The 68,919-nt window shown below is 41.0% G+C and overlaps 8 protein-coding genes and 1 long non-coding RNA gene across 24 annotated transcripts in view; 6 read left to right on the forward strand and 3 right to left on the reverse strand.

The window, feature by feature from the left end:
* Positions 1–205: 205 nt before the first annotated feature.
* Positions 206–13,604, reverse strand: cabp2b (calcium binding protein 2b). 6 transcript variants are annotated; one of them, XM_036002551.1, is made up of 8 exons: positions 5,786–6,156; positions 5,650–5,732; positions 4,759–4,944; positions 3,487–3,517; positions 3,234–3,368; positions 2,538–2,647; positions 713–860; positions 206–619 (listed from the first exon to the last, which is right to left on the reverse strand). In XM_036002551.1, the coding sequence occupies exons 2-8, from the start codon at positions 5,686–5,688 to the stop codon at positions 594–596; spliced, it is 675 nt and encodes a 224-aa protein (XP_035858444.1). In that variant the 5' UTR covers positions 5,689–5,732; positions 5,786–6,156; the 3' UTR covers positions 206–593. The 6 variants fall into 6 exon arrangements, with proteins under 6 accessions (XP_035858444.1, XP_031159358.1, XP_031159359.1 ...); XM_031303498.2 differs by lacking the exons at positions 4,759–4,944; positions 5,650–5,732; positions 5,786–6,156 and adding exons at positions 12,061–12,336; positions 13,001–13,604; XM_031303499.2 differs by lacking the exon at positions 5,786–6,156 and having other exon boundaries at positions 5,650–5,759.
* Positions 7,916–11,400, forward strand: LOC118495360. Its single transcript, XR_004897733.1, has 3 exons — positions 7,916–8,065; positions 10,994–11,125; positions 11,285–11,400. It is a non-coding gene; the product is annotated as an uncharacterized LOC118495360 (long non-coding RNA).
* Positions 13,605–18,237: 4,633 nt separating the features above from the next.
* On the reverse strand, positions 18,238–27,389 carry LOC116052587 (zinc-binding protein A33-like). Its single transcript, XM_036002589.1, has 6 exons — positions 26,760–27,389; positions 25,902–25,997; positions 23,395–23,628; positions 23,124–23,146; positions 22,303–22,418; positions 18,238–19,896 (listed from the first exon to the last, which is right to left on the reverse strand). Exons 1-6 carry the CDS (start codon positions 27,276–27,278, stop codon positions 19,301–19,303), a joined length of 1,584 nt encoding a protein of 527 aa, XP_035858482.1. The 5' UTR covers positions 27,279–27,389; the 3' UTR covers positions 18,238–19,300.
* A 7,321-nt stretch (positions 27,390–34,710) lies between these two features.
* LOC116052543 (endonuclease domain-containing 1 protein-like) lies at positions 34,711–36,751 on the forward strand. 3 transcript variants are annotated; one of them, XM_031303313.2, is made up of 3 exons: positions 34,711–35,024; positions 35,103–35,433; positions 36,063–36,751. In XM_031303313.2, the coding sequence occupies exons 2-3, from the start codon at positions 35,128–35,130 to the stop codon at positions 36,672–36,674; spliced, it is 918 nt and encodes a 305-aa protein (XP_031159173.1). In that variant the 5' UTR covers positions 34,711–35,024; positions 35,103–35,127; the 3' UTR covers positions 36,675–36,751. The 3 variants fall into 3 exon arrangements, with proteins under 3 accessions (XP_031159173.1, XP_031159172.1, XP_031159171.1); XM_031303312.2 differs by having other exon boundaries at positions 34,712–35,024; positions 35,100–35,433; XM_031303311.2 differs by having other exon boundaries at positions 34,712–35,024; positions 35,111–35,433.
* Positions 36,752–36,919: 168 nt separating this feature from the next.
* Positions 36,920–42,156, reverse strand: si:dkeyp-121d2.7 (zinc finger protein 263). Of its 2 annotated transcripts, XR_004105606.2 has the most exons (6): positions 41,914–42,156; positions 41,104–41,435; positions 39,591–39,886; positions 38,859–38,970; positions 37,552–38,681; positions 36,920–37,495 (listed from the first exon to the last, which is right to left on the reverse strand). XR_004105606.2 is itself a non-coding variant. In XM_036002584.1 (5 exons), the coding sequence occupies exons 2-5, from the start codon at positions 41,414–41,416 to the stop codon at positions 37,648–37,650; spliced, it is 1,755 nt and encodes a 584-aa protein (XP_035858477.1). In that variant the 5' UTR covers positions 41,417–41,435; positions 41,914–42,156; the 3' UTR covers positions 36,920–37,647. The 2 variants fall into 2 exon arrangements, 1 of the variants encoding a protein (XP_035858477.1); XM_036002584.1 differs by having other exon boundaries at positions 36,920–38,681.
* A 241-nt stretch (positions 42,157–42,397) lies between these two features.
* Positions 42,398–44,687, forward strand: mif (macrophage migration inhibitory factor). The gene is made up of 3 exons (XM_031303316.2): positions 42,398–42,649; positions 43,929–44,101; positions 44,333–44,687. The coding sequence occupies exons 1-3, from the start codon at positions 42,542–42,544 to the stop codon at positions 44,397–44,399; spliced, it is 348 nt and encodes a 115-aa protein (XP_031159176.1). The 5' UTR covers positions 42,398–42,541; the 3' UTR covers positions 44,400–44,687.
* A 1,446-nt stretch (positions 44,688–46,133) lies between these two features.
* Positions 46,134–52,968, forward strand: LOC116052600 (zinc finger protein 540-like). 2 transcript variants are annotated; one of them, XM_036002607.1, is made up of 5 exons: positions 46,134–46,152; positions 47,258–47,679; positions 47,918–48,045; positions 49,494–49,557; positions 50,649–52,968. In XM_036002607.1, exons 2-5 carry the CDS (start codon positions 47,355–47,357, stop codon positions 51,950–51,952), a joined length of 1,821 nt encoding a protein of 606 aa, XP_035858500.1. In that variant the 5' UTR covers positions 46,134–46,152; positions 47,258–47,354; the 3' UTR covers positions 51,953–52,968. The 2 variants fall into 2 exon arrangements, with proteins under 2 accessions (XP_035858500.1, XP_031159266.2); XM_031303406.2 differs by lacking the exon at positions 46,134–46,152 and adding an exon at positions 46,159–46,372.
* A 166-nt stretch (positions 52,969–53,134) lies between these two features.
* Positions 53,135–57,597, forward strand: LOC116052598 (zinc finger protein 707-like). Of its 2 annotated transcripts, none has more exons than XM_031303403.2 (4): positions 53,135–54,129; positions 54,386–54,525; positions 54,656–54,773; positions 54,932–57,597. In XM_031303403.2, exons 1-4 carry the CDS (start codon positions 53,730–53,732, stop codon positions 55,918–55,920), a joined length of 1,647 nt encoding a protein of 548 aa, XP_031159263.1. In that variant the 5' UTR covers positions 53,135–53,729; the 3' UTR covers positions 55,921–57,597. The 2 variants fall into 2 exon arrangements, with proteins under 2 accessions (XP_031159263.1, XP_031159264.1); XM_031303404.2 differs by having other exon boundaries at positions 54,386–54,498.
* Positions 57,598–62,168: 4,571 nt separating this feature from the next.
* The window catches only part of LOC116052560 (serine/threonine-protein phosphatase 2A 55 kDa regulatory subunit B gamma isoform), a 36,095-nt gene continuing 29,344 nt past the window's right edge, over positions 62,169–68,919 (forward strand). The window contains exons 1-3 of one of the 6 annotated variants that reach the window (XM_031303336.2): positions 62,169–62,302; positions 65,755–65,910; positions 66,236–66,554. Coding sequence is in view for 1 of the 6 variants with exons in the window: in XM_036002626.1 (XP_035858519.1) it covers positions 66,479–66,554 (76 nt within the window). In the remaining 5 variants the exon portion in view is untranslated. Of the gene's footprint in view, positions 62,303–65,662; positions 65,911–66,235; positions 66,555–68,298; positions 68,381–68,919 lie in introns of those variants that run through there. The other 5 variants (XM_036002621.1, XM_031303339.2, XM_036002622.1 and 2 more) reach the window with 5 other exon arrangements.

Below are 68,919 nucleotides of genomic sequence, written 5' to 3' on the forward strand. Positions count from 1 at the left end.
CTTCTTGAATCCCCTTTTTAGCCTTGAAGCCTCTCTCTTGCCAAGTCACGATTCAACAAATCATTTCACCATCAATGAACTGTATGCAGTTCAAGTTATAAAATATCCAAAAAGTCCATATTTACGGACTGGTTATTTAATGATGGGATTGTATGTCACATCCTACACAAGTTTACCTGGTTGGAATAATTTGACCAACCATCCAATTTTTGTACGTTTCTTTAATTAACAAAATAATTTGTTCACAGTTTAACAAACAAGATGTTACACTCAAAGCTCAAACATTGATATACAAAAAAATACATCTAAAAAACCCAAAGTCATAAATGTTGTCTGTGAAGCGTTTGATATGATAAAGTGCTTTATCTTTGTGTTGCACCTGGAGGTCAGATGTAGATAGTCATGTTAGTTGTAGGCTGGATACTATTTGTCTATTCAAAGCATATATATATGTTTTTTTCAGTATTCAATATAAAAATACAATTTTAGATGTGTGCTCATACGAGCAGATGAAGGATGTCCACTATGATGTAGTGTGTTCTCTAATCCAGCAGTTGCATAATGTCTGTCTATCCATCCGACATGTGGGCGGCTCAGCGGGACATCATTCGAACAAACTCTAAAAAAAAAAAAAAGACAAGAGAAAGGAGGAAGATGAGGATGAATGTAGTTGCCCAAAAGATCCCATAAAGTCAAATAGAATTTCTCTCACCCTCAAAGTCCACCAGACCGTCTCCGTTGAGGTCGACATCTCGGAGGATCTCGTTAATCTCTCTGTTGGTCACTTGTTCTCCCATCAGCTTCTTCATGGCTTCACGTAGCTCAATTAAACTGATCTGGCCGTCACCATTAGAGTCAAACTGGAAACGAGAGAGACAGATGCTAAGGATCACATGTATATCAAACTGAATACACAGGGACATTTTTAAGAAATAGCCTACAGTAGTTTGCTTTCAATGCAGCCTGCATTGTAATCTCTGACTGTGTCAAACCACCACTGGTTGGCACCAAAGTGAGACATTTTCGAATCTTTCACATTGTGCCCTCATGACCCACTTTGGAAGCTGAAAGAAATTCACATAAGTGGTTGATCAATCAGCGACAACAGGAGGAAGCTACAGTACAAACAAAAGGAGGTTAAGTTTTTGATTAATTGAAATAACATAATTTCTTTTCATTTATTTCTGTTGCACCAATTTAAATTGAAAGGTAAACTTTTCTTCGTTGTCAAACGTCTGAACATTTTTCTTTCTGTATAATTTCTTTAATCTTTTTCATCTTGTCGATTTTATTCCCTTGAAAATGAGTTTGTTATTTTAAAAATGTGACAAGGGGGGGCCTTATATAAGCTGAAGCTTCCCTTACCCTTTGGTTACGACCAATAAATTCATTCATTCAAATTCATTCATTCATTCATTCAACATCTTGTACTTTCCATTTTGTTTTCTCTCTGAATAACGCTTGCTAAACATACATCTTGTTAGATTTGCATTTGCCAGCATCAGAGAACTCCAGTTTCTTTAAACATGCACAAAATGTGTGCAAATATCTGAACGGCACTTATTATCTCCCACCTGTTGTCCCAATAGACTTTTTTTAAACAGCAGTCATTTAGACTCATCATAGCAGGAAAACATAAGAATTTAAATAAAGGAAACAACACGTGTTGTGAATGGTTTGTTCTCACGATAATTACTACAGCCACGAGAGGTCACCGCCTAACAACAAACGTAAATACTAGTGCTGTCAAACGATTAAAATATTTAATCGCGATTAATCGCATTAATGTCATAGTTAACTCACAATCGCACATTTTTACCTATTCTAAATGTCCCGAGATTTCTTTTTGTCCAATTATTTTTTCTCATTTTAATGCTCTTATCAACATGGAAAAGTGGATCAGCTTGCTTTATGCTTTTGTCGCCTGGCTTTGACGAGGGGGGGGAGAATTCGCATCAGCTGTGTGCTTGGCCATCAAGTGGTATTTCAGACTGGACGTGCTGCGATGATAGCTCAGTTCACAACGACAAAACACACAGATCACGTTGGTCTTGTCAATGGAACCATTTGGCAACTTTTTAAAAGTAAACTTTCCATTCAGAATCTTATTGGCATCCATTTCTGTAATAAAAATAAAGGCTTTTAATCAAAACTTCACAAGCTCTTGCTCCTCTACATGCAAGTGCCTGAAGTTTGCTCTTTTGCACGTTTGAAGATTTTAACCCTTTTTCTTCAAGAGCACCAGCATTTGTTTATGTGCATCCCAAGATTTACCCACTGAGCACCCCACCCCAATATCTTTTTAAACTTGAGTTTATTTATTGTTTCACAGCAAATCAGATTTATAGAACTTTTTATACAGCAGACATTTTGGCTTGTCATAGCAGGAAAGGCACAGGTGTAACTAATCACACTAACGATGGCTAGCAACTATTGCAATGCAGGCAATTAGTGTTCTTAGTTACACCTGTGTTTGATGAGTTAAAATATCTGCTGTGATAAATGAACCGCTTTAAGTAACAAATGTATATGCTGACCTCTCTGAATGCATCTCGTAGTTCTTTGACTCCGATCATGTCTGCTGTCTCTGCCAGCAACTTGGGTCCCATCAGCTCCACAAAGTCCTCAAAGTCCACTTTACCTCCACCTACAACACACAAGTTATATAAACAAAAAAGCCACGTCAGCTCCTGCTCTCTAATCTAATCATCAACTCTCACAGTCATTTCCTCTGATGTCCATGTATCTCCATTCAATTACAACAGTAAAGAGCGTGTTAAATCATTGTTAACCAATTGCATTAACAGTAAACACAAGCTATCCTATTTTATTTTAATCATTTTAAGAAAAATAACCAATGTAGTTAAAACAACTTCCAAGACGTTTCTGCTGCCAACTAGACAGTTCTCCTGTTTTATTTTATTCTTTAAAAAAAAAAAAAAAACTTTTTTCTTTCTTACTGCATTTTGCCTTTATTTGATGGTCACTGTAGAGAAAGACACTAACAAACAGAAAGATAGATAGGGCTCTGACATGCAACAACGGTAGTCTGACCAGGAGTCGAGCCATGGACGTTTCTTGTTTGACCGCGCTCCAGTCTTTACTTTTCTTCTTTTCTGTTTCTATTCTATTCTCTTCTGTCCTATTGCTGGTCTTGTTTCTGTTCCTTTTCTGATCTTTGGGTTCTACTCTGTTCTGTTCTCTTAAATGCTTCAGGTTGCTGTTCCACTCACAGATCTGCTGGCTCAGTTCAATGAGCTCCATCTCTGTCGGCATGTATCCCATGGTCCTCATACACTCCCCCAGGTCGTTGTGACTGATGTAGCCTTTTTTTTTCCTATCAAACTCCACAAACGCCTCGCGGAGCTCTGATAAAATTTTTTTAAAAACAAACAGAAAACATTTTAATATTTTTCAGTCAGTTGTTATATTCACATGTTGTAGAGCAGAAACACTCTTAGGTTTGCTGCAGAGAAATCACCTCACCATCAATCTCCTCTGGTCTCAGCTCTCTGTCCTGTTGGGGGAAGTAGAGACACACATTAGCTTCTCTCTTCATACTTCTCTTGCTGAAAATATTTACAGAGCGTGTTAGTACAGGCATTGTACAGAGATATAAACAGTCAAATTTAAAGCAACATCATTGCAAAAACACCCAGACAACCACTGAACAGGGAAGAGATGCTACACAAACAGAAATGAAAATGAGAGTAATGATTAATGGAGTTTGACTTTATGTGGTGAGGATGGTATAAAATATAAATTGTCCATTTACGTTGCTTCAAATCTGAGCCCATATGTGTTATAGTCAGGATTTTAACATTATTTGCAAATGTAGAGAAGTGATTCATATGCTTTAGTTGTTAGTTGTTATTACATACAAACCCAGTGCATCTCCAAATGAATAACAGAGTCTAAACCTATTTGGATTAAATTGTACACAGCATTATGATATATATGCTGTCTTGTATATAGCACTTAAGCTCGCACGCAAGCCCAGTCGTACAAAAGAACACAATGGAAGTTGTGGTTCAGTGCGGAGGACATTAGGCTAAGAGCTGTGGAGAGAAAACAATATGGGACAAATCCTCTGGCATCATTTCATTTCCTTTAGTTGCCCTCAGCCTCAAACCATTCCTCCGGTACTACCTGTGCCGTGATAATACTACCCACGTTGCCCAAGTTTTCTGTATATCATTTGGTTTGTGCTAATTCAATTCAACATATGTTTATTTAGGAAACTGCAACATGTATGCATCCTTTTCAAAATAAATAGTAAAAGTATTTCCAACTAGATGTTGACACAGGGCCCATCTATAAGACAGGGCCTCAAGATAAAAAAAAAGGCAAGAGACACCTTAAGGTCCTTTTCATTTCAGTTTACATTGTCATTTAGTGTTGCATTACTTTTTATCTTCTGGGGGACTTTTCTGGAGCCCAGGGGCAGTCGCCCACTTCCACTGCCTGGTTGGAAATTCAGCCTTGACCTCCAATCATCCTGTGCCTCATCACATTCGGGAGTTAACCTCCACAAAGCCGGTCAATCATTTTCTATGGAAATGAATGATCGACCCCTCTGAGTATGTGCTGTGCCAGCAGATTTGATCGTCTGACCCGGATCAGTGATGGGATGACACAGCTGGTGTGGTGGAGAGCAGGAGGATTCAACCACGATGCAGGGATGAAAATGAATCGACACAAGTGGACAAAGTTGAACCGGGGGCTTGTGTGAGGACCACAGTGTGTTCTGTTACATACGAGTGTCTGTGAAAAGCCATGTTTAAGGAAGATGCAGGCCGGGCCCACGATGTTGTGCAGCATGTTGCAGTTCTTCACCAGCGTACAGAAGGGATCGTTGAACGGCTTATCCTCCACGTCCTGATCCTCCTCTCCCTCCTGGCCTACTGCCCTCACCTTACCCCTGAGGGACCCATCCATTACTCCCTTTAGAGGCAGACCAGGCTGTTATTTCACCATTGCAATCCTCAGTCATGCACTGTCTGCATTCACATGTAAGACATAGTAATACATTTCAAGGAACCCCCAGGAACCCAGTGTTTTCTAGTCACACACAGTAAGTCTGGATTACATAAAATGATTATTGTTTTAAGGCAGTCCACTCACATCAGCTATTATCCTTACTGTAAAACATGTTTTGATCTCAACATTCCCCTTATGTCTCCATCCTGCTGACACTTACTGAGGTAATTATGGTAACCGTCTGGTCTAATGACTAACATCTTGTGTCAGTATGTAACACTGTTACAGTAAGAAATTGCACAGTGTGTCCTGGATGAACATTTAGAATAATAATAAAGTTTTCTTGCAACTCCCCATTAAAGGAAACGTGTATTAGAACAACCAGTGCTGCAATCACTGTTTCCTCCATTTAAAAAAATAAATAAAAGTTTTACAATTATTAAAACTATTATCCAGGGATTAAATAATTAAAGCAAGTTGTGAAGAAAGTTTCGAAAGCTGGTAAGTGGTCTTTTGAACTATTATTTTATGCTTTTCCCAGATGACAAGAATGAACTTCTTTGCTCAAAGTTGCTGAGATGTTTTATAATCAATCACACAATCAAACGTACACAGATGCAAAATAGTAAAAGTGTGAATTATTAAGTGCAAGAGACAAAGTGCTCTTACCTTCTTCATTTTGTCTTTCGGATTGGTGCAGTTGCCCATTACCCAACCTTCCCTGGTCAACAGCTGCCAAAAATGTCCCTTTTCTCTCTCTCTCTCTCTCTCTCTCTCTCTCTCTCTCTCTCTCTCTCTCTCTCTCTCTCTCTCTGATCTTATTTGTCTGTTTTTATCTCTTCTCTCTCTGCTCTCCTCTCTCTGGACTTCTCAGAAGTCCAGCTCAGGTTAGAGCTCTGACTTTGGTGGAAACTTGTGTCCCATGCTGATTATCAGTTTTCCCATCTGACACAGAGACAGAAAGTAGTAAAACAGCTCTAATCCATGCATGAGCAATCCTGAACGACTGCACCCGTCTCTATACGATCCAAAGTCAAAAGACGTCACCAAACAAAAACAAACTAACCAAACCAAACTGAGCTCTCTACTGGAAGCAGTTTACTGGTGATTCTCTTCGCAGCAGCAGCATCACTGTTGCTTTCTCTTCACACAGATCCACTCTTTTAATCCCCCTCTCTCTTTCTTTTCAGTAGCTCTCGCTCTCTCTCTCTCCTCCCTCTCGTTCACATGTTGCACCAGCAGCATTCAAATGACTTCATCTACAGTATGAGGAGTTTTAGAGGGAGGATTAAGAGATGGATTAATCCCTTCAATTTGAGATTAAACAGGGAGATAGGGTAATGAAAAGAAAAAAATAGAAAGTAACATGATAGAAAAGAAGAAACAAAAAAAGACCCAAAACTGAAGTTATACTTCTTAATTGGTTGAAATAAGCAGCTTTGGTCTTTTAGTGAAAATTACCATATTGTCAAGGATAGATTTCTAAAATAAAAGTGAATAAAAACTAATATCTATCATATTATCAAAACCATGATTTCCATGTTGATTAGATGATACTTAAATTAATAGATATTTGCATTTTCTTTGCCAAAGATTAGACTGGACACTGAGTATTAAAGTGTATATGTAAAACAAAAAAATGTATATTACAGTACAGTATGAAACTGGTACATACATTTTGCATGCCAAAACAAACGCTTGTATAATGTAAAAATTAACTGTGAAATGTGCACAAATATAAATCTATAAAAAAACAGTTAATATGATGCAAAAGACTTGTCTGTGCAGTCCATGGTGGAAAAATCAATCACACTACATATATCTTTAAACTAGAACAGAGGGGATTGATTTTCTTTGTGAGTTATTCTGATTAACTGGGAGATCAAACGCTCCACTGAATAAGAAATGTAATTCTAAAATCAACTGTCAAACGCAAGGTTGTTAGAGTAAAAACACAATTCCTGACAGGTTTTGGAGATACAAAGTTCATCTCTGTGCTGTGAGCTTTACTGTAAGTGTTTCCATGAAGAATTAGAAGTTCAAATCATGCTAAACTTTAAAAACCAAGTGAGCCATTACGCTTCAGCAAATGAGACCCACAGTATCTGTCACACTTGACAAGATGCAACGGCTCAAAGTCCAAAAAGTGCTTTGTGGAGGAAGGTCTGACCTCTTACATCCCAGAACTAGTTTTGTCTAAAATGATCACGACATTGAAGTCACAAGTTGAGGTTATGAGTGCGATGCTAAGTGGTCAGCTGAGCGCGTACAAAGCATCTGTCAACAAATCTCTCCAAAAGCAGATTTGGCATGCTGCTTACTACAGAGCATCCATATGGAGAGCACAGCTTGTGTGTGTGTGTGTGTGTGTGTGTGTGTGTGTGTGTTTGTTTAGCTTTGCATGTTTTTTCTCTAAAATTGAAACACACTATTGTACTAAACAATATAAGATAATAGAATATACTCTAATGTACACCATATAGAAATAGTAAGACAAATAAATGCACATTTGATGGGTGATGTTGTTATTGGTTATGTTAGAAAATGCTAATTTACTACACAGTCTGTATTAAAACAGTTCACTCATAAGTCTTATTGTTGGTCAAATAAAAGTGTTTCTATAATAAAAATCAGTTTTTATGATATAGGCTATCATTTAGTTTTTGATGACTCAAATGTTTTTGTTCACAAGTAATCAATTATACAACAAAAAGCATCTATTCTTCTTCGTAAATGCACGATGGGAAACATTTTTATTGCTGCAAATCAAGGGCGTAACTTTGGCTTTTTAGCAAAATTAATATTTTTAACCTCAAACACTTCAGTCTCTGGTGAATTTTTCTGCAACAATTTGTGACTTTTCTGCATCAATTTATGGTGCAAATGTCTTTATTTATGTAAAGGAAATTATAATAGGTTTTTGGGGTGGGTTGCACTGGCCAGTTTTAATATACTCACACAGGTGTTTTCAATTACTCTGGCTGATTAGAGCTTGTTGCCAGTGCAACAGAAGTAAAAGGAGAGTGGTAGAGATGTCATTCGAGCACAGCCACGGCCACACATGCCTGAGAACAGCTCTAATCAGGTGGGTTAAACAAGAACGTGCAGGACATTTAAAAAAATGATGTGATGGTGTGATTTTGTGAAAGCTCCAGTATTCTCCTCAAATAAGACAAGATGCGTGGTCTGAACTGATTTTCTCATAAATCTGTTTGGATTTAAATGTCAAATGATCTTCCTAAAACGAAACATAATGGTGACATCTCTTTCCGTTTGGTCAATATTCTGTTGCAATCATCAGCAGTCACCACTGGAGGCCACTTTAGGACAGTCAGGTCTAATGTAGCTGAGTGTTATCTGACAGCTGCTGCAGTGAAGATTTGAGACAGTAATAATACAACCCCTATTTTTTGCAGAACCTCCTGGCAGATTGTGCAGCTTAAGAGTAATGCCCACTGTAATTTAAAACGTACCCGGAAAAGGTTCTTAAGTAGAAACAGACCGTTTGGACTTTAACACTTTAATTGTGGGTGATTTGGTGGGCATGCAGACAGATATGAGCGCTGTCAGTGGGTATAATAAGACTACAGTATCTTTCACTAATCTGATCCTCATGTAAGAGATCAGAAATTACATTTGCTCCCAGCCTGCTACAATATGTTTTGCTGCTAGTGACACTGACAAGGCACTAAGTCAGGTTTCTTTCAATAAAGCAGATCCACAAAGTCTTGGCTTAAGTGTAATTTAGATTTCATGGAAATATTTTTACGTAAGAAGACAAAACATAACAAATTAAGTACACGGACAGTGGACTAACTCAAACAAACCCTCATCACATACTTTAGCATCAAATAAATCATATTGTGCACCTTCAAACTTCTCCAGAAGACTGAATTTGAAAATGTGCATGCAAATTCACAGCAAAAGTTAGTTTAAAAACATTACATCTTTAAATATTTTATATACAAAAGTCACATTGCGAGCTGCATGAGCATGTTTAATTATTTATCCTGTGTGAAACCAAAATACTGTCTAATGTAATGGAGGTCCTCACATCTCAACTTCAAATGACATCTGAAGCATGAAGTGACACATGAGGTCAGATCATATTTAAAAACCTACTCGTGTTTTTTGACATCACGATTGTGTTTTCCCTGAGGTTCCTTTGATGGGAAAAAGTTTCAAATGCTAGCAAGTTCAGTCCAACTCCAAACAAAAATACTCCCATCAATCAAACCGTCTGCTCATATCCACCACCTATTAACGACTAAAACATATCTCTAAGTATATATATATAAATAAATTCCAATTAGTTACATTCAAACTCTAAACAACATAACTTTATCAACCAAATTAACTTTGTCTTTCTGTGAGGTCCTTCATAATATAACAAAACTGACACCAGCGGCTGTATGAATAACCCGAGACACAACCAATACCATTAAGCCTGATTAATTACCAGGCTGATTCTCTCTTGCTGATGGTTCCAGTTAATCACGCCAATGAGATGCTGTTGGGTGTCTGTGTGCGTACGTGCGTGTGTGTTTTTGCATGATGCATGCACACAAACACACTCAGGCTTATTTATGTTACTGGGTTTCCGTTTTGATTACTTTACATTTGCTTGTATCCAGGTACAGCATTGGATTACTGTCACAGTAGTAGTTGTAGGATTTTAGCACCACACACTAACCGTGTGTGTGTGTGTGTGTGTGTGTGTGCGTGCAATACTCGGGTAATGTGACTCTGTCCTTTCTTTTGGACTCGGTGTACTCTCCTGCAACTGTCCCAAACCTGTGTGTGTGAGAGAGTGTATGTGTGAGCAGGTAGACATACTGTATCATGTACTGATCTGGTGTCAGATGTGCATCAGCTGGTGTCTAGTGACGTGAGCTGTCATTCAGAGAAAGACTAGAAGAGACGGAATAGATGGAGCATGACAGGAGTAGACTAGAAGAGACGGAATAGATGGAGCATGAAAGGAGTAGAAGGAAGAAGTATTCGGATAGAAATACAGCGATGTAAAAATTCTCCATTACAAGTTAAAGTCCTACATAAAAGTACAGGTACTAAAGAAGGTATTATCAGCAACACTGTTGGTGTCATATGTCAGATTATTAGATTATCAGTACTGATGCATAAATGTGGAAGAAGCATGTTAATGTAGTTGATCAAGGTAGATTGAGTTTTAACTACTTTATATAATATTGAGAAATGTAATCAATTAAAATTGATCATATTTTATATGTTGATCATATGTTTGGATTTGAAATATTTTTGTTAAAAGTAATATAGTCAAATAAATGTATTGGAGGAAAAAGTGCACATTTCCCTGTGAAATATAGTAGAGTAGGAGTAGCATAAAATAGAAATACTCAAGTGAACTACAAGTTAAAATTGTACGTAAGTACTACTTCACCACCTCAGCAGATATTGTTTGCAGTGGTGAAAATAATCAATGAATAATAAATGGACGTGGGTTTAAATGACGTTATTATTTGGAAATATGAGCTCAACTAACTACTGTGAACAACAACTTAAAGTTTGTCTTTATATCCCTATAATTAGTACCACATTATGTTGACTTTTAGTTTATTTAATTTTTAAGTTAGGTACTTGCCTAGATGAGCTCATAGTGCAGAGCAGTCCTGTCTGCTTTGCATTCACTAAACATACTAATAATAAAACTATCATATAAATAAACCCATATTTAAATAACTCAAGTATGTCATGAGCAAAAACAATACATCTACAGTTCACAAGTGAAATAACCTAAACACATTCAAATGTGCAAAATGGTGATTACATAGAAAACCAGACGCAAAATGTACCTTAAAGTGCCAAAAGTCTACCAATCAATAGTCCAATCTTTTAAAGCAGTTATATTTGAAACCGTTGTCTCGGTGAAGTCACATTCTGATGTAATTTGTGTAACTGAGCTTGTTTTATGAAACATAATTTTAAGATGATGAGACTGTGCGAGCCTCTTCAAGCTCCATCTGTTTGATTTCAGTTCAGCACTATGTGGGGGCTGAGGGTCTCGCTGTCTGTGACCTGCTGTCTGTTACAAACAAGCTTCATCCTCTCATGCACCGGTTGACAAAGTGAGGTTCAGGGACCCCGAGGCACCCTCCAGTGAAACAAGGTAAAGATACATTTTCTCTTCTCTTCAGACTTTGCCAACATGCTCCTCTCTCCCACTCAATCAGCCAATCTCTCTAATTTTGGCTCACTTGCATCACCACTGACATCACATTTCTTTTTTTTCCTTTTTCTATATTGATTTTTCTCCTTCTAACCTAAGCCACGCTCATCATCATCAACCCCCCTTCAGAGTTTGCTGACATGATCAGGTGCACTCTTTCTTCATGTCGAAAAATAAAATAAAAAACAGAATGACTCACAAGCTGAGATCAGAAACAGGAAGCAGGTGGGGCTTTAACTTTGGTTTAATCTCTTTTGATTTTATTGTCATACACAAAGCCACCACTTTCTCACACCATGATCCTACATGTCTGACCATGGGGTGACAGATGCTGTGATGTCGTAGCCTACTGTGCTGTGTCGTGTTTCACTGCTTACCATGGGAGTGATGGGATGTGATGCGATACTGAGATAAGGTGTTCATCAGATCTCTGGCTGACTATGGCCATATCTGTTACGGATTACTCTGTCGTAATGTTTCCCAAAGTAAAGGAGCTTAAATCCTCTCAAACACACGCTATCTCCATCCTTAGCTTAGCCCTCGTGCTTTGCTGCTCCCGCCATCTCCAGAAGAATTTAGGGTTAAACGGGAAGGCAGAATGGTTAATGTTGTTGTTGCAGCTTAATGCCCTTCTGCCATATGAGATCAAAGAGGTCAGGGTTGTGAGAAAGACAGATATTTACAAAAACTGGACCACTGCCAGGCTTTCAATTTGAATTGGAGGCTTAGGGTTTTAAAAGAAGCCGGTAATCTGATGCAGTGCATGAAACACACACATGAACCCACAAAAGTGTCAGACACACAAAGTTGAACTTATGAGTCACACACACACACACACACACACACACACACACACTGTAGCAGATGGTTCCTACCTGTCCAAACACAGAGTCCACGATGGGTAGCAGGTCGACAGGCTCCCCGTCCTCCTCATTCTGCCTCTCTCTCCCCTGTGGTCCCTCCATCTCCTCCAGCTCCTCCTCCAGTGTCTTTCTGTCCTCAGCGGCCGCCGCTGTCGTCTGGGGGAACTGACCGAATTTCTGGTGGCGAGGAAGCTGAGCTGTAGCAGTTTGAACCTCTCCAACGCCACCTCCCTGCTCGTTGGTTCGCTTCTTCTGCTTCTCCATCTTCTTCTTGATGGCGGCCTGCACCTGAGGGGGAAGGGGGGGGGGGGGGGGGCAGAGACATATTTTGACATATTTAGTGGTGTACATAGATGCAAAATATGGTTAGAAGTAGTTCCTGTGTCTTGACATAAATACTATTGTCTTTTATTGTGAAGCACTTTACGTCCGTTACGTTCGTTACGTCTGCTCTAAAAAGGTGCTCTATAAATAAACGTAACTTACTTTAATTGCCTACAAAAAAACAATGCACCGTGTTATTCTAATCATGTTTCACCAACATGTCAACTTGTCATGGAATACATTACAGAAATAATCTAACAGGGTTAGACCTAGGACAAATTTCTCAACCAACAAAAGGTCATTTACAGTAATTTAGTTTATCGGAAAACATTTCACCAATAATGGAGACACATGTTTTTCACTAGACAGCAATCATTCATCATTTACATCAATTACACTTCAATAACTTTAAGTTACCATATCTTGGAATTGATTTTGGTGGACAAACAATCATATAGTCATGCAAAATTAAATTAATGTAAATGTCTTTTTGTGCATACAGTACAGTTGCATATTTGCACACAGAAAAGCATCAGAAGGTGTGTTATGAAGAGAGGACAGCTTGACACATAAATACCTTGATCACATATACATATTTACATACATTTAGACACCCGTATTCACGCACCTGTTTTGCACTCCTCTCCTGTGGCGCACTCATCGCTCCAGCACCGCCTCCTACGGCGGACGGCTCTCGAATGATCATGAACATCTTGGTGTCACAGGCTCACATACACTCTCTCTCTCCCTCACTCGCCCTCCCCCTCCCTCACCCTCTCTCGTGCCTCTTCCCTGCTCTCCTCTCTTCTGCAGAAGCTCTTGTTGTATTTTATGTGCTAAAATTCCCTACAAAGTCAACTATAAAAGATTTAAAAAATGGTTTAGAATTTGGCTGTTGATAAAGTGAAAGTCTTTCCTTTGTTCCAGGTAAACGAAAGGAGAACGAATAAAGTAGTTCAAGGAAAAACAATAACTCAAATCTTCTTCTACTTCCTCCTCTCTGTCCTTGTATTTCCTCCAGTTTTTTATACTCAGTGTTTCACCGTGCTCCTGTCCATATCTCTCTCTTGGTGCGTTCAGGTGAGGAGGTTTTTATCTTCAACTGTTGTCTTGGCTTCTGGGATTGAGTTCCTGCACCTCTGCCCCCGCTCGCTATCTCTTGGTCCTTTAGGTGACACTCTATACCTCCTGCGCTTTACCTCTCTCACGTTATCTACCTGTAACACATCGACTTCTCTCTCTCCTTTTCTTCCTCCCCTTCCTCCACCTTTCCCCCTTCATCACAGGTGAACACTCCTCCTTCTGTCATCTATTTCTGGTCTTGTATTTATTTTTTTGTCCTCCCATCATTGTCTCTTTCAATCTTTCTTTATTTCCCTCCAACAGTAATCCTCATTGCTCTACATGCTTTCTCCTCTTCCCAGTCTCTCTGTCAATCTATCCGCCCTCAATCCCCTGTCATATTTGGAGACTTTTTGTAATACAAATTGGATTCTTTTGGAGGTTCCCAGGTCAGCTATTCATTACATGTCAGGGAGCGATAGAAAGAGAACGAGGGGTACAACAAACTCAGCAGCTATGTAATGATAATGATGAAAGACTAGCCTATAACACATCCCCTCAATGTTGTCCTGCATGTATAATCCGATCCAGCAAGCATGGCTGAGCGCACACACATGCACACACAGGTGAGCATGTCACCACTGACCTCTATTTTTAGACATGAATGATCATACAAGCATGAAAGCATGTCACTGTGGTTTTCAGCTTTCTGAAACAGCTGTATAGCTTTGTAGCTTTTGTATTAAGCACCTGATTCCACTAAAAGCTTCTACAAAAAAACATGAATTTGTTTCCCCTACTTCCAGTCAAAAACAGGGACATTGGCAGGTGATCAGAATCAGAATCAGAAAGGGCTTTATTGCCATGTATGTTTTTTACACATACAAGGAATTTGTCTTGGTGTTGTTGGTGCATGTCACACATTCTCTAAATATAAGAATGATAAGAAGAATATAAAGATAAAGGCTCTCACTTTCCCCCCTGTTACGCCTTTAACTGCCTCCCCTGAAATCTCCCTCCATCTCTACCTCTCCCGCTTTCTCTCTCTGCATCTCCTGTTTTAACCTGCATTAAACATTGCAAACTGAAACAGACAGTGACAGTGTATATGTCCAAGACTTAGGGATAATGTACAGCTTGACATCTCTCCAGTTTCTAATGAGGTTTCCATTATTCACTTCAACCCCATCTTTCACCCTCTCTGTCTTTCTTTAGCATCTCTCGTCGTCCCTCTCCTCATCGATTATTGATGGAAGGAAGGGGCAAATTCTCGAGCGGGAGGCAGAAAAGAGATTCATTACAGAAAAAGCTAAGTTACACTGCACTGATGGTTAAATAGAGGGGTTTTATTTTGGGAAAAGATCAGTCATGTGAGAGAGAAAAGATAAAGGATGGATGAACAAGATGAAAAAAGAGATGAGGGGGTGGAATAAATCACAGAATTTTCATGGAGAAAGATTTAAAAAAAGAAAAATAAAACTTTTAAGGAGAACTTCTTCTTTATCTCAGACTTCTCTTTCAACTTGACCCTCACTGAAACCGATCAAAGACAGGGATGAATGACAGAGGGAGTGGCAGCAGAGCGTCTCGTGTTACTGCAGTTTGATCGGCCTGCAATAATATCTAATTACAGATCAGGACAGTTAGAGGAAAGAACTGGACATAATCCTGACAGGTATATGCTTAATTTAGCCTAGCAGTCCATGGTTAATGAATAGGCAGATGACGCACAGAGATTAAATTGATATTGATAAAAGATACGTTTTATTTGGGTCAGACTAATTATTCATTATTACTAATTTATTTGTTTGTAATAGTAGTCACAGATCACTGCCCATTTGGCACGAGGGATCTCATTAACCTTGCCTAACTGGACATTGAAAAAAACACCTTTGTGCGTATTCGTGTCACGTAAACACAAACTCAAACACAGACGACAGGTAATCAAATGATTATCTTGAGAAATCAGGTTCTTGCCTGTGGTGTGAGGTGCTGTGTGTTGAGTTGCATTACATTGTAAAATGTTATCAGAACTCTGTATCTGAGACCTCATCAGCACTTCACACAGGTGTCTCCATGCATCTCTCTCTCTCTCTCTTTCTCTCTTTCTCTCACAAGCTCTCCTGGCTTGGGGTGACTCATTCCAGATGTTTGGGATCTGGATCTTCATCCTCCAGGAAATTCACCCCTTGTCTTTCTTGCCCTGTGTCTATGGTTTCCTTGTCTCTTCTGTTTCTCTACCTGTATTTTTACATTGTAGTATTTCTATTTCTATACCTGTTACGACCCCCTGTATGGGATTTAGGAGGCTGGATCTATTGGCAGAAATGTTATTTAGTTTTCATTAGTGTATAATCACCTAAAACTATGAATAGTTGCGTTTTCGTTATCTTACAATGAACTCTTCATTAGAGGTCTCCACGGGTCTACCTGACAGTAGAACTCGAGATCCGATCCAGGACCCCTACGGGTTCGGATCTACTGTTATACGGTCAACTGGGTCCGGGTCGGGTCCCAATGTATTACCGCAGGTCCCGGGTCTGTTTAACATTATGTGTGATACCGGAGTGGAGATCAGACAGCCTGATCATCATAGAAGTTGATTCTAAACGAGCTGCGTTTGTCATGATCCGTCACCGTGACAGCAAGTGGAATTGGAGCTGAAATAACGAGTGAATTACCAATGCTGTTTCAATCAGCAAGAGCAATAACACAAAACCTAGATGTTTTTTTTACCAACTTTCTTGGAAACAATGGTGGATTACATGCATCATGGTCAGGCACAGGGGAGAAAGCTATGAATGTTACATTAGGTAAGACACAAAGTTTTGTTTTGACAACTTGTAAATTAAAGTGCTCGTATTATGCTCATTTTCGGGTTCATCATTGTATTTAGAGGTTGTACCAGAATAGGTTTATGTGGTTTAATTTTCAGAAAACATCATATTTTTGTTGTACTGCACATTGCTGCAGCTCCTCTTTTCACCCTGTGTATTGAGCTCTCTGTTTTAGCTACAGAGTGAGACCTCTCACTTCTGTACCATCTTTGTTGGGAGACGAACATGCGCAGTAAGTACTGCTAGCTTGTCAGTTGCAGAGTATGAGGGAGTGCCATGCTAGCAGCTAGGCAGGCATTATAACGTGTGTTGCAAAGTGACGCACGTTTGTCATGGAAGTAAAGGCTGGACTACAATAGAGCTGTTTGGAGCAGTTTGTTTTCTGTTGGAGATGGTAAGTCCCTTTTGGGGTGGACTTTGGGCTTTTTCACTTTGTAAACCTATAATGTGCACAAAAAGATAGCTAACACAATAAAAGAAAGGGGAAAAGCCAAAAAGTATAGTATGAGCACTTTAACATGAACTTGTTAATACCAATCAGCTGTGAAATCGGTGCCAATAGGGTCTGTGTCTCCCGGGTCCGTACGCTTTTGAGTCCGTTTGAGTCGCTGCTTTCAAATAATAGACGGATTTGGTTCCGGGTAGTACATTTCTGGGTCTTTTTGGGTCCAGGCATGAATTTTTGGACCTATGAAGACCTCTACCCTTCATAACTATATAGGGAGCAGGTCCTCCTCCATGGAGCCCGCCATGTTGCACCAGCATGTTTCTACAGTTCCCCAGAACCATAGACCGTAAAAATAAGCCTGGAACCCTTATACATCCATGCCCAGAACGGACAAACCACTGACTCTAAAACACTGGCTCTAGAAAGGGCCTTTGGCATTTTTACGTTACCTGAAGACCATCATAGATTCTACTACAAGCTTGGAAAGGGAGGGGCATTACACTGTAAAAATAATGGACGAAGCTTCACTGGCTTGGCCACGTCATCCTGCCCAGCTCCACCCTCTTGTCAAAAATGGTCACATCCGGTTGCAAAAAAGCAAGATGGTGATGCCCCTATCGCAAAATTCAAGGATTCGAAACGGCAGTCCACAGACCAATGGATGACGTCACGGATGCTACGCCCACCATTCTTACAGTCTATGAGGAGGGGTGAGGAAAGGGGTATTCAGTTGGCTGCAATCTGCACCCTCACCGCTAGATGCCACTAAATCCTATACAGTGCTCCTTTAAGTAAAGGATCTGAATACTTCTTCCTCCACTGGTCATATCTGTTTGGAGCCTAGAACTAGAAGTTGCTTGACATCCTCCTGGATCATATACATATGTTTACAGTCCACCTCATCTGGATCTTTCATAATGTAAATTTGCCATGTTGGTCTATTCTGTATACAAGAATGATCCCTCCTCTGCTGCTCCTCCTGAGGTTTCTTCCATTATTTACCCTGTTAAAGTTCTCATCAGAACGGATCAGAATTGTAAACATAAATTTGTAGACAAAACTTTGTGATTTGTGAAAACGGGCTGTATAAATAAATCCGACTTGACTGGAAAATAACGTTGCATCACTTTTTGAGTCTTCCCTAAAAGCTTTGAGGCTGAGGAGGCTGGCTTCTGTATGGTTCATAAAAACTCAGAGTTGTATTATTATAAAGACCACTGAGGAGCAGAGTGATGCTGCATTCAAAGTTACTGTTAGGCGCCCTCTGGTGGAATCAAATATACCAACAACACCCTTAGGAAGAAATGTAATAATTGAAATCTAATGCCAAATATCTAGACAGTGTTTTCTCTAGTCAAAACTTTCAAAGACACTCAAAGTATTTTAAAACGACATTTTTTGCAGAGTTCTGTAAAGGAAAGGCATATAGAAGTCATAATTACTTCATTTATTTTAGAAAAACTGTACACGTCATTAGAATAACAGGATTGGATACATAACAGCTTCAAAACACAGTAAGACATTGCAGCAAAATTAGTTAATACAATTATGAAACCTTTTTGCAGAGACCAGTTAAAGTTCTGTGGAGTTTTCTTTTAAACAATGTAATACATTCAGTGTTACTAAAACGCTGTGTGTATCCTTGAGCTCTAACAAATGTGCTGAACAAATTTTTTTCAAAATATTTGCAAAGGCATTGTTGACATCCATGTTTACTAGCAAGTACATTCATAGCGCTACTAGAGGTCAAAAACTCCACAGGGAACTTTTTCTAATGAATTTAAAAAAAAATAGAAATGTCTATTCTTTGTTTTTTTCTTATTGTTTAAAAAGACTGACCTACAATGTGTTAGTCTGTCTCTCAGTACTTTTTATAATACTCAGCCCCAAAGCCCATTCATGTCTACTTAATGTGTAAATCTTTAAATGCATTTTCCCTCATCAATCTATAATCAATTAGCCCATACAAACAAGCCAAAACAGGAGTTCAGATGTTTTTGCAAATGTATTAAAAAGAAAAAGTTAAATATTGCATTAACATAAGACCCCATTTCATGTGATCACCCTTCAGATGTTTCTACAACTTGATTGGAGTCCACCTGTGGTAAATTCAATTGATTGGACATGATTTAAAAAGGCACACACCTGTCTATATAGAAGGTCTCACAGCTGGCTATGCATGTCAGACCAAAAACTGAGCCATGAGGTCGAAGGAAATGCCTGAATACACTATTCTTTGCAATATAATTGAGGTCTATGGCACATAGGAATAAGATATATCATGCGTTGGATACACAGACAGTTGTAAGTATCATCAATTCACTGTTGGGTTTAGTCTTTTCATAGGATTTGTTGACAATGGCAACATTGTAGAATATCAATAGCCTTGAAAGTGTCATCGGTCTTGTCCTTTAGTAGTTTAATCTTCTTATTTCAAGTCTTACACAATGTGTCAAGGTTACCTGCGTGTTCATCCCACCACATCATTAATACAGCAAAGTCTTTATGACAAGGCAGATGTGTGAAAGCTCATAAGATGAGTCCATCTAATCAGTGGCTGAATCTTGTTCTGCAGTTTCATTCAGAATCTGTCCTCTGATGAAGAGGACATCTCTCCCCAGTGTGGGGTTACTATGGTGAGCGGCTCCCGGTTGTGTCCGTTGATTATCGGCCAGGGATTAAAGTACGGCAAAACAGGTTCTTTGAATTTGGCATTATAGAAGGTGAAGAGGTGGCTCATGTTTCCTGCATCATAAAACCCTACGTCACCACGATTATAGTCCAGGTAGATCCCAACCCTCCTGGGGGGTTTAGAGGGATATATCAAGCTCTCCTCTGAGTCAGTGCATGCTTCATACTCCCTGGTGCCGTCGCCGTTATCCCTCAGCACCAGGGTCCAGAAACCATCATCTGGGCAGAGGCTGATCTCCTCCTTTCTGTTGACGGAGGCTTTGGCCACACCCAGACCCCATGCTGTCTTGGAGCCCACCTCCACCTCCCAGTAGTGTCTACCAGAGGAGAAGGCTACAGAGCCCAGGACAATGTTGTACAGAGTGAAGCGCTCTGGGTTGTTGGGCAGGTCGGGCTGGATTTTTCCTACCTGGACGCTGGTGCAACACGGGGATACCCACAGGCGGGGGTAGGCTGTGTCTGGGTCGAGGGTCACCGCTGTGACAGCTAAAGAGGGCAAAAAAATATATATTACAAATGGACCAATGCAAACGTGTTTTATAGAGAATGACCCGAGAAAGAATACTTGGCAGTGACCTTCAACAAGATACTGAATGCCTAGCTGCTCAATTAGTGTAAGACGAGCTAGATAAGAGCATCAGCTCCATGGATACAAATAAAATATAAATGATACTGCGTCAAGATGTAACTCCATAGATTAATTAAATCCTTTATTACAGTCTAGTGTTACACAATCAGCAATAATGTATGATTATATGTCATTAGCAAATGACCCAAAATAAGTCTTTGCACACTTGACTTTGACCCAGTGACAAAAAACATTTTGAAAGCAGATAGTCATGTTTTAAACTCCTTCTGACAGAGCGGAGGGTTATTGCACAAAAGTAGAATTTATAAATCCAGGATAACCCATAAAGCGAGCCTTGACATAGTCTAATCTGTGCATCCTGGTTTTGTGCGTTTCACGAAGGCCAAGCCAGGCTGAGGAGGAGCGACTAGATCGAGCCAGGCTGAAGTAATTCGGATAGATGCGCGTTTACAGCTTTCTTTAACAGACCGCGGTCGATCACAGATTTACTGATGCTAAAATGGAGAATACGTGTTGTGCATACTTTACAGAGTGAGCAGCAGCTTCTTATGGAAGTATGATAATGTGAAACCCATTATTTGTAAAAAAATAAAATAAAAAATAAAACACGGCCGCTGTAATGAAACAGTGAGAGAAAGCGTGGCAGACGAATCACGGACCGACTGAATGCATAAGTAGCCTAAATATATACATTAACTGACCACTGCTCTGAATTGAAACAGTCATAATCATACCATTCAAGGAGTTAGGCTAATTATTTGCACAAATGAACAGTTGTACTCGACATTTAAAAGTGAGCAGAAGACAGCCTATTGTTATGCAGGAAATGTATCATGAAGATCAATTACAACCACTAAGCGCAAAGTGTACAACCGTTTGTGGAAATAATTAGCCTAACTCCTTGAATGGTTTCATTTAAGAGCAGTAGTTCGTACATGTATATTTTTAGATAAATTATTTCATCGGTGCGCTTCTGCCACGGTTTTTCTCAGTATTTTTTTTTAAAATTTTTTACAGAAGTTTCCTTCTTTACATATTATATGCTTTGCTCCCTCGTAGGCCTATATATGGACATAGAAAAGGCAGTGAAGAAATTACTCTGAAATCTAGAAACTATAAAGATAATTAAGTGATCAATTTAATGCACACTGTAAACATGACTGTAACAGTGTATTCATCGGTTATTCCCCCCCCCCACAGTAGCCTCAACTGTATATAGTTACTGGTCCAGTGAACTAAGACTATAATTAAGGAGGATTGTACAATAAGGATAGGGTTTTATAATTGTACAATCCTCCCAAATTGCAGTTCACTGGAGAGAACACACATTGTGTGCTAAGAATGCCAAATTAAATGCACATGGAAGAGGAACATACTGTACATGATCCTTTGTTAAAGAATACAAAAAGAAATAAATCATCTAAAATAATTAAAAGGTGTATTGGTCTCTGACCAGTGAAAACAGTGATGAAGGATATATTATCCTTCATCGCTGACTTCATTTAAAAACACATTTGCAACTGTATCAGCCTTTTCTAAACATCAACAACTGCCACAAAATATTCACCAAACATCTAACAATATGAACAGCAATTCTCATACAGCAATATAACAGTAACAATGACTGACATGAATAATTATAAAAAATAATGGTCACAACTTTTAATAATAACAGTGCTTAACTGGACAGCAAAATGTACCTGTTGTATTTTAATGCAGCCTAATAAAAATAAGGTAAACTCACTGCTGAGTGAACAGAAAAGGCTCCAGGATTAATAAATCCTGGCTGTTAGCCTGGCCAGGAGCAGGCTAGCTGCACAGACTAAATCTCCATGGTTACGTATGTGCCTCTGCTTTTGTGCAACCAAGTCAAGGCTAAATTCATCTAGGATAACTGGAATATCTCAGCTTAATCCCTTATCCTGGTTTTGTGCAATACCCCTCGGGTTGATACAAGACGGAACATAAAATGCAAATCACAAAAATGTCTTTTGTAACTATAGCCAACTTTTTTTAAAGGATTTCTCCACCAAATGTACATGTCAAAGTCAATGCGCTAGTAATGGGGAGAACTACTACTCAGCCTGTGAAAACAATTATACCAAGTCTTCTGTGACTTTGGAGAAGCTTTGAAATCTTAGAAACTGATTCAAGTGACTCCAAGTGGGATCTAGACTTGGGTTTGGAGACTGCAAATGTTGGACAGAAACAGTGTTGCAGTGGGATCCAGTATTTTTGGAGCTTGAGTGATATAAGTCAGCCTCAGCCAGCTGTTAACACTCGCTGCGTGTGTGTGTGTGTACCTGGCTGAAAAACTGAGCTCATTTTCCTCCAGGTCCTATACTGCAGAGGTCCCAGGAACTCTCCTGACTGCAGATCCACACCCAGCTCTGGGGGGCGCTCAAACAAGCTTTCAGCCCTGAGAGAGAGAGAGAGAGAGAGAGAGAGAGAGAGAGAGAGAGAGAGAGAGAGAGAGAGAGAGAGAGAGAGAGAGAGAGAGAGAGAGAGAGAGAGAGAGAGAGAGAGAGAGAGAGAGAGAGAAGAGAGAGAGAGAGAGAGAGAGAGAGAGAGAGAGAGAGAGAGAGAGAGAGAGAGAGAGAGAGAGAGAGAGAGAGAGAGAGACTTGCTTTAGTAGCTACACCTTACAAGAAACATAATGTTTATATTTGTAATTTTACAACTGTCAAGCATTGAGGTTTCTTATTAAGAACTTCTTGTAAAAAAAATATAGCATTCAAAAGTGAAGATTTAAGCCATGAACAGCACATTGTGGCCTTTAAGTAATATCTTTGTTATATCTACATTCTTAGCTAAGCCCCCTATTTAAGAAGAAATCACACTGCTGAGTCCTATCCTAAGTTTTAAATGGACTTTCTACTTTCTAGTGGCCACTAGTTGGCATGACAATGTGTGGCAAAGATGACGTGCTAAACCACAATAATGCCCACATATCCTGTTATAGCAACACTTACAGTTCATTACAAAACAATCCGCCGTTACCTTGTGACTTTAGACATTTGATTTAGCACAACGGTCACGTAGAGGTAAAGAAGGAGAAGACCTAGAAATGAATGAGTAACTCAACAAGAAATCAGTGCTGTGGAATTATCTTGATGATACTCACCCTTCAATGAAATCTTTGATTCCCTGAAACAGAGCAGATCAGAACAAGCCTATGATTACACAATACTTCTGTTTCTGCTATAACATACAGATAACATCTCTGACTAACTTCTAGAAGAGAGTAACAAAATGATTTGGTATTTCCTGGCAGTGGTTTTTTCATGCAACTGCTACCCCTCTTTTTTAAATCTATCTAGATACAGAAATGTGCTATATTAGCATGATGACCATCATCCATCCATTCATTCATTCTTCTCTCTCTTCTCTTATACCTTGAGTTGCTTTGGGTTTTCTTCCTCTATCAGTTTGAGGCGAAGCTGGTCAGCCATACATTCCATTTTGCTGATTTGCTCTGTAGTCTGAGTGAGCGCCTTCTCCAGGTGGTCGAGCTTCTCCTCTTTCTGCTTCTGCAGTTTCTCCTTTATGCATTCCTCCTCCTCGAGCAGGAACTCCCTCAGAAGGCCAAACTCTGCAGTGACCATCTCCTCCAGATCTCCTGCTCGCTCCTGGAACACAGGGCGGACTCCCATCAGCAAAAACGATAAGATAAGATTTTGTTACATTTCAACTCTAGGCCAAAGTGATGGCTCACTATTTAAACTATTGAAAAACTGAAAGAATGTTGCTTGTATACATTTATCCACTTCTCTTATTTCATTACAGGCCAAATCTTAACTGAACCACATGAGGGAGGAAACCGCTGCTTTGTTGCTCTTCTGGAAACCAGATGAATGGAGAATGTTGAATTCTAGCAAAAAGCCTTGTTTGACATTAGCCTCTTTCCGACCAAGTAGTTACAGGAACATAGTTATAGGAACAGTCTACTTCTAAACAGTTCTAACTACTCTCCCCCAAAACCGTTTTTTCCATTTGTTCCTATGGCCACTGGCCAAGTGGCCATAGGAACTGGTAGGAGGGGTAAGGGAGTGATGCAAGCACGGCAACAGTCTTTATAGCGTTGTCACTTGACTTTAGCGCCACATACAACAACAAACCAGCATGGAGGAGGCCATTGGAATGTTCATGTTGTGCCTTGCTGGGATCCTCATAATGGAGTTCGAACGGCGGCGTTTAAAGACTAGGCTGAAGTACTTAACAGAGAAACACAGAAGACGAAGGCTCCAGCGTAATATGATCCTAATTAATATGATGGAAGAAGATAGAAGAGCAGAGCGCAACAGGCAAACGAAACGACAGGTAAGTTTAACTAGCATTAACAATTAGCTGGTTGAATGCGTGACGTTAGTCTTATGAGTTAGCATACGTAGGCGAATTGCAACAGACAGTGAAGAATATGTACTGTTTGTGTTTCAGACGTTGCTAGGTCACTAAGGGTTCCTATGTGGAAAAGGGAAGAGGCAAAAAGACCCTGCCCTGAAGTAGGAGCTGAAAGAGTTACAGGAACTGCGGTCAGAGGAACTTAATAATCCCCAAATTGGTCCAGTCGGAATACGAGAAAAAAAGGGTTTTAGGAACGTTATGTTCTAGGAACTGCAAAAATCCCTCCGGTCGGAAAGGGACTAATAAGGAACGGGCACCAGTTTTTTTTCCAAATCCTAACGCTTGAATGCTACACAGGGCATGTTTTGCAAAGCAGTGGGATTCATAACGCAGTTCGGTAGGAGAGTCGAGTGTGTTATTCTAGTAGCAAAGATAAAAAGCGTACTACAGAGGTCTGGTAAGCTCACTTCTTCTTCACAACTCAATTTGTTTTACTTTCAAACTTGTAGTCTTCTTGAGGACACTTACTGTATCAGACTTTGTGCAGCTCCTTCTGGAGCCACAAAAAAGTGTATACACGTTTTTATCACATATGCTGTAGTATTCCCCTAGACTTGTAAACAGAATTTTATGTTGTTGGAGTTCCCCTTAAGTAATAGAATAAATGCAGCACTTTTTTATATTGTTGTATTGGTACTTTAAGGATACTAAAGTATACTGTAGAAATACTTTATTCATTCATAAGACAGGTAGATAGACAGGTAGAATAATAGGCACTTACAGACACAAAACGTACAAAGAATACTTAGCAGAAAGACAGATTGACAAACTTGTTGACCCACATCCTGTCATACCGACAGAGAAACAGAGAAGTGAAAATCTGTGAATGTGCACATAAACTGGGTCAAACAGACAGACGGGCACACAGAAAAAATTAAAGGCTGAGACAGACAGGATAGAGAAAGAGAGTTTGTAGTCTAACCTAGAGCAGAGATATGTGAAGTTTATCTGCGGCAGCAGAAACGCACCTACACAGCAAACATCCTTCACTTAAATCTTTGTTTAACACACATATAAACACACACAACACACCTATTTGGGGGGAGTGCTGATCTGGTGGAAAAAGCGATCCTGCCTAAACTCAGCCAGCTGTTATCACTCGCTGTGTGTGTGTGTGTGTGGGTGTGTGTGTGTGTGTGTGTGTGTGTGTGTGTGTGTGTGTGTGTGTGTGTGTGTGTGTGTGTGTGTGGCCTGTTAAAGAAGAGATTGTGAAAAAGGCAAACATGATGTGCATGAAATGTTTATTAATCACCAGTTTATTTTCAGGAAGAACCTCTGCATTTGCTAAACATGAGAACCATCAGGTTCAAGCAAACAACGCTGAGTAACAACCTGTTGTGTCACCACCACCAGTCATAATTAGGACAAGTCATCCGTCATTCCTGTCTGTCAGACAGGTAAGGATGGAGTGCAGGATGAATGTTGCTTTTTGACCGGAATTTCTGGTTCTATTATGACACACACACACACACACACACACACACACACACACAGTTACCTTAACGAGAAGGATCTTTTCATTGGTCTGTCTTTGGAAGACCGTGGCCTCCTCTGTCTGCAGCTGAACCCTCTCTAGAGCGACAGACAGCTTATCCTGCAGCAGAAATAGACAATCACATGTTAAACATTGTTCAAATGTGGTGTCGCTAAACCAAATTATAGGCTACTTATACTAGATAATTTGATTGGTGCCTTTTCTCTGAACAACACCATCTTTAATGGGAGTCATATGATGTCCACCCTTTCCTAAACTGACTGACTGAATTTATGACCCACAAATTCAAACAAAATGGGAACCAGCAGCAGAAAAACACGAGAGGCCTCTCAGAGGGAGTCTCCAAACAAACTGCTGATGGTCAGCTGCAGGGTTAAAAGTGTAGGGCAGTTACAGGAGCTCACACTGTTCTGCTGAATTCATGTAAAAAAACAAAATACCTTAAGGCTGCCAGGGGCAAACGGGGAGTCTTAAAAAAAAAACATTTCTATTCACAGCATCTGCTCTGTGAAAGCCCTGTTTTTTATGCTGGAGTAAATGTGTTTATTTAATAAATATTCTCAGTCTCAATAAACTTGCTTTGATTTAACATTTAGGAATGGAATTCAAACTTGAGATAGCCTACGTTTCTTTCCAAGATCAGAGGGGAGGGGTGTTAAATGAGCATGGAGGAGCATGGCACTCCCTGAAACTTAGACTTTAAGTTTAGTGATCGAGAATGACGTTGATCAAATAATGATGTCAGGATAAGGTCCGTGTAAACTTGGTTTTAAGATGAGATTCTGCCACCTTCGGCCTAAACAGATAGAGCTTTATCGGAAGGGAACGTGTCTAAACTCAGCCAATGAGACAGTAGCCTACCTTGTAGTTTTCAAAGGCCTCGGTAATGGGGATGACATTGTGGGTCTTGTGGTCCCGGGACATGCCGCACACCAGACAGATAGGGAGCTGGTCGTCCTCACAGTAAAGCTTCAGCTTCTCCTCGTGCTCCTCGCACATATCCATACCCAGGCGCGGCCAGTGGCCGACGGACGAGGCCAGGCTGCTCATGCTGGACCCAAGCTCCCGTTCCTCCGGCTCCTCCAGCTCACCCTCGTAGTGCCATCCGGTTATCCCCGCGGCTGGGTCCATGGCCCGGGCTCTCCGCACACTGTCCACGACGTTGCACAGAAGCGAGTTGGGTCGCAGTTTACGGCCGCTCGACTTTCTACACTTTGGGCAACTCGACAACTCGTCCGCCTTGGCTTCCCAGCACTGGATGATGCACACCTGGCAGAAGTGGTGTCCGCACTCGAGGATCACCGGATCATGGAACAGCTCCAAACACACCGGGCAGGTGAGCTCCGAGTGGAGTTCCTCAATCGCGTTGGCGTCCGCCATTCTCGGCTGCGAACATAGCCCTAAAACAGAAACGTCTGATGGCAACAAAGTAACGAGAAAGACTAGACTGCTCTTCCGTTCACAGAGAGGGAGTGGTCTAGCTCAGAGTGATAGAATTTGTTTTCACGGAAGAGACTGGAGGCGTGCAGCAACAGGCTTTGTACAGCAGCCGTGTAGCTACTTTACATGACGGGCATAGCCTATACTGTCCTGGAGCCAAACCACTTTTATTAGAAATATTGACCCATAACGGAAACCCACTCAAATGTAGACTAACAAATTGGCCCAACATTAATGATATTATCTCAAATTTCACCTTTCACGAAATGGTAGCCTATAGGCCTAGCCTACTTCCTCATAAAAAGACTTGGTAATGGATTTGATGAGTAGCCTAAAGTTTCTTGCTTTAGAGAACAATTAGGCCTGTAAAGCATTAAGAACAACGTGGGTAGTCAAGATGTTAAAAACCAAAGTCCTTAATAAAATATCTTTAAGTCATATGACTTAGAGATATTTTATTTTAGCATATCCGGTGCAGGAGGGATTTATTTCTGATAAACCGGATGAAGTGTCCCTTATGTGTCGAGGACATTCTCCTAATTAAGTCTTTAAAAAGCCTCTTGTTTTGCTTTTATAATATGATGCATTGCTGTAGATCAAACTACCCAACAGTATAAAGGAGTTAAAATTAGCACAACCCTGAACACCTTCAGCGGAGAGGTTACTCAGAGGAAACTTCTTGTCTGTTTGTCCGTGCGTAGCCTACCTGCTGTGTTGATTTTTATAGATACAATAATATAATCTATAAAATCAATGAATCAACATAAACCTCCAGCTGTGTTTCAATGTGCTCTAGAAATAAACTACAGTACAAACTTATTTCAAAAGGCAAATGAGCCAGATGTTCAATGTAAGTTACAAAACATACCCTACAGCCTCTAAACCAGTAACGCAAAAGGAAAAAAGAAGGAAACTAGCTGACACAGTAAATCAGTAAGGGAATGTTTTACTGATACTGAATTGATTACTGATTACTCACTAGGTCACTTTGCTGTCACTTAGATACTTATTGGTTAAACAAACTGTTTGCAGCTTTGTGTATACATTTGTTTTACTTCTCATATATGCATATACATTTACCACATACCTGTTTACATTCTGGTTGAATTCAGTTTATTCATTTGCAAAAACTGTCTACACAAACGTAATATAGGCATATATATTACGTTTAATAATATAATGCTTATATTTTATTTTGCTTGTATTACTACATAATGAGTATTGTTGGAAGGAGCCAGAGATCCAAGATTTCACTGCCAACGACTGCTTCTTGTAATTGTTGTTCACGTGACAATAAATAACTTAAGAAACTTAAAATATAAGAATCAGCCCCCTTCTCCACATATTTCCGTACTGTAGGGCTCAGCAGCTCTCCTCTGTGTGGAAACCGAAACTATGGTAATTCCTGTCACCAATGGATGCAAATGCAGTGTTATTACTCACAAACCAGTTTCACTGACCTTCCCTTAGCTTCTGTGTCCTATTCAGGCTGCTGCCCAGTGTCACGTCTCTGAGTGCTCACTAGATGGCCATTATAAACAGTCAAGTCAGTCGAGTCAAGTTTATTTCATCCATAAAAATGGAAATTACAGCGCTCATACCCGCCTTAATGTCCATAAAAAGATAGAGCATAAATACAAATACAATACATAAATACAGTACAGAAATTATAAAAATGTACGTTTAAAATGCTTGTTGTGCTGTCTGATAGTCTGAGGTATAAAAGAGAGAGCATACCACTTAGTTCGTGTCATAGGAGGCCTTAGCCTACCACTACGTTCCATAACCCTGCCAGTCAAATTACCATGAAGAGGGTGACCCGGGTCCCTCGTTATTTTCTGTGTCATTTTTGGTCATTTCGGTCATCATATATTTTATCCATTGTATTTAACTCTCCCACCATTTTTCCAGCCCTTTTAGTCACTCTATCAATCATGGCCTTCTCAGTTGCCCCAGCATTCCCACCCCCCAACCCACCACACAGTAACTCCAAACACTACATATCACTGACATAAAAAAACATTCTCACCACATCCGTATTCACCTTAAAGGACTGCAACTTCCTCATACAATATACACGTGGACTTAATTTTTTCATCAATAAGTCAACACGATCAGACCATGTTAGCCTATCATTAAAAACAATGCCCAACTACTTGTATGTGTTCACCCTTTCTATTGAACCTTTGATTTCCACTGCCTCAGTTTTCATCTTATTTCCCCTGTAATCAATTACAAATTCTTTAGTTTTCTTAACGTTGAGTTCTAGGAAATGAGTGTCGCCATTAAGTGTCTTCCAACACTCAAAGATACATGATTCATATATGTATAATATGTACTCCTTTTATCACTGATCATATCCTGGAATTTCTCCTCATGCAACCTATTTATGACCAAATGTTCAGGCACTGTTGATAATTTCTGCATTATTATATGCAAAGATGCTTTATGCTATGAATTTTTAAATGTGCCACCATTAGTCATGGCCACCTGCAAGAGAAACCAAATTCATGTTTAAATGTTATTTTTGAGAGGGAATGATGTGTTGAGGAGAGTCTTTCTTTCAAGAGAATCGTTCAGCTAAAATGACAAAGTGTGTTCAGAATGTTATCTTGAAAGGGTCGCACCCTCTGGCCTCATATGCATTTCTTTTATTTATTTTTCTTCTTTTTTATGTAGATAACGTTTCAGCCTTCTGCAAAACCATTGATTGAGTCATTGATTCTAAAGAAGGCCTGGACAGAGTGTGCAGCATTTTTTTCTTACTTCCAAGTCTACTTCCAGTGATCTGCACCTCACTACAACCCTTGGTGTGCGATAGTTTTCTATATTATATCCAGAACAGGATCTAACTAGATCTAACACAAAAACTTTTTTAATCAATCCTATTGGCGCTAGCCTATATTGATACTCATAAGACTCTGTAGTATTAGTACTTTAAGTATAGTTCTGCCCACCCTGATGTACATCATGGTCTCAACTCTGCCTACTGGCCTTTATTTGTAGTGTACATCACTCTGGTTCCCACTATATGTACATCCTCTCTACAACCTAACTATTCCTGAATGCAGCAAGAAATATGACAAATTGGAGCAGAACAACAGAAACCGAGGATTTCCCCACAAACAGATCAAGCACACAACGAAATAAAGAAGGCGTTACTTCTTCTTATCTTCCGGGAAACATTTCTTGTTCCCACAATGCAATGAGGGAACTTTTGGTGAGAGAAGAAATAGAGACCACACAGAAACTGGAGGGAGACAGAAAAGGAAACTTGCTGACTTGCCCAGAGGAGTGTTTGTGTATAATGATACCAATTAACAAAAGACTGCCAATAAACATCTCAGGATGCATTTAACAACTCCCAGAGACAGTTTAGGACAGTACCGTATAAGTGCAAGAATCAAAACGAGTGTGCACCTCGAGCAGCACCGCAATCCATAAAGAGCTCTGCGTCATGCAAGTATGGTTTTTCCACACTTTTAAGTCTCCTATGATGCTTCATCTTTTTAGACAGAGTGTGAGAAAGCTGGGGACAGACGCTCTGCAGGGAAATGCTGCAACACCTCAAAAGGTCTGTAGTCCCTCCAGCTATAAAAACCTTGTCCTGGACGGGACGTATACAAGACAAGACAACAACAACAACAACAACGTCTACAACAGTCATCAACCAGAAACTGCACTGCCCGTTCCTGTAGTTTTTTTTAATTTTTTTATCCCTAGCATTAGACCTGGAAGATATCGAACTAAAATATAAGCTATTTTAGTCAAGAATAAATACAGTCCGTCTTGATGCTCAGTTTATGTTATGCAGTGCATCTTCTTTTTCTTCACCTTGCCACAACCACCAAATGATTAAACACTAGAAACAAGATGATCTCCACCTCAGCTGACTAATGAAAATATGATATGCAGAGTGATTTCTTCCCAGAAGGCATCCTGACTAATTGTTAACAGGGGAAGTTGGACACCCACGGGGTTCCTGCTGTCAGTAGGCCTATATATAACAGGAAACCTTGACAGTCCTCAAACGCCTTTACTCCAGATGCTGAATGCACATAAAGGAAATTTAGGTTTTGTTTAACTCTGGACTTGTGTCTGAGAGAATTTCTGTCAGCAAAGTCTGTGTTCGCTGGCATCTCTTTTCAGCAGGCGTTAATACAGCTGACCACGATGTCTCAAAGGAAGATGCTGCAATTCTCCACAGGAGCTCTGCTTCTTCTCCTACCCTGGTTTGGTGGCCTGGTCCTTGGAGAGATCAGCGATGACTTCTCCCAGTGCCTTGATTTCTTCTATAATGAAAATCCACCAAAGGGTATCAATGCAGCAGGATACCAGCCAATATGCCAGCGCTACAAAAACCAGTACCGCTTTGCCAGTTTGTATCACCGCCAGCATCGTGCACCGTTGTACTCAGCGTACATACTCAGTCCTGCAGATGGCAAACGGCCCAAATCCATTTGGAAGTATGAACCACAGGTGAGTAAGAAAATAGTGTGTGGTGTTCAAGAGCAGCCACTCTCTTTAAAGACTAACTGTACTCTGTTGAGAGTTACTTTGTTCAGTATCATTTGTTTAGATATTCTGAGATGAACACCCAGTTGCCAGTTTATTCGTTTTATAATCATTATTATTTTGTCCCCCTACGCCATTTATATCAATGAGGGTAGGCTAACAACATCACCAACTACATGTGCCAAAAGTTGAATCAACACCTCTTTAAAAAAGTTTCAACTTTATCATTAACCTTCATGAAGGTAGGATTTTGCTGGACTGTTGTGCTGCTGTTTTTTTAGATATCTGTACCTAATAAACTGGAAACGGAGTGTACATTGTGATTATATAGATTAGAAGGAAAAAATAGTGTCCTGACAACAGAGCATCACTTCCTTTTGGTTAGAAAACTCACAGGTGTTTTTTCTATCATGGCATATTTCACAAATACACACATATCAGCATTCCCATGTTGGAATTTGTGTTGACATGTTAAGGCTATAAGAGAAAATGTGACAGAACAGTCAAACTTTCTGTTTCATTGAAATGTCATTGTGGTCAATGTGTGATTGGCAGAATGACGTTTTTACCATTATCTTAAAACAGACGCAGCCTCTTTCAAACTGTAAATACAAAAATGCTGCCTCACATTATCTTTTCTCTGGTGAGGTGAAAAAGAAAGGAAAGTGGAATTTCACAAGTTCTGTTTTCATTTTCTTTTCTCTACATGAGTGATTCAGTCACACACCAAGTATAAGATATGATAAACATTATTGTCTGTGACAAAGCAACATAAACTTCTCCTTTGACAAGCCTCAACATCAAACAAACAATGCATATTTAAAACCCATTTAAAAACACAAATAGGTCAAATAGGACTAAAACTGTTAAAACTACCATTGACAACAATTGCGTCAATAGATCAGGGTACAGAGCCTATTTTAATTGGTTCAGGATGATTAACACAAAGGAAAGAGAGGATTTTTTGTAGATGTTTTTCCAGGCCAGTGACAACCTTATAGTGATATAGACTTATAGTGACAACCTGATGGCAGTAACTGAAAGGATTGGTGAAGGGGGTGAAAGGGGTCTTTCATGTACACAGACGTATATTCACATGACTATTCAAATCAAACAGGATCAATAAGTAGCAAAATACTCTTATGTAGCTTCTGAACGTGTGTGTGTGTGTGTGTGTGTCTCTCTCTCTCTCTCTCTCTCTCTCTGTCATTAAGTTGGTGTTTCCCCGTGCCAGCTCAGAGATGGCACACTTCGATACCCCTGTAGACCAGAATGTGATTGAGAGTCAGGCTGTGCTTGACGACTACAAGAACTCCAACTTCAGCAAGGGCCATCTCAATCCCAGCATGCACGAGAAGACAAATGAAGACCGTGAGGCCACCTTCACCCTGACAAACATTGTCCCTCAGCGAGTGGGCTCCAACTCTGGCCCATGGAACACTCTGGAGAATGAGGTGTTAAACAAATTCAATCGCTTCTGCAAGGGGTCGATGCATGTGATCACCGGAGCCATGCCTTATGAGTCTGAATCCCGCTGGATCAATAACAGGGTGTCTGTTCCTGAGTACATGTGGTCTGCCTACTGCTGTCCGTCCTACAGATCTGACCTCCCTGACTCTGTAAAGCCCTTTTTCCCCACATATGCTGCTGTGGGAAGGAATGACCGCAACAGTGGAGAGGAGATTGTGCCAGTTAATGTCAAAGCCAGGGCCTCAATCAGGGGCTATGATGTGAGGCGGATGTCTTTAGAGACTCTGGAGGGCATCCTGGCACAAAGGCTGGCCATGCCCATCAGTCTGTTTGATGGGGAGTGTGAGTAGTAAAGGGGAAAAGCTTAAGTTCCTTGTTGAAATCAAAGGCTTCCTGCTATGCGTGTTTACTGCAGTAATCACGTACAGCACATCTCTTAATTTTTAATTACTGAATGAGTGATTTACCAGGACATGATTATTATCTCATGGTGGGTTGATTTGAATTCATCTGATGATTAGTGTTTTTTAAAATACATATTTTTTCTCTTTGTCAATGTCATCTTGTAACATGTTCAACAACTAACCATGATTTTACTAATTTTTACTAATAAAACCAGATTGAAATGGATGAAAAGCCAAATCATGTTCATTTTACTGTAGATGCTTACATTGTTCACACAAATGCAAACACCTTCAAATAAAATGGTTGCACATTTTGTACTAATGTGTACATAAATAGTCCTGCAGCAAGCATACAGTCCAATCCCAGCTGGATGTATGAACCACAAAAATACTGCGTGGCATGCAAAAGCAGCCATTTACTGTGGTGTGTTTTTTAGCTCATCAACAACTACCTTCCCGTGTATTGCCAGATGAACCTAATGGGGGGGTGGCCTGAGGCAAAATTGGCTAATGGGCATATATTCATTCCCTCCAAATGTACCCCACTCCCTATGCAATGTGTAATCTTTTTCTGCGGTGGAAAACTACATGGCTCCAGGCTGGATGTGTGGTATTTTAAATAAACACAAATATATTCAGGAATATGCTACATTTAGGCACAAAACCGAAAAAATTAAGGTAAACAAACAATTTTGACACAGGGACCCTTTAAGCAGGATGATGTGTTTTAGAGGTGTATCTTTCCCAAACACTTTTTTAATTAAATCAGCACAAAACAGCAGATACACTGTGAGACTGGAGCTGTTGGGACACCTGGTATATATACTGACTATAATACTTCACTCCTCTGTTTTCCCTACAAAAATCAATTTGAGGCAGGTGCTTTCTTCACAGCCATATCAATTATAAAATGTCTCGAGAATATTAACTTTGTTTTTTCAGTCACCAGTGGTTTGCTGGTAAGGTGGATGACAGTGGTGGAGGTATAAGTCAGTGTAGCCATTTTGTGAAGAGCAGGGAGTGAACAATTCAATTGAAGAACTCAAATGTAAATTAATACTATGTGTTATATACTTGGTACTTGGTGTTAGTTTTAGCTTGACTTTGAGAAGAGGTGTGACATCCTTAACCAAGAGAGGAAGTGATGAGCGGAGCTGTGACATGTTACTTGGTCATCATGTGGTGCTTTTTTGGGCTGATAGTATCCCACCAACCTCAGAGGCTGAACGGAGAGTTTTTAACTAAAGAGCTGCAAGGAGGTTTGGAGGTTCTACTCGGCTTGTAGGAAAATATCTTGGTAAGTTTGAGTTTGAGAAGGTATCTGGAGCAAACTGTGTGTTCGTTGTCTGCTGAAAGGCATCTCTTTCTCCAGCAGGTATACAGCCAGGTTCCTGCTCAAGATGTTCCAAAGAAAGATGATGCAAATCTCAACAGGAGCTCTGCTTCTTCTCCTACCCTGGTTTGGTGGTCTGGTCCTTGGAGAGATCAGTGATGACTTCTCCCAGTGCCTCAATTTCTTCTATGAAAAAACTCCTCCAGAGGGTATCAATGCAGCAGGATACCAGCCAATATGCCAGCGCTACAAAAACCAGTACCGCTTTGCCAGTTTGTATCACCGTCAGCATCGTGCCCCATTGTACTCTGCATACATACTCAGTCCTGCAGATGGCAAACGGCCATCACCCATTTGGAAGTACGAACCACAGGTAAGCAAAAAAACTCTGTGTGATATGTGAGAGCAGCCATTTTCTTTGAAGACTAACTGTACTGTGAGATTTCACAAAACTTATACTTACTTTATACTAGTGCAAATGAATTCATGTGTTCTATTGAAGTGTTGTAGAGTTAAGAGTGTCTACTGTATATTAATCATAAATGGTTGGAGAATCTCACAGACACATGGAAGTGCTGCCTTTGCATGTAGATCTAATGGGAATTTAGTATTGGGCGGTAAGATGGTGATGGTAAATGTGTGAGAGAGCACAAGCACTTCCTGTTAAATACTCAAAGTGCCATTGTGGTCAATGTGTGACTTGTGCAAATTCAAAAACTGCATTGCAATTCTCTCTTTCTCTCTCAAACTGTTTTATAGAGAAATGACTATGTCACATACATTGTCATATTTAAGAGGAAATTAAGAAGCATTGTATCCATTTTGTTTTAATTTCATTTTCCAATAGCTGACTGACTAAATAACACACCTGTTTACACAACAGAAGTATACACACACACACACACACACACACACACACACACAGACTAAACTCAACAACAAGCAGCAAGACACTTACATATCCTCTAAAACATGGTATCTCTGTCTTCCTTTGTCTTTAAGCTGGTGTCTTACAAAGCCAGCCCAGAAATGCAGCCTTTCACAACCCCAAATACAATCTACTCGGATGTGAATAAGAGCCAGGCGGTGGTTCAGGATTACGCACACTCTGACTTCACCAAGGGCCATCTCAATCCTAGCATGCACCAGAAGACAATCGTGGACCGTGAGGCCACCTTCACCCTGACAAACATTGTCCCTCAGCAGAAAGGCTCCAACGGAGGCACCTGGGCGCCACTAGAAAGGGAGGTGTTGGAAAGATTCAAGGCTTTCTGCAAGGGGTCGATGCATGTGATCACTGGAGCCATGCCTTATGAGTCTGAATCCCGCTGGATCAATAACAGGGTGTCTGTTCCTGAGTACATGTGGTCTGCCTACTGCTGTCCGTCCTACAGATCTGACCTCCCTGACTCTGTGAAGCCCTTTTTTCCCACATATGCTGCTGTGGGAAGGAATGACCGCAACAGTGGAGAGGAGATTGTGCCGCTGGATCCCAAAGCGGACACCTGCATTCGAGGCTATGATGTGAGGCAGATGTCCTTAGAGACCCTAGAGGGCATCTTGAAAACAAGGCTGAAAATGCCAGTCAGTCTGTTTAAAGGGCAATGTAAGTAACAAAGGGTGAGAAGCTATAGTAAACTTAGCCAGGGTTCTTATGGGTCACTAAGTACAGCACACCCCCCCCCCACCCCTAGTGTCTGGTCAGACTAAAAAAAGTCTTAAAGAGACTCCCTCACTAGTTAATTAATGAATACATGTTTAATTAAAATATTGTCTGGCTGTCTCTGGTTGGAAATTAATATATTGTTGAATGTTTACTAACCTCATGATTTTCCAATAAAACAACAAAGAGCCTTCTGATGAATTTAAATATTTATTTCTTCATGATATGACCAAAACACAAATATACAAAATACCAAGCTGTCAATTATATTGTCCGGCTAAAAATAGGGGCATTGGCTGCAACATTAGTGACTTATTGATAAAAACACAAAAATGTACAATTTATTGATCATCATAAATAAGTACAAGCTTTATACAAATGAGAGAATAGCTGAATGTCTTAAATTTATTTTTATTTCTCCTCCTATGGAGAAACGCCATCTACAACGGACTTTCTGTCAACTTAATTAACTTATCAACTTTTACTCAACAAAAATCATCCACACATAAATTTAAAGCTAGAGTGCGGAACCTTTACATATAAAAGTGCCGTCAACCAACCTTGCTCCCTCACCTACAGGTCTTCACCGTGTAGCTGCTCAATGTGGCTCTCTGATTGGTTACGTGATACATCAATTTACTTGTATTACCCAATATCTTGACAGACAGGAAGGGGGGAGAGACCACGGCGACCCAGCGTTATGAATCCTATAGCTTTCTTGTCGACGGTGTTTGTGTAATTGCTCTCACTGCCAGAGGGGGGAGACAAAAGTTTTGCACTCCAGCTTTAACCCCTTCATCCTGGCAGAGCGTGTAAGAAAGTCAACCCCAAATCACTGAGAATTAACTTAGCTTCCACCAGTCACATTCATCACCTGAATTCTACCACATTCAATTAAAAACCTGCTTTTTCTTTCCAGTTCTATCAGAGATTTGAAGGAGCGGCTCTAAAAACACTTGTGGTTAAAGCCACTTCTCCAGTTGGAGCACTAGAGTGTCGGCTTTCACTGTGTATGAGTTGGTGTCTCTTTAAGTACTCCACACGGCTGAACCGTTTTCCGCATGCTTCACACCCGTACGGACGTTCACCTGTGTGAATCCGCTGGTGCCGTTCCAAATTGCCTAGACGACTGAAGCTGCGTCCACATTGAGGGCATCGGTGCGGCCTCTCGCCCGTGTGCACCAGATGATGCCGTTCCAGTGAGCGCGAGTGTGTGAAGCGCTTCCCGCAGATCTCGCAGCAGTGCGGCCTCTCGGCGGCACAGGCGCACTCGTGGTTCTTGAGAGCCCAGGCGTAGCTGAATGTGTTGCCACAGTGGGCACAAGGGAAAAGAATGTCCTCTCCACTATTCTGTAAATGAGAGGCTCCCAGTGGACAAGGGTGCTCCTCCAGCTCAGCATCTGAGGTGAAGCCTCCTCCACACTGTGGGCAGAAGTGGAGCAGGTCCACGCCACCCTCCTCTTCCCCTCCGCTCTCACCGACACTCCCTGGAGCAGACAGGTGGGGCAGGTGCTCTGACTCTCCCTGCTCCGCCATTCTATGCTCTCCAGTCATGACCGCAGCCGAGTCGCCCTCTCTCAACTTCTTCGGCCAGGCTGACCTCAGCTCCACGCCGGCCCTCACAGCGTCCTTCATCCTGCCTTGCCCTATCTGCTCCTCTCTCTGCAGGGTGGGTGGCTCCAGCTCTTCATCCTGCTCCATTCCATCAAGACCAATGTACTTGGGGGCCAGGCTGCTCTTGCTGCCTCGCACTACCTCTGAGTCAGGGCTGACAGGCTGGGAGGCCGTCATGGCAGCCTGTTCGCGGCCTCTCTCAGCCCTCAGTGCACACTCCAGACCCCTCAGCTCATCCATGGTCATGCCCCCCTCTGACGGCTCTGCAGACTCCACCTTCCAGTCCTCCTCCTCCTCCTCTCTTTCTCCTGAATGAAGGATTGGGGGATGACCCGACAGATCTCCTGAGTAGAGACAAAATGAGGAGAGAGAGAGAGAGAGAGAGAGAGAGAGAGAGAGAGAGAGAGAGAGAGAGAGAGAGAGATGGCGCGAGTAATCATTTCCCCTTTCTTTCAAACTATTGGTCTCTGACCATTTCACTAACTTCCCCTCCCTCAATCAGTGTGTCCTGGGCTCATTACCTTCGCTTTGGGCTCTGGAGCCAGTGTGGAGGTTCTGGTTGGACGGGTCCATCTTCAAAGCCTCCTTGATTAGCTGGAGAGAGGCGGGTTGATAGCCCTCTGTTTGTGTAAACTGCATTGAGAAGCACATTGAGCATAGTAACTTAAGTGGGTAACTCAAACCAGAATATAAAATGTATTGTACTTTATGCTTTTTTTTTAAATAGCTTGTTAACATAGATGCAACACTCATCGTACCCATATGTTCTGACCCCACCAAGTCATATGTTTACAAAAAATTGATTGGTTGCATTTACTTAAAGTTATTTTATCAGCCATCAAAAACACTTCGTAATGACTTCACAGGGAGGATAATAACACATTCTGCATGCTTTGAATATTTAAATGCAGAAGACAAGTGAAGAGTGGATCTGCGCCCTGCCACTTGGTCATGTGGTGAAATAGCAAACAGCTTTTCACCTCTATCAGTAGTATTTCTACCTATAAGCTTGGCACACTCGAGATGTGGAGAGCCCTCCTCAACGGGCTCTTCTGGAAGCTAAATATCCAATCAATAGCCTTCCCTTCATCCACTACATCTCTGCAGTGATTTGATGGCTGAAAAACATGAGCACAACTCTCTCTTTTTCTGTCTGCGTTCTTTCTCATTCTATATGAAGATGCTGAGCAGTGCAGAGATGCTGTGCCACTTTCTCCTCCTACTCCTCCTCTGAGAAAGCCTGTCTCCCTCACCTCCTCTTTGATGTTGGCCGTCTCCTCCCCCTCACCGCTGATGCTGCCCTCCCCTTCCTCGTCCTCCGTCATCCCTCCCTCATCCTCTTCATCCCTGGGGAACTGGATGAGGAACATCTCCCTGGCCTCCTTCCCCCCTCTTCCTCCTGCTCCTGCTACTATCCCCACAGCTCCTGCACTTCCTCCTCCTCCTCCTCCTCCACCACCGCCACCTCCACCACCTCCTCCTTCCTCCCACACACCTACAGGCCAGCCTTTGCCATAGGCTGCTGCTGGGCCCTTCTTTGACTTGCCTCCTGTGGAGAAGAGAGGAAGATTTGGGAAGGGTGGGAGGGAGGTGAGACAGTAAGGAAAAAGTAAGGAGGGAGACAGGAGAGAGGGAGGGCACAGGGAGACAGGAAGGAGAGCAAATGAAATATGAGGGGGAGAGAGGTAAGTGGGAGGAGATGATTGGAAGGCCAGGAGAGAGAGATGGAGAGAGAAAAGGGTGGAGAAGTGGAAGATAAGAAGAAGGAGGAGGAGGAGGAGGGGATTGGAGAGGCAGATGGGAACAGGAGTAGAGAGGAGGTTGGGGGAAGGTAGAGAGGAAAAGGAGCAGGGGGAGGAGGAGTGAGCATGATGAATGAGTGAGGAGAGAGGGGGTGTAGAAGGACAGACAAGAGAGCAGGATGGAGAGAAACATGTGAAAGGGAGGAGAATAATGAAAGAGGCAGAGACAAGAGGGAGAAGTGGAGTTGGTGGGGGAGAGGAGAGGGAGGCCATGTTGAAGGAGAAAGAGGAGGGGTGAGGATGAAAATGTGAAAAGAAGAGAGAGATAGACAGAGCAGAGAGAGGAGTGGAAGTGGAGAGGGAGTGTGTAATTATGGTGGTGGTGGAGAGTAGTGGGAGAGGAGTGGAGGAGGTGCAGGAGGGAAGGAGGGGAGTGTGTGTGTTTGTGTGCAACGTGATGAAGGAGAGAACAAGGCAGGGGGAGGTGGGGGCAGGGAGAGAGGAAGGAGGCGAGGGCGTGAAGGAGAGAGGAGCGGTGAGGGGAGGAGGAAGAGTTGGAGAGAGACAGAGAGAAGTAAAGGAGGTGGGGGGAGGGAGAGGAGCAAGGCAGGAAGGGAGGAAGGGAGGAAGGGAGGGATAGAGTGTGCAAAAGCACAGAGGAGTGGGAGGGACAGAATGCAGCGGAGAGAGATAGAGGAGAGGGGGAGGTGAAGGACAGAGGGAGTGAAAATGAAGAGGAGGCGGAGGAGGAAGGGAGGGAGGGAGAGAGGAAGGAGGGAGGGAGGGAGAGATCAGCTCTTGCCAGATGGTTTCCAACAAAACAAGTGCGTCTTCACATAGGCCATGACTGCATAGCAAGAAGTCTGTTACTCACATTAATAGACACAATCTCACATAACATCATGTGTAAGATGTTTTAGCAAGGTAACATTTAGATGTAAAGGCAGCTTTATATATGACACAAACTCCATGGAATGTAAGCCACCTTGTTTGGGAGGAAAAGCCATCCTCAAGCAATACTTACGAGCCACCTCAACTTTTCGTTTCTTCCGCCCTCCAGCTCCTTCCTCCGCAGTCGCCGCTGCCGCCAGTCCGGCGTTGCGGCGGTTGGCAGCCCAGCCCATCCCGTACTTGCGCTCGGTTCTCAGTTTGTTCTCGGTGAGCCTCAGCCGCTGTTTGAGAGAGTCGTTCTCCTTCCTGTTGAGGGACAGCTCCACCAGGTAGTCGTTCACCATATCCTGGAAGAGTTTGGTGATCTCACAGACCGAGGCTCTGATCAGACTGTCCATGACAGCCGTCAGATGAGTCTCAAACGTGGACACCGATTCCTCCATCATCGTGGCCACAGGATCGGACCTGATGATGGTTCAATAACAGTGTATGTTATCACGCCAACAGATCATCACCATGAGTTTCCACAGAGATCACAAAAGTTCCACACTATTTAATCTAATACGCTAAGACGTTAGCCACTGTATATACCCAATCGTATCCATATCGCCAATGTCAGTTACAAAAAAATAATTGTAGCTATACACAATCTTTATAATATCGGCAGTACAGTGGTACAGTGAATAACGTTACACACAGTAACACTATGGTTATTCCACCTCTGTTATCATTTAATTAAAGACTATACTGCCGCTTTAATTAGCTAAGCAGTTTAAAACCAAATACACGACCTGCGTCAGGTTGGCTTAGTAAACTTGCAATGTAATCGACACACAATAACGTTAAAGTAACGTTAGAAGAGGAGCAGCAACCTCTCTAACGTTACGTCTGGAAAGTGATCATGCTAGCAGACGGGCTAATATAACTAGCTTTGTATACGCACCGTTTCTTGGATGAAATCCGGAGGAGTAACTTAGCTAGACGTGAAACGGCGGCGACAGACGGTATGATTTTACGGATCGCGGATAAGCTTGGTCGATGTTCATAAGCACAGAGACATGGTGACAAAGGAAGGCGCCATCCAACTTCTGCGCTCTCTCTCTCTCTCTCTCTCTCTCTCTCTCTCTCTCTCTCTCTCTGCCTCTCTCTCTGCCTCTGTTTTCCTCTAGCCTCCTTCAGCACTGATGCCACTGCGCATGCCCAGTACCGTAATTACCCTACAAGAACGGCCGCACCCTGGGAAAAAACATGCATAAACCATTGACTGTAAAATTAAGATTTCTTGTACTTAATGTGGTCTCACTCTCAACAGTGGTGTTAAGCTGTTGTGAAAAAATAAAATAATATTTAAAAAAAATATTTTCACTTGGTTGACGTAGCATGTGTCAACAGAAGTATCTTCCAGGATGGAAGGCGGTGCTGTGGTCATATGGCTATCCTATTGCACACGATACAAGAGAAGAAGAGAAATATTTTCTTCCGTCTTATGCTTACCAGTCACTGCTCTGGTGCAGAGTCGCAGCATCCGCAGTTTGTTAAGGGGAGAAAGACACAACTAGAAAGGAGTAATCATGCCGATGTTCACGGTGAACACCAACGTACCTAAAAGCGATGTACCGGCGGCTATGCTGTCCGAGGCCACTGAGGAGCTGGCCAAAGCTATGGGCAAACCTGCACAGGTAGGCCATGGCGTGCTCATTCATGCGGAATCTACGCTTACTATAAAACTAAAACTAACGGTCTGCCTGCCTTCATTCTTTTACGGAAGAGGATTAGGGCCACATGCAGTGACTGCAGGCCACATGTGAAAAAAATGTATTGAGTTTTTTTTAGACTTAAAAAAAAAAAAGTCTGATTTCTGACTTTAAAAATATAAATACATTTTCACATGTGGCCCTTATCCTTTTCCGTATTCTTTCCCATATGGATCAGTTTGATAGATGGATGGATAGATTAACATTTCTGCTGAGTGCAATACGACCAACAGCTGCAGCCTGATTTCCATTTAACTGCACTGAATAAGTAAGGCTAGCTTCTTGTGCAATTATGCAAACATAGTTTTGACTATTATTTGTAGAGTAAGCATGGGTAAATGATTGATCAGCGGCATCAGATCAATAAACCTACAGGTTAGAAGCAAATCTTCTTTTATGTCCTACAAACTGAATGAACACTTAAAATAGGACTCAGAATAATATCCTTAACATCTCATATGTGTATATATGGGAATATATATATATATATTCCCATATAAATTCACAGTTTGTATCAGTGTTCCTTATGTCACATAACATTGATAGGCCTAGGTTAAACTAGCGTGTACATATATTCAGCACTAAAGGAACTACTGCACCTTATTTAAAATATGGGTTTCAGTTGGAGTCTGGGTTAGCTATCATTATTGTTTCTGGGAATATGGGGATTTCATCAAGCAGTTCTGTAACATGGTGGGTTTTGAATGCTGATTCTAATATGTTAAGGATATATTTTAAATGTTGATCTTTTTATGCAAGAAATGTTAAGAAACATTAAAATATGTTAAAGGGATTCCATATTTCTCTACCAGAATAATATTAAACAGCATTTAGACCATTATGTAGGGAATTACACTGTAAGTTAAACAATCAAATCAATACATATATCTTAAAATAAATAGAAGATTTCACAGGTATTGTTGATTACTTGGCAAGCATTTATTCAGGGTGGGGTTGTAGTGGGGTAGTTTGGACTTCACTATTAGGTAGTTCATGACTTCACTATTTCAAAAACCTCATTACAACCTTCACTGTATTCTAAAATGTAATATGTGCTCATCCACCTTTTTATAATGCTGAAACTACAATGTCTCATTTAGGCTCAATTGGGCGAAGATCCTCAAAAACTGACACCAGTCACTCACGGTTGATCCACCCAATGTGGCCTGACCTCAGTTTTGTGTCTCTGTATTGCATATACCAGTACATCGCTGTGCATATCAACCCTGACCAAATGATGATGTTTGGAGGAAAGGGAGACCCCTGCGCACTCTGCTCCCTCCACAGTATTGGCAAGATCAGTGGTGCTCACAACAAGCAATACTCTAAACTCCTGTGTGGACTGCTCAACAAACACCTGGGCATCTCTCCTGACAGGTAACACACACACACACACACACACACACACACACACACACACACACACACACACACACACACACACACACACACAAACAAGGCAGTACACTCATTTACTACACATAATGTGATAAGTAAAGGTAGCATGGTGACAGAAACACACAGTCTCAAATAACCCTGGATCTTGCATACCTTGCTCATTGTTCATGTCCAATCTTATAAACATATTTCTCCTTGTGTCTATTTCAGGATTTACATTAACTTTGTAGACATGGATGCAGCCAATGTGGCCTGGAACAACACTACCTTTGGCTGAGATGGAGGTCAACACAATGAAATAGAAGATCATTCCAGTATTGTCCTATATGTACGAACATAGTTCAAACTGAAAAAAATCAAGAGGCAAAGACACCTGGTAATTCAATGGCCAATATTCTGTATGACTCTTAAAAGCACTTAGCTGGACCCTTTAGATTTGCACTGATCCCTTTTCCAGTATAATGCTATAAAACAAACCCTGCAGACCATACTATAATCTCTGTTTTCCTTGGTTTTCTGACTGACAAAGACACACTACATTTCACAAGCTCCGTTTAAAAAAAAATTGAATTTAACTCTGGAGAACACTCAGTAAAAAATAATAAACCTTTTTCAATGCAGACAAGCACAATACCAGGACCCTGAAACTGAAGCAGTAAATGGAATTCAGCCATCATTCATTTTAGTATTTACACCTGTGCTTTCCCTACTGTGACATGTCAAAAATGTCTTCCATGAATGGAATAATAACCAAAATGACTGTGTCCTAACAAGAATGTATTTTATTTTTTACTAGACAATGAGTCGATTGCTGTGCACCACACACGTATGTCGTACACAATACTTGTGTATTGCTGAAGACGAAGAAAGCAATGTTGTGTTGGCAAAGAAGGGTATGATGTTATGTTGTATATAAACAGTCATAGGAGCACTAAAGGGCAAGGCAAGAGTTATTAAATTAAATGAGCAAGGATTTAGACATATTAGAATCAAGTTTTCTAGCTGTTCTATTAATTTTTTTCCATACATTGTAGTGACTTAAAATATTTGACAAAATAACAACTAAAAAAAGGAAAAGAGGGTTGGATGCTTTTAAAAGTATGAATATGATATTTACCCAAAATAATAAGGTTGATTACATTTGTGATGTTAGCAATCAATGTATCCATATAATAAATACCATCATTGTATGTAAATGAAGGAAGATTGTCAATTTTCAAAGACAACCAGCTGTGGACATCAGACCAAAACAATTTGCTATGTGAACATTAAAAAAATAAATGTTCAGGTTTCCACCCCTGAGGAACTTGAGCAATTTTTAAACATGGTAAAAAGGGTATGAACATAGAATATAACACATTGTTTTTAGATCATTTTGAGTACAGGTGATGGTATTGCTTTACAGATTTTTCCGTATTCTATTCTTGCCGTAGATACGTTGTACTTTGTGTTAAATTCTTCAAACGTTAACAGGCTAACCTGTATTCAGTAAACCATAAGCAAAAGTTAGGCCATTATCATACCAGTCGGATATGGTAATACATCTGTTGTTCCATAAAATGGTGTGTGAAGAAAAATTATATTGGATATTCACTGAGTAAAAGAGTAAGCAGTCCACCTCAGGATATCTACCTTTAGGCCTGAAGGGGGAGCATACGCAGTGTCAGTTTATCAGATTCTGTGACATGAAAAGGTATTGCTGATGTACATTGACATATTATATAGGCAGTCTTTACATAAATCACAACGTTTTGATTAATTAACAATATTGTCGTACCAGATTGGTTGCTATAGTAACCGCCGCCTGTTTTACTATACATATGGAGCGCATGCGCTAAAGAAAAATGTCTACCTCAGGTTTTATAATACATTCATGACCTAGCTAGCTAATCCAACTATTTGGACCATATATATATATATATATATATATATATATATATATTTTTTTTTTTTTTTTTTTAAATATTGAACGATACAACGAATACGTGTGGGGCAACTAGCTAAGCAGTGACGTGCTGCTGAGTGCTGACGTAAGACCTTTCCCTCCTGTTGAGTGGTGAAAATGGCGTATGGACACATCTTACGGTGTGATGGCTACACATTGACTAGCTAACTAACAAGAAACAAATACATCTTAGATGTTAGATGTGGATGAGCCGGTTTACTGTTAACGTAGCTAGTAAAGCATTTGCGGTCCAGACGAAATTAATTATCGTAGACGAATTACAGGAGTTCTCCTTGTGCCGAACGGTCAGTATTTCGCATAGACGGTCAATTGCCCGCCATGTGTAACGTTAATTTAGCTCGTAACGCACTTAAGCAGTTTTTTTTCATTACAACGCCTGCTAGTATTTAAAGTAACGTCACGTGTGCGTAGCATGAACCGAATATGTGGTCTGCTGTTCTTTCGTCGAAAGCTAACGTTAAATGTATTTAGCTAGCTAGTCATTAATGAACATAGCTGACGTTAACTGCAACGTTAATGTGGTTCAGAGAGATAAGTAACGTGAACATGTTATAGGAATACATGGTAACGCCAGGTTAATCATTTGGGTTTTATTCTTAACCAGTGAGCCAGCATTACCGGGTATTGTAATCACCCTGGTATACACATTTTAACGGTACCTCATAGCGTAAATTCCTGATGGTTTCCCCCACCGGCGTTTTTAGGACTTGAGGACATTCGGGGCTTTTTTTAAATCTGTATTTTGATGCTTTTTTATGCACTCTGGCACCATGTTTACCCTATGATATTGACATTAAAAGTGCATGTCTTAATGATTGAACATTTGAAATGTGTACCTCAAAAACTTTTTAGATTATTAATAGTGATGTTAAAAATAGCCTATTAGTAGTAACGTTAGTATTGCTATCATGAAACATTTATTGGAGAAACAGTATTGTGTATAATGTATTTATGTTAACTTTATTGAAATATTAAATTTCCACTCACATTGTTATGCCACCTCTACCCCAGGTACTGCATAGGCTATGAGGCAGTTAGGTGGATAAATAGGAAAGGAGAGCAGCATCCCTTTTACCCTGGGTTTAGAGCCCTGTGTCTGCAAACATCCACCCTGCTAAAGTGATCCTATTGAAAGAATACCTGACCTGATCTCTTATCTCTCTGTTTAGGGAGTAAGTGATAGTGGGAAGTAAAAGGACCAGTACAGCATCACACAAGACTTTCCAATTGAGGACATCTGTACGCAGCTGCCAGCCATCTTCAAAGATGTCTGAATATCTGACGAGAGGGTTTAGGGCCCAGCTGACCACAAGCATGGACTCAGTCCTGAGGAGAGCTGTGTTTGAAATAATGATGATCTTTGAGAACAGCGTACATGACCATCAAAAGGAGCTGGCGCAGAAAGGAGAAGAGATTGCTCACCTCAAAATAAAGTTACAGAGAGCAGAGATCAAGCTGAAAGAAAGTGAATGTGGAGGTGACAGAGCGGCGGACATGAGTAAATTTACGATCAATGAAACGCAAAGAGACCCTGAAGATGTTCTGACCGTCCCTGGACAAACGTCTGATGTTCCTGAGATTGATTTTGAAGGTATAGTGGTCAAATGAGGTGAATAACTTGACAAAATATGCCACTTTCTACCGTGGAAAACATTTTTATGAGTAAATATGTTTTTCTTAAGAGCTACCCGTATAGAGTATAGCAAAAATAAAGCCTTTTAAACTGTGTGCATGTGCATTTCTTTCTACAACATTCAGTCAAAGGAATCACAATTTTAAACTCAGCGTAGCTTAACCGTGTTTGTGTCTTCGTGTATTGGTTTGTGCAGTACCTGACGACTGGTGTGCTCCCCTGGGCTGCGAGACTGTGACCAAGCAAGAAGAAAGCGTGTGTCCCAGCGTAAGACTGCGACAGCTGTCCATTCCACTGTGGCCCATTCCAATCATCAAGCAGGAGGTGTGTAACTGAAAGTGTTTTCCTGTTCTTTTGCTAAATTGCTTGTTTTTAATTACTATAGACATCACGTTATCTATAATCCTGTGAAATTTCTATTTAAAACTGTTATTTTTTAAATTTGTCATACCTGCCCAGGGACTACAGATGGAAATTAGCAATTGTTGGCCCAAGACATATTCTCTTGTTTAACAAGTTTAGTGTTTATTTGTGCATTGTCCCTGTTTTAAAAATCAATCAATCAATCAATCAATCAATCAATCAAAGGACAATCTGGGTGTGGTGGTATTGAAATTTAGCATTGTGAACCAGCAGAGAAAACTGCTGATAACCTGAGCTATGTTGTTTGAAGAGGCTAAAAAAATAGTTGTCAGCACACTTGTCTGCATGAGACAGGATAATTGGTGAGATGGGTTGTTGAAAATTTGATAACCCCACCAATGAAGGCCATGTGCTTTGTTTCAGTGACTGGATCAAATACAGTGCATCCTTGATTGATACACTTGAAAAGTTACATGGCACTCAGGAAATGTCACCACAGCTAGTTGTATGAAGTTGACAAGATATGCTAGTGTTGTGTCAGATTTTGACAACAAAAAAAAATGTAAAAAATATATATATATATCTCTATCACTCCCAACTTTCTGGGATATCCTGGTAGCAGATGCAGTGGAGTGAAAATATTCCTCATTAGGAGCAGATAGTTGTTGATATGATTCAGAATCTTACAGACCAACACAGCCAGTCCTTTCCTTGGGGGAGCTTGATTTTTAATTTAGTTTTAGGGGATTGTGCTTTTTTAAAAAAAAAAAAAAAAAAACACATTTCTGCAGAGCCTCCAATCCTGTCAGTATATTGCATTTTCCTAATCTGTATTGTGTTATAAAGAGCTGCCATACTAGGGTTGGTAGGGTATCGTTTGGATTGTTACGATTCCGATGCCGAACTGGTACTTTTAAAACGATTCCTAAACCGATTCTTGAAAAAGTGTAATGTGTTTACTAGCGATCACGTGTAGTGAATGGTTAATATGCTTTTACGTCCGTTTTGGTGAGCCCAGAGGGAAAATATGGCATTTTAAAAGAAGCCTACATTTACAGTAGCTAGCTAACGGTAGACTACAGAGAAAGTGTGATATTTTTACGTCCGTTTTGGAGCGACAGATGGAAAATATTTCAGTCGACACATTAAGTGGAACCGAAATGAGGAACCGAAATATGCGTTCTAATCCGGTCCGATTCCTACCGGTTGCGTAGGAACTGTTTCGGTACCCAACCCTATGCCATACCTACTTCTTCACATTTAGGCAAAATAATTGAAAGTCTCAGAACATCAAGGAAGTTCATCTCATTTATTGCTTCCTTTGCAGACACAGCTCTGTATGCACCTATTTTCTTTGTACTTTGCATTGTTAATCAGTGGAGATATAACAAAAAACATCTGTATTTAAGGTGGTTGACCGTGACATTGATGACTCTCGCCAGCAAACAAAGGGTCTCAGACGCTCCAGGAGAGGTGAGTTTCATTCTTATGAATTCTTTCATTCATTTTTTGTACGGTAAATGATAAATAATAATGCCAGAATGATTATCTTAATTCAGTCATTTACATACTTGCATTCACCGATAGCTATTTTATGATTTCCAGGGCTCCCTTTAAATACTAGATCACTGTATTTATCAACTTGTCAGGTAAAATCCTAAATTTACTGTCATCCATATAATATAAAGGGTTGGGTCCCCAAAATTACGCAGAATGTTCAAACTTACTAACAGTGGGTTGTCTATCCATGCAGATAGTTTTGGTTGTAGTCGTCCAGTTTTTAAAATGTCCATCTCTGAGATTTCTGCCTCCACCCTCAAAGGGGCAGAATTGAGTTTCTGGTGCTCACAGCAGTGAAACATTACGTTAAAAAAATGAGGCAGCATCATCTCTTTCCAGAAAATGTCTCTATTACTCAATCCACAGAAAACACTGTAAAGAGTTTTTATAGGGACTGTCTCCTCACTAGAAATGTGTTCTTGTCAAAACCGCTCAGGGTGGTCTGTTGATTATCCAGAGTACAGTAATACATAGTACTTGCTCTTTACCAATATGTGGATTGGCGGACAAGCACCTGCATACATGGTGTGTACCTGGAGGATTAAAAGGAATATGCGTTAGGGGTCAGATCTGGGATGAATCTTGCCTGGCTGACATCACAATATCTTCCTCAAGAACGTTTTTTGTTTTTGTTTTGCACAATGTACACATAGCTCAACGTTGATGATACTTCATCTTATTTATTGTTAATGTTGAGATATGGAAGGTAAAACAGCAGTGGCAACAAGCTCCATTAGTTTCACTTCAGCATCCCACCATTGTTAGGTGTCAGTAGCTGGCCTTACATCACTTCCTGAGATACCACCACCTTTTATGTGCTTAATAACATCTTGCAGACGCAAAACAAAACTGTCAGTATTGTAGGTATCTTATTAAAGATTTAAAAACAGTCTATTTGTTACACAATAGACTGTGTTTTGTTTTTTCTTCTTCTTCATATTCAAGTCATATTTGCTCTATTACTGGATCCCGATTATTTATATTTTGCTGTTTTTCTTTCACAGGTTCCTCATTAAACGAGGGGCACAAACACATGCAGGACAGAACCTTACCAATGCGCGGCCGAGGAACTCGACGTCCACCAATGAGAAACGACATGAGACAATTGCTCCAAGATATCAAACAGGAATATACTGACCTGACAGGCAATACAGGTCTTAGAGGAAGAGGGAGAAATGTAACAGGAAAAGAGCAAGAAAATACAACGAAGAGCAAAAAAGTGAAAAGAAAAACCGCAGCAACTGAGTCTCGAGAAAAGGAGACGGTGAAAAATGATGGTGGTGAAAAGAGGTACTCCTGCAAGTTTTGTAAGAAAGTATTTGATACACAGTTTGGCCGAAGTGTGCATGTACGATCACACAAGAAGTGTCGAGGTTGCAAAAAAGAATACCGTTTTCCAAGTGCTCTTCAGTTGCATAAACAAACTTGCAAAAAACTCAAGCAATTGTTGGCAAAACAAGCTCAGTCCAGTAACCCTCCAAAACTTGAGTCCTGTGATGAAGAAAACCCGACTGCACCAAGCAAAAAACAGCTGATCGATGAGAAGGAAAGCACACCTTTCTCTAGCAACATTAGTGAATCATCTATCCAGAAAGATGGGTCCACCAAAAAACACTCCTGCGTATACTGTAACAAGACCTTTCATAGACGTTCGAAGCTGAAAGAGCACGTGCGTGTTCATACTGGTGAGAGGCCATTCCCTTGCGACATGTGCTCAAAGAAATTCCGCGTTAATCAGGCACTCAAAAAGCACATCATGAGAATCCACAAAGACCAAATGAATTCCAGTGAGACAAATGAAAACGCTGCATCGACCAAGCCCTTAGAGGAGACTGAAGATGATCAAGAGGATTTGATGTCTCCAAAGAAAGACACAAGTCTGGCAATCAACCATAACAATGTCCAGAGAGATTGTAGTTCAGACACGAGGCCGAGTTCAGGATGGCAAACAATGGGCAGACGCTGCTCTGATGGTTTCGTCTGCTTATTGTGTCAGAAGGTCTCGAAAAGCAAATACCGGTTGATTGAACACTTTCGCACCCACACAGGAGAGAAGCCCATCAAATGTGAGCTGTGTCCTGCAGTGTTTCGTTTTCGTGGACAGCTAAGCTTACACAAGAAAAAGTGCCGTCAGCCTACGGAAGGGACCCAGTGTGCGAAGTGTGAGAAGATATTCCGCTCACAAGCAAAGTACAATAAGCATGTGTCTAAGTGTCGGCAGGACTTGCCTATTCTCTGCAAGGTTTGTGGAAAAGGCTTCTTCTATAAGGGACGCCTTGAGAACCATATGGAGCGTTACCATAAGTAAGCCAGTATACAGTTAGCATTGCCTATCTGTGGACACTGGATGTTATTTATGCTCTTACTGATTGATGGTGGGGTTTTCCCAGCAGTTAACCTTCTTCGTTTCTGTTATTTTCTATTTTGAGATTAAATAATATAATTATATGAATTACATCAGTATTCCCCATCTGGCAAATTCTAAAACTGTACTGTAAAACTAGTAATACAAAATCTGGTGTAGTTGGCATTGTCATTTCAATCTAAAATAAGAGCCCAGATGTAAAACATCAGTGTCTCTATCCATTTAATGAGGGGTCAGGTCCACCACCAAGCACCCTTTTTTTACTATCATCATTTATTTGTTTAAATGTAATTTTATATTGAGATAGTGACACTGATATAAAGGGTGCTTTTGGCTGATTCGGTGAATACCGATCAGTTGAAGGCCATGTAAATGCAATATTGCCTTAAAGCAAACCACCTCTTTGACTACAGTATTAGCCGCAATGGTCTAATAGACACTAAAAGAGTGGCCTCGGTAGAAGCTGTATAATAAAATCTCCCCTTGTTGAAAATCTGTTATCTTACATTACACAATATATCAAAACCACCAACCCTGTTTTTGTATTTACTGAAGGTAAATGTTCAGTTATTTGCACGTATTTGTCTACTGTTTGCCTTAATTACAGATTGAGCTGTTTAGCATATCAAGTCTGTCATTCAAACAATGATTCAGATCACCCCGGAGTGTCTGAATACGTGAACTCTTGAGGACTTCTTACTTTCAAAGTTATGTTGTTATTTCATCTGATGCTTGAGTCCTGAAACAAGCCTGAACAAAAGTGAACATATTTTACGGTTTCAACTGTTCCAACGTTTTGTTTTTTTTTATTCTGTAGGGGTTGTATTCATTGATCCACATGGAGACAATGATTTAGATGGTTTACAAGCCTACGCTTCTGTATCTTCTTTAATAATGTATTATAGTGTAGCTAGACTTACACATTGTCAACATTTCCCCAATAAAATCCATACTTTATACCTTGTCTTGCATGTTTTTGATGTGCATTTACTTGCAGTAAACTATAGTACCTCCTCGTCATTGAAAATGACAGATTAATCTGAATGTCTATCTATACAACAATATACACTTATTGTTCTTTTTTTTTGTCTGCTGTACCTTCCCCTTTCTTATCGCGAGACTTGCAATCACATCACAGACATCAACCTGCTTCTAGTCCTGGACGACGAGTCGCCGCATCTTTGAAAGTTACTAAAGGGTTTTCATGGATTTAATGTTAGCCAGTGAAGATATTTGCCCACCGAGAGTCAAGAACCATTGCCCATCTGCGTATTTGGTTGTTTCCATTGCATGAACACAGTTAAGTGCTACCACTGGCTACGCTTCGTTGTTTACACGTTAGCTAGCTAACGTTAGAGCTAATTAATCTAATGTTAGCTAACATCGTCACTGACTGCATTGCCTGTTTAATGGCAACATGTTTTCTTATAGCTAGCTAGAAGTTGACTATGTTTATGTTCTCGTACTATGCAAACTGGGTCCTTGCAATATAAATGACCGCATTGTTTTTCAACACTGCAACGTTAACTAAAAGTAACGCAAGCTTAACGTTAACGTACAATAAAAGTCTTGACACGATAGCTCTGTTGAGATATCTAAACACGCCACACAGGATATTTAATCACAAGGAGATTGGGTTATAAAAGCAAATTGCTGCGATAGATGGCTATTGGAAATGGCGTAGCTACTTGGCATGGAAACATTTCATGGCAGTCCGTAGATGTCAGGGCAGAGGAGGGTTTACAGTGGTAACGTTAACCACATCGCCCCTCAACTGTCTCCGGAGGCCAACTATAGAATTAAACATCAATCCGTTGTTAACATTAAACCATTATCCCTGAAACAAAGGAACATGGAGTCCGTTAGGAGTGCTTTCCACGCTCAGCTGGCCACCGTCATGGACTCGCTTCTGGCAGCCGCTGTGTGCGAGATCGCCAAGATCTTTGAGAGCAGCCTGTGTGAACAGCAGGCGGAGCTAGCGCAGAAAACAGAGGAGATCTCCATCCTCCGAGGCAAGCTGGAGAGGAGGCACAAGGCGAAGGGTGGAGGGTGCGAGGAAGGAGAGATGTCATCAGGAGACAGAGAAGGAAGCTTAAGGCAGCAGACCCTCACAGGATCAGGTAATACAGGATATTTCCCTCACTTTGGTCATTTGAGTAAAAAGACGTAATAAAAGTGGGCATAAAGTATGCTAATGGTCTAGGATAATCTTGTGTCCTAGGCTGTATCTCAAACCAATCCATCTTTTATAACTTTAATGCATAAAGATCAGCCCCATGGTGTATTAAGATCAACCGTTGTTGTCATCACTATCACTACTGAACTTGCACCAGAGGCTTTACTGATACACTGACCACCTACACTTTTTTTCCACAGGACTGAATGTGGGGAAGGATATGTCTTCTCATTCAGACCCAGCAGAAAGACTCAGTCAGAGCCTCAGCGGCCTGAAAGAAGAGGTCACAGGCGGAGCTTCAGTAAAACATGAGGTCATACCCTGTCCTCCTGCTACAGAAGTTGGCTGTATAAACTGAATTATTTAAACTTTTATGATTTCTAAAACAGCTAGCACAAGGTGACATTTGCAACATGCCTTGCTGTTGGCTTTTCCGCGCTTTACAGACCAGTTTTACTTGTTCTCCATAGCGTGCTGGATCACAACCTACCCTGGGGTCTGTGGCAGTCCAAGTCCCAGAGGGAAGCATTGCTGCTGGGGACCAGAGGCAGAGAGATACCCTGTCTGCCACACAAGCTAAGGCCAAATGTAAGAAGTCACTATATTCTTCTCCCACTATTGACTATTTAGCATTTTAATGCTAGAGCTAGATAACCTTGAAATTCTTTTGAGTGTAAAGGTGTTATATTACAGGTGGTGAGATGAAAATGCATTTATTGTCCTTTTCCCTCTTAATTTCTCTGCAGTGTCTCATTGGGATCAGGGCAGTGCAGACCACAGATCCCTCCAGAATCAAGCCTCCACCCCTTTTCTCTCCATCTCCCAGAGCGGGCGTTGCTCCCCCAGGCCTGACCCAAGCCTAGCTCAACCAGGGGAGTGGTTACCGGGGTTGGACACCACTCGGGGTAGGGTGTCCGGTCTGGAGAACCTGCAGGCAGGTGGCACCAGCTGCTCTGATCCAGCTAGCAGCAGCACTGGCACAGACACACCCTGCTTTCGACCAGGTTTTGGCTCTGACGAAACCAGCAACGAAGATGAGGATAGCTCTTTTCCTTTCCTGGACCAGGAGCCTGAGAACCACAACTCCAATCAGAACTTGGTGCAGAGCCAAGGTGTGGGGCATAGGGGGGCTCGGCAAGTTCAGCCCCAAGCCCCCTCTGGCGAATCACCATGGAGACCCAGAGATGACAGGGGGGGGAGAGGCCCCATCAATCACACACGGCGGGTCACAACTTTTGTCAATAGAGACCCTCTCCGACCACAGTCCAATTCACAGTCGCTCACGCTGCGACATACAAACAGCCTCAGCCCCCCTCCAGCTCCTGGCGGAGGGAGTGGACGACCTTACACCTGTCCATACTGTACCAAGTGTTTCACCTACCCCTCCCACCAGCGCAGACACCTTTTACGCCACACAGGAGTCAGACTGCATCCGTGTCAGTTCTGTGACAAGAGCTTCCTCACTCCCTCTGAGCTTACTGTGCACACTCGCACACATACAGGGGAACGTCCTTTTGGCTGCGCTCAATGTGGTAAACGATTCGCCCGCAGCGGGAACTTAAGAGCCCACCAACGTGATGTTCACATGGGGAAGAGGCCCTTTGCTTGCACAGAGTGCGGGAAAAGATTTGCCCACAGGGGGAACCTGAGAGTACACAATCACAGAGTCCATCAAGGAGATCCCTACTACATGGATGATCAGCAGGAGCCTGACATAGGCCCCAATCCTATTTGAAAAGATTAAAAAAATGCAAAATAAACCTTAGGAACTTATTTCTAAATGCTAAAAATAGTATTATAAGTATTGAAAGGTGCTGTACTCAAAAATATGAAGAAAAAAAAAACAGCAGGCTGGCATTGCCTCTCCATGGCAATCACCATTCCCCCAATAGCCTACATGAAATACCTACCTACCTTCTTTCTCGGTCACATGCACTTAAGTGCACGTGCGGTTGGACTGGCTATCAAAACAAAGAACAGAGCAGCTCGAATTACACACCAGTGGTTGCGTTAGACTTTCTTGATTTCTTGAACATTTCCACCATCGTTAATATCCTCTGCTCTCCTGTTTCACCGTAAAAAAAAAAATATGAAAAGAAGACTGGCCTTTTCTTTACGTGAAGAGCGGATCTCTGTGGCACATACGCACCACCATCGTGCTGCTGTCACGCCTGGTGTAGCCAGAAGAAGAGGAGAGACAAGTGAAGTCGTCGGTACCTGTTACGAGCAGGCTCGAATTAAAGTTACGGTAGATCGCCCTCGGAGTTCTAATCTGTCAAAATGACGGACGGCCTTCAGATTGTTCTGTCATTGCTAAAAATATTCCATCAGTGACTGAAAATAATCGCCTACCGCGACCTCTGCAACACACACGGAGGCAGTGTGACTTCATTCTCTGCTCAGGATGCCTTTACTTCACTACATCTCTACATATCAAATATTTGTTTGCTGCTATATTAATGTGACTACAGCCCCTTTTTAAGGTTTTTGTTTTATTTGTGTGTTTTTCAAATTTGATAATGGGTGAACATAAGATTAACCACCGTCAAATTCTGTTATATGTAATTAATACACGGTCAAAGTACATTTTATTTGAATTACTTTTTTTTTTTTTTTTCAAATATGATTCAATGTCAGAATTATAGGTCACACTGAAAAAGAAAACTTTGTATTAACTGTATTGTAAATGGCTGGATATAATCATCCATGAATAATCTGTCGTAAGAAATAACGTTTCTCCAGAATGACACTCTTCCAATGATGTTCTTCTCTTATAAGTGAAAAGTCAATGAACAGATCTGAGCACCTTTTCATGACTTGAAGTGAAAGAACTACAAATACAAATACAGGTTTTTAATGAAGCCAATAAAGAAAGTCTAGTTGGTATTAGATTTAGATAGGGCTGGGTATTGTTAAAACAATTTTGATACCGTGATTATTATACCGTGTGCTGAACAATACTTTTTTCGATACCAATTTTATAAAATCCATTTTAACAAAAAGAAATTACAACATTACAGAGTAATCTTTTAATTTATTTTTCACCTCCTACTACGTGAGCCCTGTCTCTGTGTAACTGAGAGGTTCCTGCAGGACTCTACGAGGTGTAATGTTAGGCAGCCAATCAGTATCATTATTACGAGGCATTTTTCAATACTCGATATTAAGGAGGCAATTTGGTCGGTACCTAAAAAGTATTGAAATCAGTACCCAGCCCTAGATTTAGACCAGTGGCATGCAGAGGTTAGATAGCATGTCTCGTCCTTCAAAATTGTGCTTATGTACTGCCCATCTTTAATTTTGACGGAGTTGTAAAATAGAAACATGTTATTGCAACAAGTACATAACTGTTAAAGAACTGTGCTTTTATTTTCCATCCTGTTTTTGCAAAGTGAAATTAAATAATATACGTATGTACAAAGTATTTGTTCTTGTCAGCCTGAAACATTAATGCATGGTTCAGTACAATCTAATTGTTGCACCATTCTTTGGCAGACACCAGGGGGCAGTGTCAAAATACAAAAGATTTATAGAAAGCTTTGGACATAGTTGCTAAATAGATTTTTGATAAAAGTGTTGCTGTCAGCATGTTTTACCATGTGCCCTATATTTTCAAATATTTTTCCCTGATGTATGCACTTATGTCATCATGCCATCTCTTTCATGGACATGATCTGTAAACGTGCTTATAAGGCAAAATCAAATTGTGAGTATATGAGTTCTTGGGTTACTGTTTTAATCGGCAAGAAGAGAAGACGTTTTTCATAAAAGACTATTCTTAGTTAGTTACTCACACCTACATAAAAATGCTTTGAGCATGTGGGATGTGTGAAGGTTGATGAGACATTTGTCCCTGTCTCTCCCTTTCTCACACACACAGACACACACACACACACACACACTCTCAACTGCTAAACAAGGCTTGGCCATGTGGCCATGTATTCCCTAGGCTGCTGAGTCCTTGGTTTGCTTTGAGAGATTTCATTCAGTGACCCTCTCCGGTGACCTCCCATAAAGGTCACCTGTGTCTGTCTCTCCCTCTGGGTTTTAGGCACACAGATATAAAAATAAAACTTTTATGAGTGCACAACCAAAAGGCCTAACCTACAGTACATTGGCTCTAGGAATCGACCAGTCTTGATTATAAGGTTTTATATTTATGGATTTATGGGTCAGAAAAGGGCTCTGTGTGTGTGTGTGTGTGTGTGTGTGTGTGTGTGTGTGTGTGCGTGTGCGTGCATGCGTGCGTGCGTGTGCGTGCGTGCATGCATGCGTGTGTTTGTGAGTGAACTACTGTTAGTGTGAGAGGATTGACTCCCCACCACGTAAAGCTGCAGGCTCTTACAGTACATTTAACTGAATATACTGTCTAAGTACTGTATTTATGTGGGTTGGGTCTGATAAAAACCCAAATCTATATGCAGATTTGAGTCTCAAAATAGGTGTGTGTGTGTGAGTGTGTGTGTGTGTATATTCATAGGCAGGGGTCAAATAGGCTTTGCAGTGTTTTCTGTTTGTATATTTGGTTATGTGTAATCTCCTTTCTGCTCTAAGCAGCTTTTCCCCGGGGGATAGAGGCAACAAATAAACAGTTGACCAGGCTGGAAGGACTGCACACTATGCGTACTTTGATTTTATGTGATAAAAGGTACATGTAGTATGTCGATATTTTACAGATACACCCACTCAAAACAATATTTCTGGTGATTTACCCACATTTTGCCTTCTGGCACTGGGTGGAATACTTTGACCCAAGTATAATGGCTCCACAGTAATTTGATTTGGTATAAATTCGACCTTTCTGTTTGTTTTCACAGTTGGCATGTAATAACACTATATCCCTGTCAGGAAACCATATCCTAGTTAGTGTTTATCACCAGGCCACACTTTTATCATGTGGTTTTCAAGCAGGGATCAGGCTATAATGTGCTCTTTACCTTTTATGCCACCATGTTTCAGTTTATTTCTCTTGCCCCTGAGGCTGCTGCTTTAATTTTCCAGAAAAAAAACACACTTTCAAACTCCTGCCATCTCCTTGCCCTCGGCCCAAAGAGTCATTCCATCACCATCCCATAATCCTCCAGGAGTAAAATTGCCCCCCTGACACCCCAGTTTTTGCTCTCTCCTCTCCCAAACGTGTCATTCAGGTGTAATAAGAGAGGAAATATTTGCCCCTACTCAGCTCAAGATGTATGTGTATGTCCGTCAAATTATACTCCTGATATTGTTGGTGTTTATTTGTATGTGCGTACACCTCTGTCTTAATTTTTTTCCATTTTACAGCATGCTTAAGTGTGGGTTTTCATGCATGTTATGGTGTGTTTACGTGTGTACACTTGCCTGCTCCTTTCTGTGTGCCGGGGCTGTAAGAGGTTTAGCGTTGCCCCAAGGCTGCTCATAATCTACCCAGTCCCACCACTCCCCAGGGGCTGCAGTTTCATACTGGTTGCCATTGCTGTAGTGAACCACCCCCCCCCCCAAGAGGATTTCAGTGCTGTCTCCTGCTCAAGGCACTGCGTTGATCCATCGTCTGCTGACTGTATTTAAGCACTCGCTTAATGTGCTAATAGTGTTAGACTGGGTAGAGGCTGCTGAGCTTTTAACTTTCATCTTCTAAAGCTCTTTGTCTGTTGGAAATGCTGATTTCATGGCTGCTGTCTTAAATCTATTAATAATCAGTCACTATCACAAAATATTAAGTGAGGTTCTGGATGTGCATATGACGTGATAGCAAGGGCTTTTTGTCAAAGACACTGATGGGATTATTTCACTATTATGTTGCATGTATGTGCAGTATGTTATGCATACAATTGAGTGCAGGGACAGCTTTCTACTGAGACAGTGGACTTATGTGTGCATATTTTCATGTGTGTGTGTGTGTGTGTGTGTGTGTGTGTGTATCCAAGGCACTGAGGAGAAGTCACTGGGCAACGCTTACTGGGTTGAATCTCCTCCAGGCAGTGGGGTTGGCTGTTTCTCTTCACATTTTGGGGGTCACAGAGCATGATGGAGGGGTGGAGTAGGAGTAGATGATCATCCTTCTTCAGAGTTCGTGGGTTTTCCAAGTGTGTGTGTGTGTGTGTGTGTGTGTGTGTGTGTGTGTGTGTGCGCGTGTGTGTGTGTGTGTGTGTGTGTGTGTGTGTGTGCAAGAATGCATGTGTTCTCCATAGGCTGCCCTTGGGTTGCTAAGCAACCATGTGTCTGCACATTGGAGTGGGGGTGGGAAAGGAAAGAAGCACCAGGTCAACAGACACTAACAAGCATTGCTGCATCTGATTGGAAACATTGGTACTGATGAATGATGGTGATCATTATCATGTTGACCGGCCGTAGGCCTGAATTGTGTTGGAGTCTCAAAGTCCACTCCCTCTCTCATACGTTAATTTATCTGTATCACAAGCTGTGCCTAAAATTCTACTTTTAATCTGCTTAAGAGAAGAGGCAGGGAATTTGGGCATGTCCAATGTTAGATTTATTTTGGTGTAATCTTTTTCACCTGTTTTCCAATGTATATAAAATACTAATACTATACTCCCTTATCACTTCCCTCTCATATAAAATCAGCTGTGATGACAGGAAATGTAGCCTACTAGCCAAAACATCTGATTCCCAAAGACTGGAAGACACCTTGTTTCCTACGAGGGTCACAAGAATTGATTTCTTTTATACATTTGGAAAAAGTCTATGTGGGAAAACCCATGTATCTCTTGTGTATTATCTTGAGACAAAATTAATTGTGGTTTGACTTATGGCTTTTGATACCTGTCTGAGGTGGCCTGCTTTTGTTAATCACTTTTGAGGTGAAACATATTAGTTATAGTTCCTCCTGTGCACATATACACATTTTATTTAAATTCTGGGATAAACAGTCATTCATTTTTGTTCCCACAATCCTTTTGTTTATGTTAAGGGTCAGAGCTATTTGATATTTATAACTGATCTGTGAACTAAAATGAGTCATCAGTGATTCTACAGATCAGCTGTAGAGCTCCTCTTTTTTCACGCTGTATTTAATCTTTTTTGTTATTCTTGTTTATTTTCACTAAATCAAGACCCCAGCAAGGACAGTACATCCTTGCCTCAACTAAAGAGTGGTACGTGTGTCTTAAAACATAACATCTAAAAACCTGGATGTTGTGGTTAAATGTAAAACCAAATTAAGATTATCCACCAGTGTCCCCACCATCAGGAGATTATGTGAGGACACAATACAGCTCAGATTCACTCCAGGGCATCGGGTCCATGTGACGTTGGGGATGGTGGGTGGTCACGGTCCAAGTGTCACCAAGGTATCAGGACCGGTCCAGAGGCCAAGCAATCACTGCTGAATGGCATGGTCACTACGGGAGACTGGTGCCACACCGCAGGTTAACAAGGACAAGCTGAAGTGGATTTACAGAACTGTATGTACCTGAAAAAACCTCCCACATACATGCAGGGGTGATGCATGGATGTATTAAGACAACGGGTTGATGACGTGATTACTGTATTAAAGTGATAACTTGGATTATGAGGATTTACAGTGTGAGAGGAAGGACAGTTAGGTGTGAGCTTGTCTTTCTACCATACAGTATATGCTCTCTACCTAGGCCTAACTTCCTGTGCCTCCTTCACTAAGATCTTATTTTTTTCCACCATACAAATTGGATTTTAGGACAATGAAATATGAATGGATTTTTAAACTTGGTGCAATCTCTGAACATCTGTTGATCCCTTGTAGTTAATTTTCTCTGTTGTGCAAACTTGTCTGGGAGCATTTTTCTTAGTTGTTTCATCCCAAAAAAATAATAATCTGCCACCCAAATACACTCGGGTACATTTTTGTTTGTTTTGCAGCTTATTGAAACAATAGCACAGAAATTGTTTAATTATTCAGTCTCAGTTCCCTAATGAAGCCCTTTGTCCAGCATCAGCAGCAGGTGTTTTTTAGTAAACGAGCTTGGTGTAACGTTAACTTATACAGTAGCTAGCTAGCTAGCTAGCTACATTACCTGCAAGCACCAAATGCAGATATCACGTTAGTTGCAGATAGTGAAGAAAGTTGAACATTTAGACAGCTAAAGCAGATATTTGTCTTTCCGTGGGTTGGTGGAGGACAAGCTAGAGTTAAAAGATCGGTAAATATTGAACTTACATATCCATAATTTGTCCAGAAGCAATGTGGCCGAACGTTAAAAGTTAGCTACTAGCTAGCTAGGCAACTGTTTGCTAGCACGTTAGCCATAGCAATGCTATACGGCTAACGTTAACATGTTTTGGAGCGTTTTTCGGAGTTTTTCTGCCCTACAATTGTTTAATGTAGATTTAAGTTTACCTATGACATATCTCTATAATATGACATAACATATTGTAAGAAAGTTTGTAGGACCTGGGCCTATATTGTGTTTTTTTTTTGTTATGCTAGCTAGGTCATGATACTGGAACCTAAGTGGTTTAGCTAAGTGAAAACCCCAACAGTACAAAATGCAAATACACTGACACCATGGAGTGATATAACATAAAAAAGAAATAAATCATCATATTTTAGTAGGTGGAACCAGGTAACGTTTGGCATTTGTGCTTGATAAATTACATGGACGCTTAATCGGTTGCCAAAATGATTGATGATATTCTTTTTTTCATATGAATGATCAATTAACCATTACAAATCTCCATTCTTAATTGAGTGAACAACAAATTGAACAGGAAAAATTGTAACAAGGAACAACTTTATATACTTTATGCAGCACTATAATAGGTCTTGATGATTGCAAATATGCAATATCCATATGTCTTTATAGCTTTAGCCAATCATAGTTATACAAACAGATATGAAAGCATGTCCAAGAATACTGAAAACGATAAAAACATTAGTATTGTCTCTCACCTCTTTCTTTCTGCTTTGGGTTTGACAAATGGGTCAGATCTAACACTGATGGGGCCTTCAGTAAGAGCTAAACACCAAACCTTCTGGGTTTAGAGATTTAACAACAGGGGGATTTTGGTGGTATATGGTTGGGTTGAATAGATAGAGAGGTGCAGGTAGAACAGTAGCTATATGGGAAACAGTGGGTGGGCTTTGGGGAGCTTTGTGGTGGATGTTAGTTGTTAGTTAGCAGTTAGAAGGGCAGATATGGTGGTGGAGCATTGCCCATCATTGGTAAGTATTGGGTGGGCAGTCTTGGAGTAACTCAGATAAACAGCTCTTCTTACTTGGGGGGGGTGTTAAAGCCCGGTGGCAGACAGCCAGCATTAGTGATGGCACCAACTGTCACTGGCAGCCCCTCACTCTGCTGCCACACTGACTGAAGCCTCTGTGTGTGTGTGTGTGTGTGTGTGTGTGTGTGTGTTGGTGGGTGAATTTAAGTGCTCTTATAGCCAGTAATAATTTCTGATCTCTTCTTGTAGGGTTAGGCAATATGGTTGAACTATTTCATCCTAATATCAATAAGGATATTTTTCTAATGTTGATATACTTTATATGGCAAATTAATGCAAGATCATATATAGAATTATCAAACTGATGTGCAAAGTAGGGCAGATACCTGAAGTCTTTTTTTGAGTATGGATACTACCAACTAGAGCAGAAATGATAAACGGATTGGTTGATTGAAAGAAAATGTCAGAAATTGAAATCTAAAAAAATTGCTTGTGACAAATCAATTATCAAAAGATTTGCTAATTAATAGCAAATCTTGTAATAACTGTGAAAATTGCATGTGAAGTTTGTGAAATGTGAACATTTGCTAGTTTTCTTAGTCCTCTGTGATAGTAAATAGTTAATATCCTTGAGTTTTGTAGTGTTGGTTAAACAAAACAAGCTATTTGAAGATGAAATTGTGACGGATATATTGACTGAATGATAAATTGATCATCAAAATTGATAATGAAAAAAATCCTATACTATACTATCAATAATATCGACACAAAAGAAAACTGATCTGTCTTCACGTTCTTTAGTGGCAAATCCAATAAATGAAGTAGCCCATTTATGATGCATTCACCTCATAATTTAGGACACATGGCTCTTCCCTAGTACATAATAGTACAATAGCTGCTTTTTAGTAAAAAGTATGAGTATCAATATTAGAGATTCTGGCACTGGTATTGCTTTTTTGTGGTATTGCCAACTCTTAATTCAAAGCAATGAAATGTGCTTCACTATTATGCATTACATTTAACCAAACAATCATTTAAAACTTAACATAAAGACTTAAAGCTATAGTGTGTAGTTTCTGTCGCCCCCATAAGGAATTCTAAGTAATGACAACAACACTGACGGCGCATCCACATGCACCACCTGCACCCCTCCTCCACCCCTCCTCCACACAGTTGCTAGTAGCGTTTATCAAGGAGGACACGGAAGATTAAAAAAAACATGATGAGCTCTTCAGAAGAGGTAATTATCTTGTAATTTTTACGTCCTCTTTGTCTCCAAAGCTGAACGCCGCTGTTGCCCTGTGACGTAAAACGCATCACTCTGGCTTCTGCACGTGAATGTTGCCGGACGGCACCATTTTGTAAACATAGCCATAGTAAGAAATACAGAGAGAGTTTTGTGTAGTGCAACAGTGTAGTAATTAGCTTTGTATCAACTCATTTGGCAATGGCTTTAAATGATTTAAATATTTTTGTTAGTTTTGTAATTACAGTATAGTTTGTTCGGAATCACTAAAGGAACAGTTTGACATACGCTAATGAATTTTTACCGAAAGTTAGTCAAGAAGATTAATGTAACTTTCATGTCTGTCCATTAAATATGAAGATGGAGCCAGAGGACCCTTAGCCTAGCTTAGCACAAATACTGGAAACATGGAAACAGCTAGCATAGCTCTGTCCAAAGGTAACATAATTTGCTGAACAGAACCTCTAAAGCGTAATATTTAAAACGTTATATCTTGTTTTTTACTGTGCAAATACTAAAGTTGAGATTTTATGCTAAGATAAGCTAATGGTATTTTCTAGATTTCCCAATTGTTGAACTACAGAAATTCATAGAACGATAACTTGATCAGATCATAAAATGATATGCAACTGCTCTAAGTTGATAAACAGTAATTAAAGCTCTACCTTCTATGCAGACTTGCGTATAGATTCTGCTAATAAAATCTGTGTGTGTGTGTGTGTGTGTGTGTGTGTGTGTGTGTGTGTGTGTGTGTGTGTGTGTGTGTTTTAGTCGTCTCTGTGCTAATTGAATTATGTCTCAGGGTGAATCCTCTAGTAGTCACTGTAGTGGTTCATATTCAGCATTCAAGTGAAACAGTCCTACTGTACTCTCATCCTCTCTCTGGCTCTCTCTGCTTTCTCTCCCATTAGTCACAACCCTAGAAGACATTGCCACTTTCACTCTGCCACCCACTCTATCCCTCTCTGTTTCTTTATCATATTTAATCACCTGCAGTCAGTGGTCAGGCAGATCTCAGCTCTGATTGGCTAGTCCCAGGAGTGGGAGGGGCCCGCTCTGATGCATCCCACACACGTATGAGCGCAGCAGGACAGATCGTCTCCCTCTCTCTCTCTCTCTCTCTCTCTCTCTCCCTCTCCCTCCCCCTCTCTCTACCTCTCACTCTGCCTTTCATACATACGCCAGAGCACAGACTGCAGCAGAAAGGGCCAGTAGGATTTTCCTCCTCATCCTGGAACAGCCGAGAAACCAGAGAGACAGTTACCCGCTGAGGAGGAGAGATACATTATTCATGGAGGATCCACTGAGGAGTACCTGACCCACAAGCTGCCGAGTGTGTAGGTGAGTTAGTGTTTGTCCCACTGTATATAGTGTGTCCATGAGTGTGATTTCACTGCAGAAGCAGCAGCACTGCAGATACACCGACCAGGGCCACTGCTCATCCTTCTCTCCCCTCCCCCCACTCTCCTCCTCTTCATCTCCTCTCTTCTCTTGGAGAATTAACAAGTAGGGGCTTTACCCATTTCTGAGAGCACAGAGCTGTGTATGTTGTGTGTGTTTGCGAGAGTAGAATTGGTCTGGCCACACCTGGACTCAGCAACTGCAGAGTGAACAATCTCACCCATGGTAGTTTTTGAACTGTTTTCAAATAATCCTCCTCCTGCAGGTTTGCATCTGGCTCTCAGAAGCAGTTGTGTGGACTCCTACACGCACCCATCCCTCGACGGGACCGGCCCACTCCCTCCTTAGTTAAGGACAGGATGCCCGGCTCTGCGCCCTTGTGCTGAGGAGACGTCTGCGGGCGAAAGTATGGGCGCTGTGCTGACCGGAATCCCCACCACCCCCTCCACCACCGATCTGCCACCACCACGCCGCCCCACCAAGACGGGCGCTTCCCCCAGCCCCGCCGATGGGCGAAGACACTGACGCCACCCCGACGCTCAACCACCGCGGCTTCCTCCCCGACCACAACTATGTGACTGAAGGTAAGAACATGACAGAGGAAGCGGCATTTGTCTAAATGTTACAAAGTGTATGTTTAAGTGTGCCCCCATGAGAGCGTGTTTCTCTATATGTGTGTGTGTGTGTGTGTGTGTGTGCCAAAGTGTATATGTGTGAAAATGTATTGTGGCAAAAACAAGCTCAGGACGGCTTCCTAAATCGTCTGTAAGCTCTGTGTTGTTCAGACAGAGTTGCAGACAGAGCAACAAGAACTAGGAAGCAAAACACTCTCCTCTTAAAAATTAAGCCGTCTCTGGGCGAGTTTTCCTCCTTCTTCCCTCGTCTTTATTTCTTCAGACTCTTCTCAATTTGTTTTGTGTCCTGCACCTTTCATTTCTGTGTTTTTGTTTATTTATGCTTTTGGAACCACTTTCTTACCTTGTGTAACAGCTGTTTTGTCACACTGCAGGGAAGAATTGATCTGGCCTGTGTGTCCGAATGTGTGTGTACATACCTCTGTTTCTGTGGAAGAATAGCTTTTTTTTTTCTGCAAACAGCATACAGTAATTTCCGGAAAAAAAACAAGCCAGAAATTTCCAACACATTCTTTTATACTCATTGCACTGCATGCCATCTCTCACATCATGATGGAGTCACACACATGCATTGTGTCCAATTGAATATTTAGAGTATCACCTCTCAGACGGGGTATTAAAAAGTCCGGCAGCACAAAAGCTGTGCAAACCAATTCATTCTTTTGGTTTGTTTCATAAAACAGATGGATTATAACCTTGGATAACCCCCTTTCTGCTAATCTCAATTACACCACTAATCTCACCTGAACACCAGCTTCCCTGTCTGCCTTCCTGCCTGTCTGTCTGTCCCCAATCTGTTTCTTACACTCATCTTATTTTTAGACCAGAACAGCGGATTATCATTTGGGGGTCATGAATGTGTTGGGAGCTCACTTGTGATCCTCGTATTACTGCAGAAAGGGAATTATGCTTCCTGTGTCTGTGCTGTAATATAATATCCCTCACACAGAAGCACATACTGTAGTCAGGGGGATACCTGTAGTGTGGCCTGTTGATTCTGTAAATGGTTGTGAGTGCATTCAACATATTGTATTGCTGAGAAGATTGAAGAATATCTGTGTGTGTGTGTATGTGTGTGTGTGTGTGCGCGCGCACACGTGTGCTTGTCTTTTCTTATACGTACAGTATTTCTATGGGCAATATGTGTCTCTGTCCATTTCAGAAAAGGATTTTGATGAGTTAGTGGCAGAACATCCATCACCACCATCCATTATTGCCATAGCAACAGTCCGTGATGACAAACATGCTGCTTTTCATGCTTGGCCGATATGATTGACAAGTTGTCTCCACCCACCAATAATGGCAGTATTAATTATTCCACACATCTCAGGCAGACAGACATTATTCAGGGTGAATTGCTGATGAGCTCACAGCAAGGTGGACACACCACTGAACACAATTGGTCTGAAAGGACTGTGCAACACATGGACAGCCTGAAAATAGATAGTTGCAGTAATAAGTAGAAATCATGCTATAAAATCAATCTCACAACAATTCCCCTAATGACCCAAAAAAGATAATTTCCTGTCACAAAAACAAAATGATTCATTACCTGACTCCTCTTCTACATTCACTCCAACCCCCTCCACCTTTCCTCAATGTTCATCCCATCCCCCGTCCTCCTCCCCATTTCCATCCCCCACTGCCTCCCTCTCTCTCTCTTTCCCCATCGGTCCCCTAATGCAACTCGCAGCATTGCCCGGTGCTGAAGTAGCGTGTCTGCCAAACAATTATCCAACAGTGCTCTAAAGGCTGCTCAAACACAATGTGCCTCTGTATGTGTGTGTGTGTGTGTGTGTGTGTTAAAGAGAAAGACAGAGAGAGGTGGTGGTGCATGTGATTTTATGCTTGGGTGTATTTTGTAAGCACCTGTGTGTCTCCATTTTCTTTATTTTTTGCCTGTGTTGCATTCATATTCATGTCTTTGTCTTCGAGTGCATACTGTGTGTCTTTTTGTTTGCACAGGTCTATGTATGTATGTATGTATGTATGTATGTATGTGTGTATGTGTGTGTGTCTGTCTGTCTGCCTGCAAGGGGTTTGTGTGTGTTTATATGTGTGCGCATACATAACAGTGTGTCTGTAGATCTTCCCGTGGGGATTCCCCTGCCCTTTCGCTCCTACAGGGGAGGGATGCTTAACCTCCCTCTACCTTAACGTCCTTCCCCTTCCTTCTTCCCTCCATCTTTTACTCCCGTCCTCTCACTTCTTTTGCCCTCCCCAACATCTCCCTTTGCTAAACCCTCACCTCCAACTGGAGCGGCATTGGGTTCAAGGATGGATGAGGAAATAATAACAATTCTATATTGTACTA

This window comes from Sander lucioperca, chromosome 1, assembly GCF_008315115.2.
Source record: "Sander lucioperca isolate FBNREF2018 chromosome 1, SLUC_FBN_1.2, whole genome shotgun sequence".
NCBI lineage: Eukaryota > Metazoa > Chordata > Actinopteri > Perciformes > Percidae > Sander > Sander lucioperca.

Bases quoted from the DNA above. Each gene is read 5' to 3' on its own strand.
- cabp2b (XM_031303498.2), bottom strand. From the start codon at position 13,084: ATGTTCATGATCATTCGAGAGCCGTCCGCCGTAGGAGGCGGTGCTGGA. The intron at 3,369-3,486 runs GTGAGGTGATTT...AAATTTTATCAG, and splicing joins GAGACCAGAGGAGATTGATG to AGCTCCGCGAGGCGTTTGTG. The intron at 861-2,537 runs GTCAGCATATAC...TCTCGTTTCCAG, and splicing joins TACGAGATGCATTCAGAGAG to TTTGACTCTAATGGTGACGG.
- LOC116052587 (XM_036002589.1), bottom strand. From the start codon at position 27,278: ATGGCGGACGCCAACGCGATTGAGGAACTCCACTCGGAGCTCACCTGC. The intron at 23,629-25,901 runs GTAACTGTGTGT...CCTGTGTTCCAG, and splicing joins AAAAGATCCTTCTCGTTAAG to GAGCGAGCAGGAGATCTGGA. The intron at 22,419-23,123 runs GTGAGTATCATC...TCTCTCTCTCAG, and splicing joins ATCAAAGATTTCATTGAAGG to GGCTGAAAGCTTGTTTGAGC.
- LOC116052543 (XM_031303313.2), top strand. From the start codon at position 35,128: ATGTTCCAAAGAAAGATGATGCAAATCTCAACAGGAGCTCTGCTTCTT. The intron at 35,434-36,062 runs GTAAGCAAAAAA...TTTGTCTTTAAG, and splicing joins TTTGGAAGTACGAACCACAG to CTGGTGTCTTACAAAGCCAG.
- si:dkeyp-121d2.7 (XM_036002584.1), bottom strand. From the start codon at position 41,416: ATGATGGAGGAATCGGTGTCCACGTTTGAGACTCATCTGACGGCTGTC. The intron at 39,887-41,103 runs GTAAGTATTGCT...TCTTCTCCACAG, and splicing joins ACGAAAAGTTGAGGTGGCTC to GAGGCAAGTCAAAGAAGGGC. The intron at 38,971-39,590 runs GTGAGGGAGACA...TTCTCAATGCAG, and splicing joins CGGCCAACATCAAAGAGGAG to TTTACACAAACAGAGGGCTA.
- mif (XM_031303316.2), top strand. From the start codon at position 42,542: ATGCCGATGTTCACGGTGAACACCAACGTACCTAAAAGCGATGTACCG. The intron at 42,650-43,928 runs GTAGGCCATGGC...TGCATATACCAG, and splicing joins CTATGGGCAAACCTGCACAG to TACATCGCTGTGCATATCAA. The intron at 44,102-44,332 runs GTAACACACACA...TGTCTATTTCAG, and splicing joins CTGGGCATCTCTCCTGACAG to GATTTACATTAACTTTGTAG.
- LOC116052600 (XM_036002607.1), top strand. From the start codon at position 47,355: ATGTCTGAATATCTGACGAGAGGGTTTAGGGCCCAGCTGACCACAAGC. The intron at 47,680-47,917 runs GTATAGTGGTCA...TGGTTTGTGCAG, and splicing joins TCCTGAGATTGATTTTGAAG to TACCTGACGACTGGTGTGCT. The intron at 49,558-50,648 runs GTGAGTTTCATT...TTTCTTTCACAG, and splicing joins TCTCAGACGCTCCAGGAGAG to GTTCCTCATTAAACGAGGGG.
- LOC116052598 (XM_031303403.2), top strand. From the start codon at position 53,730: ATGTCAGGGCAGAGGAGGGTTTACAGTGGTAACGTTAACCACATCGCC. The intron at 54,130-54,385 runs GTAATACAGGAT...TTTTTTCCACAG, and splicing joins GCAGACCCTCACAGGATCAG to GACTGAATGTGGGGAAGGAT. The intron at 54,774-54,931 runs GTAAGAAGTCAC...ATTTCTCTGCAG, and splicing joins CACACAAGCTAAGGCCAAAT to TGTCTCATTGGGATCAGGGC.